The sequence below is a fragment of the Cnephaeus nilssonii genome (assembly GCF_951640355.1).
Source record: "Cnephaeus nilssonii genome assembly, chromosome: 6".
Classification (NCBI taxonomy): domain Eukaryota; kingdom Metazoa; phylum Chordata; class Mammalia; order Chiroptera; family Vespertilionidae; genus Cnephaeus; species Cnephaeus nilssonii.
Window position 1 is genome coordinate 21,427,399 of NC_137077.1, and position 68,375 is coordinate 21,495,773.

Here is a 68,375-nt window from a genome sequence, read left to right on the forward strand (position 1 = left end):
AAATTAAATGAGTACAAGAATATGGTGTATGCCTAAAATGACTTCATGTCACAATTCTCAGAAATACCAGAAGAAGGACCTAGATGTGATAGGCAATGACTACAGCCACATTGAAATACAGGTTCATTCTGGAAAAAAAACAAAAAGGATTGTGTCATGAATAATGAAATGATCAAATGCTCCCTCAAATCTAAATAGCATTTGGCATAGGGTACACTAAAGGGCAAAAAACAAGACCTTTGAGGTGGTGGGGAGGAGGCAGAATTGAAATGCATGAGTACCAAAGAATACCAGCCCATGGGCCATTTTGTAAGGGTAACAGCTGCTGATTGTCAATCAGGGGTTTGTCCATTACCACCCAGTATAGGCATGAGCATCCGGTTTGTGACAGCATATAGACAAGTAAACATACACCAAGAGTAATGTAAACTATATTTAGGTGATGATAATGCCTCAATGTAGATTTATCACCTAAAGCACTGGCATTCTGATATGGGATGCTGATAGTGGAGAAGGCAATGAGTGTGTGGGGTCAGAAGGTCCATGGGAATTCTGCATTTTCTGCTCAATTTTGCTGTGAGCCTAGAACAGCTCTAAAAAATAATATTTACATTATGAGCATCTCCACCCTCCCTTGGGAGAACTGTAGGCCCAGATCACATAAACTCACCCTGCTCTTCTTGCGGTTTTGAATAGCCTCATTCCTTCTCCTCAGCCATGTTGGAAACAGTCCTTTGAGGTCTCTTTTAAGACTTGCCATTGTCCTCACTCCGCGTCTCCTCCTGTAGACCAGGCCATAACTCATCCCCACTACATACTCCGGTGTTTCTTCTTCTCTGTCCTGCTGTTGGGGTGAATGATTTTGTGGAAGGGAAGAGAATTGAATACTAGGGTTGAGAGTCAAGTTACTAAGGTTCTTTGCTAGTGCTTCTGAGACAGCTTGAGTGTGAGCTGAAAGAAAAGAAATTTAAGATCCATTACCCCCAAGTCACTAGTCTGGTCTCAGGCTCAAACTAGGCCTGTCCTGAAACAGGTGAACATGGACAGTGGGAGGTTTCTCAGGTGGAGGAATCCTTCTACCCCCTGCATTACCGACTGTGCTAGTGGAGAACTCTGCACAGTGGAGGGCATACATTGAGAACGTGCTCTAAAACCCACTATTGCCCTAGCCAGTTTGGCTCAGTGGATAGAGCGTCGGCCTGCAGACTGAAGGGTCCCAGGTTCGATTCTGGCCAAGGGCACATGCCTGGGTTGCGGGCTCGATCTCCAGTAGGGGGGGGGGGGCGTGCAGGAGGCAGCTGATCCATGATTCTCTCTCATCTTTGATGTTCTATCTCTCTATCCCTCTCCCTTCCTCTCTGAAAGCAATAAAAATATATTAAAAAAAATAAAACCCACTATTCTGGGAAATAGTGCCTTCAAACTTTTCTTTTTCCTGCTTTTGTTAGCTCTGAATGTTATATTTTCATGACATCAAAAGTAGCTAAGTACATAATTCCAAGTGGAAGATTATGGGACACAAAGTAGGTACTGGCAGCTATTCCATTGTCATTTGTGTAAATGTTTAATAGAAATGAGGGGACATAAAGCATTCATTTTAAAGTCAAAATCTTTCCGCAGTTCAACTTTGTAACTGTAACTCAACTAAGTTTTTCTAACAAAAGAACCACTCCAGAGAAAAAGCCAAAGAAACCTCACTTAAGACAATCTCTCCCCAGCTTTAAGCAGAGCTAGGAAGTTGAAATGGCTATTACCCAGATTTTTCATGGTGGTAAATCTTTCTACTCAAACCCAATATTATGGGAAACCAACCCCTTTAACTCTTGCCTCTTCCCTCACAAACCATCTGCGTATCTCATACACACCCATGTCAGACAATAAGGCTGCGAATGGGCTTACAGAATAAATTAGAACTTTCTTAGAAGCAGTGCTCCAGGATACTGCTAAGTAGGTCCCCACTTTCCTGCCTCCTTTCTGTGGCCTAATTTTTCTGGGAGCCTCACCCAGTCCCAGGCTCTCTCCTCTGAAACATTATCCTGGCCAATGGTGGCGGAGTAGTGCTGGTGATGGTGTAGGACCTGGTGCACACTCACTGGCCCCTCTCTTCTGTTACTTGAAAAGCCACCATTTTCCTGTTTATCAACATCCCCTGAAGGGTGGATTTAGCCAGAAAGCCAATCCTGAAAAATTTGGCAAGATTAAAATATGTTGCCCGGTTGAGCATAGACTTCTGAAACAGCAGGTCATGGTTGGATTCCCGGTCAGGGCACATGCTCTGGTTTCATGGTTGATCCCCAGTGGGCCATATGCAGGAGGCAGACAATCAATGATTCTCAGCATGGTTATTTCTATCTCTGTCCCTCTCCCTTCCTCTCTGAAATCCATAATAAAAAATTATATTAATTTTAGTTTAAATTGAAGTTAAATTTCTTGTCTTTCCTCTTTAGCCCCATGTGCTTTTCCTCCCACTGGAGGGGCCTACTTAGCTGTATTCTTCTTTAAAACACTGAAGGCATCCCCCTAAGGAAGGAGCGCAGGCTCTTCACTTCCCCAACCCCTGTAGTCCAAAAAGGCCATATCGGTCTTACCTGAATATCCTTCATGGGACATCTGAGAAAATGACCCGGTGGAGGGGTCATTACACTTCGTTGGTGAATCCATTGCAAGTCTAGTCACAGCCTGAAGTTCCTCCTGGAACCCGTCTGCAAAGAGTTCAAGCTGAAGGTGATGCTCAACACTCACAAGTTGCTACAAAATAGTCTGGAAAGAACAGGAGTGAAATTCGGGGAAAGAGCTAAGCTAAATAATGCAGGTGAGCCAATCGACAAGCCCATTTGAATGTAAATGACTGATGACTAAAGAGTTTAAGGTGGGAGTAGTCCTGTTAGTGGACTAATTCTGCCTCGGCTCTCCAAGAGGTAATCATGCCCTCTGGCCCTTAGGCTGGGAAATTTATCTGGAGCCTCTATGGGTGTATCCTTAAAATTCAGTGTTGTGGCTTTTTGGTTTTTTTTCTTTGTGTTTTATTTTTTTTCCAAATTCTACTTCCAGAGATGACTACTGGTTTGTGAACCGGACTAGGCGTGTTCTAGAGCAGAAAAGGGCAGTTTCCCTTCATTTTCGGATTAACTCCCAATTACGTTAACTGAGAAAGTTTCCTGAAAGTTTTCTTGTCTGGCTCATCCTAAATCTTTGGGGGAAGTCTACCAGTGAGGGAAAGTAGAGAAGTGTCATAAACAGCTGATTAGCTTGATATTTTATGGATGTGTATTTTAGATCTATAATTTCATTTTATAAGCTCCACCTTTAAATGCAGTTAACATTGTTAAGCAACTGAGATTAATTAAATTATTAATTGCGGCCCCTTCCCCCAATACTTGTACTGAATTCCAGCAAAGAGCACCAACATTAACTGCTGATTTTCTACAGGAAGTAGAACAAATCCCCAGCCGCCCCAATCTTCTTTTCCTCATCTCCTATTCATTGCACAACCTTTCCATCCCCCCTTTAGCTGGAAACTATGAGAAAATACTCAAAAGCAATCTTGTTTGTTTTTAGTAAAAAGTAAGAGGTGACTTTATGATCAAGAAATATTTTTGTAGGGGCCCTGGCTGGTTTGGGCCAGTGGTTAGAGCATCAACCTGAGGACTGATGGGTCTCAGGTTGGATTGCTGGTCAAGAGCAAGTACCTGGGTTCCAAGTTTGATCCCTGTGCCTGGTGGGGTGGGTGTGGGAGGCAACCAATTTATGTGTGTGTCTCTCATATCTATGTCTCTCTCTCTCTCTCTCTCTCTCTCTCCCTCCTCTTTCCACTCTCTCTAAATAGCAATGGAAAAATATTCTTGGATGAGAATTAACAAAACAAAAAAAAAAGAAAGAAAAGAAATATTTTTGTAGGGGATGAAGAGTAGCCATAAACATGCTGTGTCACAACACTTGATTCAAATGGTTCTTGAAAGCATGGCCTCCAGACAGGCAGTATCAACAGCCCCCTGGTAATTGGTTAGATACGATTAGATATAATTAGCTTCAACCTGAACCTACTGAACCAAAGACTGGGGTTCTCATTCATCATTTTAAAGTTCCCTGGTGATTCAAATGTACGCTAAAATTTAAGAAGCACGGCTTTATGGCTCTCTTAACTTTCTCCTCCTATTGTTCATGTCTCTGCTGTTCTCCTTTTTGCCCTGAGACCCTCTTTTACAACTGTCTCTGAGACTTCCAGTGGAGAAGTGAGAGTAAAAATCAGATTACAGGAGATTTAAGATATAGAGGTGAGACAGTGAAAAGGGCTGACATACACTTTCACTCAAGAAATCCAGGTTTGCCCAGCTGGTGTTGCCCAGTGGTTGAGCTTCAACCTATAAACCAGGAGGTCAATTCCAGGTCAGGCCACATGCCTGGGTTGCTGGCTTGATCCCCAGTGTAGGGCTTGCAGGGGGCAGCCAAGCAATGATTCTCTCTCATCATTAATATTTCTATCTATCTCTCTTTCTTTTCATACCTCTCTGAAATCAAGGTTTAAGGAAAAGGTGAGAGAAGCATATCTATAGGAAGGTGTTGGGGGGATAGATGGAGGAGGTTCAGTTTACTTAAACCTGACAGAAGCTGAGCCAGAAGTAACAGAAGGTAAAAATACGACGAGGATTGTTCAGAAACACAATCCCTAAAATATGCTTTAAAAGATCAGATAAAAAATCTTTAAATTTTATAACAGCTCTCTAGTTAATATGTTTTTCCTTTATAGCTCCAAAGAGGACATAAAAAGCCAAACAGAATAAAGCAACTTGAAAAAACAACAACAACCCACAACCGACTATTACTCAAGAATTAAAAAATTAGCCTGTCTGGTGTGGTTCAGTGGTTGAGCATTGACCTATGAACCAGGAGGTCACAGTCCCTGGTCAGGGCACAGGCCTGGGTTGTAGGTTCCATCCCTAGTGTGGGGCAGGAGGCAGACGATCAATGATTCTCTCTCATCATTGATGTTTCTATCTCTCTCTCCCTCTCTCTTCCTCTCTTAAGTCAATAAAAAAATATATTTTTAAAAAGAGATAAAAAAATTACATATTTTTAAATAACAGGATGCTCCCCCTGCCCCCTCAGGGCACTCTTTTTTTAAAAAAAAAATTTATTTTTATTGATTTCAGAGAGGAAGGGAGAGGGTAGAGAAATAGAAATATCAATGATGAGAGAGGATCACCGATTGGCTGCCTCCTGCACGCCGCCCACTGGGGAACAAGCCCGCAACCCAGGCATGCGCCCCTGACTGAAATCGAACCTGGGACCCCTCAGTCTGCAGGCCGAAGCTCTATCCACTGAGACAAACCAGCTAGGGCAGGGCACTCTTTTTTAAGAAGAAAAATTCAGAGAACATAAAGGGGTACCTAGAAATTAGAAGTTTATATTAGAAACAACAAAAAAGGGTTTGAAAATAAAGTCAAACGTATTCCCTGAATAAGTAAGGCAAAATCACACACAGATGTAAAAATAGGAGAGAAAATATAAGAAAATGAGAATCTAAGATCAGGAAATACAATGGTTTCAAATTCCTTAACAACACTGGTTAATAGAGGATAATGAAGAAATACTTTCCAATTTCTGAAGGAAAATGATTTCTCACCTAGAATTCTGTACTCAGCCAAACTACTGAGCAAGGGTGAAACATTTTTAGACATTCACTTTCTCAAAAATGTCACCACCTGCATACATTCCTTTTGTGATAGGCAGACATGAGCAGAGCAAGGAAGATGGCCATGTACAGGTCACCAACAGACAAAGACCCTGGTGCCAAGCAAAGGACAAAATGCAGGGTGTGACCTTTCCCCCAGGACGACATTTCCTCCCCTAGAGGTATGGCCCCCTGACCTCCCCCCTCCCCCCAGAGATAACATCTAGGTCTCAGTTCTATTTCAGCTCCAGACCCAGAAGAGAAACAAAACCAGCCACAGCTGATCTCCGGACCAGCTTCATTGAATAGGGATCCCTTGCCCTGGGGCCCACCAATCAGTGGAGACCAGAACCCTGAAAGGACACAGCTGTACAACTGCTGAATATTCTATTGAGATTTTCCCCTTGGACCTCCCCTAAAATCTCCACCCTTAAAACCCTTAGGACTAGCAGGTTTGAGTCAGTGGATAGAGCATTGGGCACAGACCTTGGTTGCAGGGCCTTTGTTCCTATAGAATCTGTCCTTCTATAGCTCTTCACAGCTCCTCCTTATCTGCTAAATTGGATGCTGCCCAAATTCCTGAATCATTAAATAAATCAAATCAGATCTTTTAAATTTAGTAAGTTGAATTTTGTTTTTTAAGAATAAGAAACAAGCTAGGTGGAAGGATCTTACTTCCCAAGTTAAGCGATAAGTTGGTAGGGTTCAAGACACCCTAACCTAAACTATGGTGCTATTAGGGGCAGAAATAGAATATTGGGGACTAGCTATTAGTTATAAGAAATCATTCTCTATTAACTGTGATCATTTGTTCTGATTAAAGAAAGCACATTTTAACCTGGCTGGGACTTGTACGCCTGCTCCTCTCCGGGACCTGGAATCAACCTTGCCCCCAGAAGTCAACCTTGGACCCGTCAGTCAACCTTGGACCTGGTAGTTAACCTTGGAATGTGGTCCATCCATGTTCAAGAACTGCCGATAACAGCCCTAGCCAGTTTGGCTCAGTGAATAGAGCATCGGCCTGCAGACTGAAGGGTCCCAGGTTTGATCCCTAGTCAGGGGGTGTACAGGAGGTAACCCATCAATGATTCTCTCTCATCATTGATGTTTTAATCTCTTTCTCCCTCTCCCTTCCTTTCTGAAATCAATAAAGATATATTTAAATGAATGAATGAATGAATAAATAAATAAATAAATAAATAAATAAATAAATAAATAAAAGAAATGCCTACTATCACGGAAAGATTAACAACCTCGCCCACCTTGCCTACTTTCCCATGCCTATAATTCCTACTTCCCCATGTAGTCTTTGTCCTACCCGTCCTACCCAATATATGCGGCTGGCTTATGGGGGGCTGGAGAGCAGATTTTCTGGATGACCTGCTGCTTTCCCATACGGCTGGCAGTGTTGTAATAAATGCTCATATATGATTTAACCCTGCCTCTGCTTAACTGGCTCAAATAAGGCAGGCAGCCTGGACCCATTGGTTGTCCTGTTACAGTACCTTGGCACAATTGAATTATTTTAAGGTGTTTGAGAAAACAGCAGGAGCAGGAAAGTCTCTCTTCCTCTGACCATCTCCCCTGAGGCAGGTCATAAAATCCTCAGGTTAGAGAGGCCCTCCCCATACCTGAAGGACAGAAGCATCCTTATCTTCAAGACAGAGGGACACTAAGAAGCCAAATGAACAGGCCTTGCTCAGTTTCCCAGTTTTCTATACTTAGTGAATACCCTTTGTTTTGTTATATCTTTCCACAACTCTTCATTCATTTTAATTTTAGACCCTGCCAGAGACCTTAACACGGTCAAAGAAAATGTTTTTCTTACCCACACCGCATTTATATGTCCTGTCTCTTCATTGCTTCATCCTTCCCTTTGATAAGGTGGTTATGAGAACCAAAGTTGAAGTTTGGGAAAGGGGCCCTCCCAGACAGAAAGTGCAAGGTGCCAACCACACTGAAAACTGCCAGGGAAATAAGCCTGGCTTTAGCTGTAGTTTGCCAACTTGCCTGGTGAACAAACATACATTTATTTACATTTCTAGCACAGAGCATGTGTGCCCAGAATGGGATAACAGCGAGTACCACTAATGGGTGACTGATCTAGGGGTGACAGAGTTGCCAGTCCACAGGTGATACGATCGTGACTTATTCTTTCCATTCTTTTTTATTCTATAAAGAGTAACCGTTGTTTTCTATCTTACAGTTTTACTTACTGTATATTTAGACACATGTTATGAATCCTGCCTGTCTCACTTGCTACCTGTTTACTCAATATCCACACCTTTATGAGTTTCACCTCTGTCTCATAAGCTGTTCAGCCTGCTCACCAGTCCCCAGTCCCGCCCTGCCTGCAGGCTGTGGGGCAGGGACCAAGAGGTCAGCCATTCAGCCTGCTTGCCAGTCCCCAGTCCCGCCCTGCCCGCGGGCTAGGGGAGAGGGACTGAGAAGTGCTCAATGCACCTCCTGGTGACTTGTCATTTGGTCATCATGGTTGTCATGGACACTGGCTTTTTATATATATAGATATTTAACTAACATAAATTTCTTTTTAAAAATCCTCATCCAAGGATACATTTTCAGAGTATTATTATTGATTTTAGAGAGGGGAATAGAGAGAAACCTCAATCGGTTGCCTTCTATATTCCTCCCAGACTGGGATGGAACCCAAAACCTTTCAGTGTATGGGAGAATGCTCCAATCCACTTCGCCACACCAAGCAGGGCCAATGTAAATTTCTTTTATTTTTTTAAAATATATTTTTATTGATTTCAGAGAGGAAGGGAAAGAGAGATAGAAACATCATTGATCCGCTGCCTCCTGCAGGCCCCCTACTGGGGATTGAGCTTGCAACCCGGGCATGTGCCCTTGACCGGAATTGAACCCAGGACCCTTCAGTCCACAGGCTGACACTCTATCCACTGAGCCAAACCAGCTAGGGTGGGCTCTTTTTATTTTTAATATGTTTTTATTGATTTGCGAGAGAGGAAGGAAACGGGGGAGAAACATCAATGTGAGAGAGAAACATCCATTGGTCACCTCCCCTAGGAGAGCCTCAACCGGGGATTGAACCCACAGCCTGGAACATGCCCTAACTGGGAATTGTACTGGTGACTTTTTGGTGCACAGGAGGCCTCTCAATCAGCTGAGCCACACTGGCCAGGGCTAATATCAGTTTCTTGAACTCTGCGTCAGTTACTCTGTGAGGGAGGATGCTAGTGATGTAATTTTAATTTTTTGAGATATAATTGACATAGCATTGTGTAAGTTTAATTTATACAATGCAACATGCTGATACATTTATATATTGCAATATGACTACTTCCATAGCATTAGTTGCTAATAACTCTTTCATATCATATAACTTTTTAATTTATTTTAAATATATATTTTTATTGATTTCAGAGAGGAAGGAAGAGGGAGAGAGAGATAGAAACATCAGTGTTGAGAGAGAATCATTGATTGGCTGCCTCCTACATGTTCTCCACTTAGGGATCGAGCCCATACCCGGGCATGTGCCATGACTGAGAATCGAACCGAGACCTCCTAGTTCATAGGTTGATGCTCAACCACTGAGCCACACCGGCTGGGCATGTAATTTATTTTTAATTAAGATCTTGTCTGTTAGTTGCAACAACATGGATGGACCTGGAGGTGTGAGGGTTCAGAACCAGCCACATAAGATGTGCCTCAGTGGTATATAGATTACTTTGAGCTAACAGGAAGTTTAGCTTCAGGCTCAAGTGAAACTTCTGCCCTTCTCTTTAATGACTAGAAGAACTTGAATCAGAGGCCTTGTCCGTAATAAGAAATTATCAGAGATAATCTATAGGGCAGGACAAACTCCTATTTACTAAACATCTGCTTTTCTTAACCACAATGACCCTTTGAAGCCCCCAAGATGTATTACCTCATCCCCAGCTCAGAATGCCTTCTATATATCTTGATCCCCACTCTGTCTCTGAAGCTCTCCTGCATGTGGGTCTCTGACTTTCTTATGTATATGGTGTTCCCATACAAATGTATGTATTAAATTTGTTTATTTTCTATTGTTAATCTCTCTCATGTCTATTTGATTTACTAGACCAGCCAGAAGAACCTTGAGGGTAGAGAAAAGTTTGTCCCTCCTCCCCAAGGGTATTATGCTAAGTGAAATAAGTCAAAGAAAAAGACAAATACCATATGAGTTCACATATTTTTTATTTTTATGCTTTTTAATCCTCACCTGTGGATATTTTTTCCATTGATTTTTAGAGAGAGTGGAAGGGAGAGGGAGAGACAGAGAGAAACACTGATGTGAGAGAGACACATCCGTTGGTTGTCTTCCGCATGCCCCCGACCAGGGCCAGAAGCCTGCAACGGAGGTACGTGTCCTTGACTGGAATCGAACCCCAGACCCTTCAGTCCTCAGGCTGACTGGGCCATATAAGTTCACTTATATGTGGAATCTAAAGAACAAAATAAATGAACAAACAAAACAGAAACAAACAGAAATAGATACAGAGAATTAACAGGATTGTCAGATAGGAGGAGAGTTGGGAGGTAGGTGAAAAAGGTAAAGAGATTAAGAAATACAAATTGGTAGTTACAAAATAGTCACTGGGATATAAAGTACAACATGAGAAATAGTCACTAATATTGTAATAACTGTGTGGGACCAGGTGGGTACTAGATTTACCTAGAGATCACTTTGTAAATTATATACATGTCTAACCTCTATGCTATACACCTAAAACTAATCTGTATATATATAAGGCTAATATGCAAAGTGTCCCCTCAGGAGTTCAACCAGGAGACCTGGAGTTCGATCGCTCACTATGAAGTGCACTGACCACCAGGGGGCAGCACGGAACATGGCGGGGTGCTGAGGGAGCGAGGGAAGGAGGAGGCAGGGAGGCGGGGAACCTGATCGGCCCTGATCACCGGGCAGGCTTAGGGACCCTACCCGTGCACTGGGTAGTATAAAATAATATTGAAAGTCAATTGTAGTTGGAAAAAACCCACTCTTCTGTTAGCAACTTGAGTCTCTATTCTGTGCAGTAGATCTTCAGAATTTATTTATCTACTAGTTGCACATGATTTACTCTTAGTATCTTAATGCTTATTGATTTCAGAGAGGAAGGGAAAGACAGAACCATCGATGTGAGAAACACATCCATTGGTTGCCTCTGGCTGGGGAGGAGCTTGCAACTGCAATACATGCTCTGCCTGGAATCGAACCCGGGACCTTTTGGTCCGAAAGCCAATGCTCTATCCACTAGGGCAGTGGTCGGCAAACTCATTAGTCAACAGAGCCAAATATCAACAGTACGATTGGAATTTCTTTTGAGAGCCAAATTTTTTAAACTTAAACTTCTTCTAATGCCACTTCTTCAAAATAGACTCACCCAGGCCGTGGTATTTTGTGGAAGAGCCACACTCAAGGGGCCAAAGAGCCGCATGTGGCTCGCGAGCCGCAGTTTGCCGACCACTGCACTAGGGCAATGGTTCTCAACCTTTCTAATGCCTCTACCCTTCAATACAGTTCCTCATGTTGTGGTGACCCCCAACCATAAAATTATTTTCGTTGCTACTTCATAACTGTAATTTTGCTACTGTAATGAATCGTAACGTAAATATCTGTGTTTTCCGATGTTCTTAGGTGACCCTTCTAGTGGTTCTGCCCTAAGGGGTTTGGAAAAAGGAGAGTTGCTGTAGAGAACCGCTGCTGTAGAATGGTTTATAACTGCCATTCTCTGAGATTTTACTTCCCTGCTATAGTCGACAAGTTTGGCTCAAATAAATGCAACAATTCTTTACAGGTTTTGAACCTTTCTTACAAAGGGAAATCCAGATTTGTATTAATTTCCAGCCCTTGAGAGCCTAAGGCCATCGGAAAACACAGATATTTACATTATGATTCATAACAGTAGCAAAATTACAGTTATGAAGTAGCAACGAAAATAATTTTATGGTTGGGGGTCACCACAACGTGAGGAGCTGTATTATTAAAGGGTCGCGGCATTAGAAAGGTTGAGAACCACTGCACTAGGGCATGGAATAAAAAAATTGTAACTAAAAGCAGTTTATGGCAGGTAGTCACATCCTAGGCTAGAATCTTCCCTGACAAAAGCCAATCTTTACTTTAACTAAGCCTGTCTACTTGTATTGCCTTTGTACCTACAATAACATTCCTTTGGAATGTCAGGGCAACTCTCCTTTTTCCAAACCCCTTAGGGCAGTGGTCAGCAAACTGAGGCTCGAGAGCCACATGCGGCTCTTTGGCCCCTTGAATATGGCTCTTCCACAAAATACCACGTGCGGGCGCGCAGGTACAGTGCGATTGAAACTTCGTGGCCCATGCGCAGAAGTCGGTTTTCGGCTCTCCAAAGAAATTTCAATCCTTGTACTGTTGATATTTGGCTCTGTTGACTAATGAGTTTGCCGACCACTGCCTGAGGGCAATGCATGCACCAGGGCGGAGACCGTAAATCCTCTCATTGTTATTGTTATCATGCTAATTGTTGGCTGTTAACTATGCAGTGCCCACCTATGTCCTTCATTTTACTTTTCATCCAATCTCAGAGGTTTCCCCTCTTTGCTTTCTCCCATCTCCCTAATCTATCACCAAGGACACAAATAAAAGGTTTATAACTGCCATTCTCTTTGAGATTTTGCTTCCCTGCTATAGTCGACAACAGTTTGGCTCAAATAAACGCAACAGTTCTTTACAGGTTTTGAACCTTTCTTACAAAGGGAAATCCAGATCTGTATTAGTTTCCAGCCCTTGAAGGAGGGATATAATTAAGCAAAACCTCCTCAAATCAGAAGAGAAGGACCGTAAGTCCCTCCAGTGACAAAACAGGAAGGCAAAAAGGGAAATCTCTAAGTGTGAAAACTGCCAACTACGCACAAAAGGTGGAGCCCCAAGACTCATTTCGGGGACCTGGCAGTCAGGATCCACTTGGGATAGACTGGACTAGGAGCCTGCACAGGTTTCCTACCAACGTTTTCCCAGCAAAAAACGTCAGGGCTGGAAGAAAATAACAAAAAGACAAGGACGTTTTAAAACTGTAATCGAAGCTGAACGTCTGAACTTTTTTTGTTTGTTTCTTTTTTTGTTTGTTTGTTTGTTTTGTTTGTTTCTTGAACATCTGAACTTTTCACTAACTTCTGTGAGGATGACTTACTTTCTAGCAAATTTACCCTCCAGGAATGTTCCACAGTGAGCGGGCGTGATCTGCCTGAGGCTGAAGGCGGGGTAAAGGCTTTAAGCCAGTGAATGCACCTTTAAAATTCTAACCTGCCCGGGAGATGGAACCTAAGGACCTCAGGAATCTGGGCTCCACTTTCTCTCTTATCTGCGGACCCCACCTTTCCTCTCCAGGTGCCTTCTTTAGATTAGAAATCTTTTCACCCCACTGGGCCGGGCTCGCTTCAGGTCTGGCGGAGAGAGCCGCAGGCAAAAATCCAAGTTTTGATCTCAGAGAGCATCCATCCTGGTGGGAACAGACGACAACAAATCATAGATCCAAAATATAGGGTCTGTTAGTGAAAAGGATTCCAAAGAGAGGGGAAGCCTTGGGGGGGGGGGGGGCGGGGGCGGGGAGACAGGAGGCCCTTGTGTTGGAACATTGCCGCAGACCCTGGGTTAATGACTCATTTGAGGTGCACCCTCCACGGCTCTCCGACCGCGTCGGTCGGGGCGGCCCCACCCTTGGATGCCCTTCGCGCGGGCCGCCCGCCGGCGCCTGGAGCCGTCCCAGCAGGAGGCTCCCCCAGGCTTCCGGGCCCTTTTGTCCTCGTGGCCGCGACAGGCAGGGTGGGGCGAGCCGAGTGTGGGCCAAACCGTCCCCTCCCCGCCCCCTAGCTCAGCCTAAAGTTGCCTTCCTTTCTGGGGATCCGCCCTAGTTCTTGAAATTCCACAGTGAAGACTCAGTATTCCCAGGGGTGGAATCTTGCCTCTACTATGAATTATTTAATGTCCTGTTGGAAAACATGGAATGACTTTGCAATATGACAGCCCGCTAGAGAGCAGCGTTGCAGGTCAGGGCTCACGGGCAGAGGGCAGTGTGAGGGACAGATTCCTCCCTTTTCGGTTTGAGTAAAAGCTAGCTGGAGTCATAGATTAACCGGTTAACTAGTCAGTTAGGTTTATCAGGACAGACTAGCAAACATCGTCAGCCTTCACCGGTGGTGTGAGGATGAGATTCCAGGAAAGACTTGTTTCTTCCTCTAGTGACGGGGTGCCACAGAACCGACAGCAATGCGGCTGGGGCACTGAGTGGCCCTGGGGACCCAGGGCAGAGATGAAAGGACTGCCTGGTGCCTGTTGTTTTTCGCACTTACTGCCCTGCCTCCGCTTTGGGAGAACCTACCGTTTAGCCTGTGGACAAAAAAGCGGGGGTTCTGTTATAGGCGGCGGGAATATAGCACCAGGTGTCTGACCGCTGGTGTCAGACCAGACCTGGGGTCAGCAATCTCCGTGCTTGGGTTCTGGCTAAGAAAAGAATTCAGGGCCAAGACTCAACGTCGCTAGAGATTTATTAGGCAAGTAAAGAGCAAGCACACTGGGAGACAAATGTCCAGCCGGCGGCTCAAAGACCTGCCCTGGGGAGTGGGCGAAGGGCTCCTTTTAACACCTCGGAGGGAGGTGGGGTACCGGCTTTCTCCTTCAAACTGACATATCGGGGTCTGTGCAGTCATCTTCTGTTCTTGTGCGGGAGTGAGATGGGGCTTTCCGCCAGCGCCCTTGTCTTTAAGGGTGGGGGTCTACCACACGGTTTCACCACGTGCCAGGGAGAAAAGGTCAGGAGAATCCCACCTGTGTGATGGGAGGCATTCTAGGGTGGAGAGGGGGTCTCAGGGGCGAGGTCCTGATTAACAATACCTATCTCCAATACTTGCTCTACCAGTTTTTTTCCCATTGCTAGGTGTTCGGGGCATTCTGCCCTGGTGACCTGTCATGGCCCATGGTCCTTGCTCTGCACATGTCTGTCTAACTGCCCCCCATAGTTCTATGGAAAGTAATGTCACAGGCTGATCATAAATTCCTAACTGGGCAGGCCATGATGGAGAGTCATGAACCCCCGCATGTACCTTTTTTCAGTGAAAGGTTTTAAGCTAGCCCTGTCCATTATTCTTCCCAGTCTAGGTGAACCCACCCTAGAAACACCAAAACTAATCTCCCTCAGCGTGGGTATTAACCCTCAAGAGAGCACATAGTCGTGTAAACGATCCTGTAACCCAGTCCTCACCTTGCTTTTCCCCACCTACAAGCAATCTACCTTATGTTCCCTCCTTAATTTCAAATACGTAAAGGAAGCTGCAAAACTGTTATTCTCTGGAGCATTTGAGATCTTGCTTCCAAGCGTATGTTGTCAGTTTGGCCCAAATAAACCTTTTCTTTCTTTTTTTACCATTTAAAATTAATGTATTAAAACATTTTTTTTTTTTTGCCCTGCCAGTGTTGCTCAGTGGTTGAGCATCAACCTAGGAACCAGGAGGTCACAGTTCGATTCCCAATCAGGGCACATGCCCAGGTTGCAGGCTCGATCCCCAGTGGGGGGCATGCAGGAGGCAGCAATGATTCTCTCTCATCATTGATGTTTCTCTCTCTCTCTCTCCTTCCCTCTCCCCTCCTCTCTGAAATCTATATATATATAAAACCCTAATATGCAAATAGACCGAACAGTGGAACAACCGAACAACCAGTCGCTGTGACATGCGCCGACCACCAGGGGGCACGAGTGGAACATGGTGGGGCACCAGTTGCTGTCGTCGGGGTGAGCCTCTGGTGGTTACTAAAAATTCTTTGCTCCACGCACAGCAGTCCCACCTGCCTTTCGCACCCACAGCCGGCACCTGGTGCCAGCCCAGATTGCTTGGTGTTGTCAGTGGGTGTGAGCAGTGGCGGCTGCCAGCCCTGATTGCCCCTGAGGGCTTCTCCACCTCCCCCTGCTCCTGAGGGACGATTGGGGCCGGCAGCTGCTGCCTACAGCAATTGCAGTTTACATTCAGTATTATTTTGAATTAGTTTCAGGTGTACACAATCATATACGTGGACCTATGAACCAGGAGGTCATGGTTTGATTCCTGGTCAGGGCATATCCCGGGTTGCAGGCTCAATCCCCAGTAGGGGGCATGCAGGAGGTAGATGATCAATCATTCTCTCTCATCATTGATGTTTCTATCTCCCCCTCCCTTCCTGTCCCTGAAATCAATAAAAACATTAAAAAATAATTAATAAATTAAAAAAAGATACCTGTGAAGTACCAGAAATAATACACCTCAAAGTGTGTATTAACCCTTAAGAGAGCACATAATCTTAAGTATCCTGTAATCCAATCCCCACTTGGCTTTTTCCTGCCTCCATGTAATCTTCCTTATGTTGCTTCCTTAATCTCAAATGCATAAAAAAATCTGCAAACTACCATTCTCAGGAGCATTTTTCTCAGTCCTTTGAACTCTTGGTTCCAGGCATATCCTCTGTTGGGCTCAAATAAATTTTTATAAAAATTGTCTACAGGTTTGAAAGTCTTTACATCAACAGATTTGAGATCAGGGGATTATCCTGGGTTATCCAGGTAATCATTTGTAAGAGGGAAGTTGGAGGGTCAGACAGAGAAAAGACTGTGACAACAGAAGCAGAGAGAGAAAAGGTAAAGGGTTAGGGAGCCTGGAGCCAAGGAATGAGGACAGCATTTAGAAGTTGGAATAGCCTGGCGGTGCATATGATCCCCAAGAGAACAAACCATCAATAAAGAGAAGTAGCATTTGTTGCCACTTGGGCATGTCCATTTTACACTCATACATGGTAAATTACAAGTATTCAGAAAGAATGAATACATACCTTTGTTTCTAAGATTATTTTAGTTTTGTTCTTTTTTCCTCTCCCTTAAAACTTGTAAATCTTGCCACTATTTTTTTTCCTGCCACTCTTTTTGAAATAGCAAAAAAATTTAGAGATCCTAAATCCGAAGAGGTCAAAGAGGTTAATCCCAAGAGTAAAGGTCATGAGCAACATCTTTTCTATTGTCTTCTGACTGCTTAAAGGAGAATACCTTTAAAAATTTGCTATCTAAGACTTAACAAAACATGACCTTATCAATTGCAAATTTATGCTCTTGGAAGAAAGGAGGACTGTTTTTTGTGTTTTCTTTGCTCTAGGCCCAAACATTGAGGGTAGTCTTATAGATAAGAGGACAATTTATTTATTTATTTTATTTATTTTTTTTTTTTAAGAGGACAATTTAGACATTTAAGCATTAATATGGTATTAGCCTTGCCTTTGGAGACCAAAAAGATTCAAAAGTCTGTTATCCAGAAGAGAAATTGTTTACAAACATTTATTTAAGATTTAATTTGCCATTAAAGAACCTGTTTCTTAATCATAATTTACAAAACATAAATATAAAATTTTATAATATAATATTATTTTATCGTTCACCTAAATTTTAATTTACAGTTATTCTATTCTGTATTTTTAAAAAATATATATTTTATTGATTTCTTACAGAGAGGAAGGGAGAGGGATAGAGAGTTAGAAACATGGATGAGAGAGAAACATCGATCAGCTGCCTCCTGCACACCCCCTACTGGGGATGTGCCTGCAACCAAGGTACATGCCCTCGACCGGAATCGAACCTGGGACCTTTCAGTCCGCAGGCCGACACTCTATCCACTGAGCCAAACCGGTTCCGGCTGTGTTCTGTATATTTTGTTTTTTAATTTTATTTACCCTGTCTAGAATAATTCTATTGCTATATGCTTATACTTATTTTTATCCCTGGATTAGTATTTAACATATGTCTAATACTTTGAGGTGTGTTATTCTGAGTATGAAAATATTCAGAGTATATAAATTTATAGATAAAAGGTAGCAACTTCTTTGATAAGATTAAACAGTCTTAATTTTTAAAATTTATCCTAATTATGAAAGAGCAACATGGTAATCGCAAGTTGTCGAAATCAGTGGCTCTCAGACAATACCATTTCCATTTCCCTCCACAAAAACATTTGCAAATATTTTTCCCCCAGTAAGAGCATTAATGAAAAAATACCACCACTTACTCTCTCTCTTTTTTTTTTGGTTAATCCTCACCAGAGGATATTTTTCCATTGATTTTTAGAGAGTAGAAGGGAGGAAAGAAGGGGGAGAGAGACACAGACATCCATCGGTTGCCTCCTACATGCCCCCTGATCAGGGCTGGGGATCAAATCTGCAACCCAAGTACATTCCCTTGACCTGGAATCAAAACTGAAATCCTTGGGTTCAAGGGCCAACACTCTAACCACTAAGCAACACTGGCCAGGGCTACCATTTATTCTTACCATCAGTTCATTAAATATAAAAGAAAGACATGTTCTCAGATTAAGTTATAGACCAGACCCAGGAAAAGATAGTTGGTACTCATATGACAAATATTTATGAATAAATATTGCAAATATATGTGTGTATATAAGTTTGCTAGATCAAATTTTTCCTGTTCATTATTGATTAGCAATTTGGTTATATTCTACAAAACCTTAAAATGTGTGTAGTCTTTGATTCAACAATTCCATTTCTAGAAATTTGTTTTATAAAAGTACTTTAATAAGTGCCCAAAGATATGTCCATTTATTTATTCTATAAATAAGATTTACTTATTTATTATAGTTGGACTGCCTTATCCCACTAGACTGCAAGTTACTTGATGACAGGGATTTTTAGCTGACATCAAGTAACTTACATTCTAGTGGGATAATTCTTTTATTTATGTACATACTAGAGGCCCGGTGCATGAAAATTCATGCACTGGAGGGGGAGTCCCTCAGCCCGGCCTGCTCCCTCTCACAGTCCGGGAGCTCTTAGGGGCAGGAGGCGATCAAGGAAAGTAATACCCGCCTCACACCTCTGCTGCTGCCACTGCCGGCAGTGCAAGCCTCGGCTGGCCCTGGTTACCTGAGCCTTGAGCGGCCCTGGGCGGCTGGGCAGCTGCCATCTGAGGCTTGCCTGTGCCTCAGGCTTGACTTGGGCGGCTGGGAGGCTGAGGGGACTGGGGGACTCTGGAGGCCTGTGTGCCTGCTGCCCTGGGAGGGCTAAGGAGACTGGGCGCTGCCATCTTGTGCCTGTGGGCGCTGTCACCTTTGAGGGCGTGACAGTCAATTAGCATATTCCCTCCTTATTGGCTGTGGGTGCCACCATCTTTGTGATGGTGTGAGGGTCAATTAGCATATTCCCTCTTTATTAGATAGGATTATTTACTTACTTATTTTTATTTAATTAAAATTTTTAAAATAGAAAAGCAAACAAGAATTTATTGACAGCAGCAAAAACATGCTTAGACAGTGAAACAACGACCATTTCTCCTCTGATTGCAAGTCTCATGGTCCCTTAAAAAGGTTAGGGAATATGTGCTGTGGGGGGAAGGGAGGGAATGGCTTGGGTCTGATCCCAATTGATTTCAGAGAGAGTAATGGAGAGGGAGAGAGATGGAAACATCAATGAGAGAGAAACATTGATAGGCTGCCTCCTGCATAGCCCCTATTGGGGATGGAATCCAAAATCTGGAACTGTGCCCTGACTGGGACTCGAACTGTGACCTTTTGGTTCATGTAACTGCGCTCAACCAATTGAGTCACACCGGCCGGGCCTTTCTTTGATTTTTTATTTTTACTTATTGATTTTAAAGAGAGGAAGGGATAGAGAGACATTGATTTGTTTGTTCCACTTATGCATTCATTGTTGCTTCTTGTACGTACCCTGACGGGGGTTTGAACCTGCAACCTTGGCATATTGGGATGATGCTCTAACCAAATGAGCCACAGGGCCAGGGCCTCATATCCCAAATTCTTAAAAGAATGCCTGGCACAAATGTTTGTTGAGTGGATGAGTAAAATTATTAGTATATTATTAGTATATATGAACAAAATATAACAGGGGAAAAAAGAATGCAGATTGTGGGAGAGAGGTACAAGTTGGAAATTAGAATGGCAAGGATACGCTTTAAGGAGAGGGTGAGGGATGTGTAAAGGCTTGAAGGAGGTCAGGAAGTCAGACATGGGGACATCTAGCAAGAGTCTTCCCAGCAGAGGGAGCAGCTAGTACACGAAGAATTGCAGTAGCAGCAAAACCAGTGTGTCTGGAGCAGAGTGAGTAGGCAGTGACTAGTCCTCTGAGTGAAACAAAGAGAGCCAGTGGAGGGTTTTGAGCAGATGAGTGAATGTGTTCACTGATATTTTATTTATTTTATTTTATTTTTTATTGAGGTATTATATGTGTACATATCTTACCATTACCCCCCCCACCCCACATCCACACATGCCCTCACCCCCCAGAGTTTTGCGTCCATTGTTTATGCTTATATGCATGCATACAAGTCCTTCGTTTGATTTCTTATCTACCCCCCCTCTCCCTAACTTTCCCCCTGTAATTTGAAAGTCTATTTGTTGCTTTAATGTCTCTGTAACTATCTTTTTGTTCATCAGTTTATAATGTTCTTTATTATCCATAAATGAGTGAGATCATGTGGTATTTTTCTTTCATTGACTGGCTTATTTCACTTAGTATAATATTCTCCAATTCCATCCAGGTTGCTGCAAATGATGAGAATTCCTTCTTTTTTATGGCAGCATAGTATTCCATTGTGTAGATGTACCACAGTTTTCTGATCCAGTCATCTGCTGACGGGCACCTAGGCTGTTTCCAAATCTTAGCTATTGTAAATTGTGCTGCTATTAACATGGGGGTGCATATATCTTTTCTGATTTGTGTTTCTAGTTTCTTTGGATATATTCCCAGGAGTGGGATTACTGGGTCAAATGGGAGTTCCATTTTCAGTTTTTTGAGGAAACTCCATACTGTTCTCCACAGTGGCTGCACCAGTCTGCATTCCCACCAGCAGTGCACGAGGGTTCCTTTTTCTCCGCATCCTCGCCAACACTTGTCGTTTGTTGATTTGTTGATGATAGCCATTCTGACAGGTGTGAGATGGTACCTCATTGTTGTTTTGATTTGCATCTCTCGGATAATAAGTGACTTTGAGCATGTTTTCATGTGTCTCTTGGCCTTCCTTCTGTCTTCTTTTGAAAATATTCTGTTTAGGTCCGTTGCCCATTTTTTTATTGGATCATTTATCTTCCTTTTATTAAGTTGCATAAGCTGCCTGTAGATGTTGGAGATTAAACCTTTATTAGTGCTAGCATTTGCAAATATGTTCTCCCATGCAGTGGGCTTTCTTGTTGTTTTGTTGATGGTTTCTTTTGCTGTAAAAAAGCTTTTTATTTTGATGTAGTCCCATTTGTTAATTTTCTCTTTAGCTTCCATTGCCCTAGGGGCAGTGTCAGTGAAAAAGTTCTTTTGGCATATGTCTGAGATTTTGTTGCCTGTGGATTCCTCTAGTATTTTTATGGTTTCCCGTCTTATGTTTAAGTCCTGTATCCATTTTGAGTTTATTTTTGTGTATGGTGTAAGTTGGTGATATAGTTTCATTTTTTTGCATGTGTGTGTCCAATTTTCCCAACACCATTTATTGAAGAGACTGTCTTGATTCCATTGTATGTTCATGCCTCCTTTGTCAAATATTAATTGAGCATAGTGGTTTGGGTCGATATCTGGATTCTCTATTCTGTTCCATTGATCTATATGTCTGTTCTTGTGCCAGTACCAGGCAGTTTTGATAACAGTGGCTTTGTAATACAGCTTGAAATCTGGTATGGAGATCCCTCCTACTTTATTCTTCTTTCTAAGGATTGCTGCGGCTATTCGGGGTCTTTTTTTATTCCAGATGAATTTTTGGAGAGTTCTTTCTAGGTCTGTGAAATATGCTGTTGGTATTTTGATGGGGAGTGCATTGAATCTGTAGATTGCTTTGGGTAGTATGGACATTTTAATGATGTTGATTCTACCAATCCATGAACATGGTATGTTCTTCCATCTGTTTACGTCTTCTTCTATCTCTTTTTTCAGTGTCCTGTAGTTTTCCGCGTATAGGTCTTTTACCTCCTTAGTTAAGTTTATTCCTAGGTATCTTAATTTTTTTGGTGCGATGGTAAATGGGATTTCTTTTTTAGTCTCTTTTTCTTTAAGTTCACTATTGGTGTATAGAAATGCCATAGATTTCTTGGCGTTAATTTTGTATCCCGCTACATTGCCGAATTCATTTATTAAGTCTATTAGTTTTTTGATGGAATCTTTTGGGTTTTTTACTTACAATATCATGTCATCTGCAAATAAGGACAGCTTCACTTCTTCTTTTCCAATTTGGATGCCTCTTATTTCTTCTTCTTGCCTAATTGCGGTAGCTAATACTTCCAGTACTATGTCAAACAGGAGTGGTGAGAGTGGGCATCCCTGTCTTGTTCCTGTTCTTAGGGGAAATGGTTTTAATTTTTGCTCATTGAGTATGATGTTTGCTGTGGGTTTATCATATATAGCTTTTATTATGTTGAGGTATGATCCTTCTATTCCCACCTTGTTGAGATGTTCACTGATATTTTAAAAGAATTTGGGTGATGCCCTAGCTCCGTGGTCGGCAAACTGCGGCTCGCGAGCCACATGCGGCTCTTTGGCCCCTTGAGTGTGGCTCTTCCACAAAATACCACGGCCTGGGTGAGTCTATTTTGAAGAAGTGGTGTTAGAAGAAGTTTAAGTTTAAAAAATTTGGCTCTCAAAAGAAATTTCAATCGTTGTACTGTTGATATTTGGCTCTGTTGACTAATGAGTTTGCCGACCACTGCCCTAGCTGGTTTGGCTCAGTGGATAGAGCATTGTCCTACAGACCAAAGGGTCCCAGGTTCGATTCCAGTCAAGGGCACATACCCGGGTTGTGGGCTCGATCCCCAGGAGGGGGCATTCAGGAGGCAGCCAATCAAAGATTCTCTCTCTCTCTCTTTTTTTTTTTTAAATTTCTTTATTGATTAAGGTATCACATATTTGTCCTCATCCCCCCATTCCCATCCCACACCCCTCCCCACACATGCCCCCACCCCCCTGCTGTCCTCAACTGCTGGTTAGGCTCATATGCTTGCACACAAGTCCTTTGGTTGATCTTCCCCTTTACCCCCACCCTTCCCTACCCTCCCCCTGAGGCCCGACAATCTGATCCATGCCTCCTTGTTTCTGGGTCTGTTCTTGTTCATCAGTCTATGTTGTTCATTATTTCCCCTAGATGAGTGAGATCATGTGCTATTAGAAATACACTTATAAGAACCGAAAATGAGACAAGCAATAATGGTTATGGTGACAGGCAAATGAATCAGTGTGTAGTGAGTTTCTTTCTGGGCCAACAGTTCTTTTGAGACCCAATTTCAATGTCCAACAGTTCCTTATGTGTACATGTCAGCACTGACATTTCAGTTCTGGATGGTGGACAAATGGTGGTAATGCAGGTCCGACTCTGTCTGGTTTGGTCCTGGGCAACCTGCAGTGATGCACAGCTGCTAACTGCTAGTATGGGAAGGCCACATCAGCGTCTCTCGTCTCTGGACTGCTTCTCTTCTGTCTTCATGGCTGGAGTAGTCCTGTCGATTTCAAAGATTCTCTCTTATCATTGATGTTTCTCTCTCTCTCCCTCTCCCTTCCTCTCTGAAATCAATAATTAAAATATATATATATATATATTAAAAAAAGAATTTGCATGATGTGTTAAACAGACAAATTAACAGGAGAAAAGCATACAAATGTATTTAATATGTTTTACATGACATGGGAGCCTTCATAAGGAAATGAGGACCTGAAGAAACAGTTAGGCTGCAGTACTTTTATGCTAAACTGGATGGCAGATATACGATGGTTAGGGTGCATGAGGAAAGTGTAGTTAACTAGGGAAAATTTAGAAAGGCCTGTTCGTTCAGATTCTTCTTGGCGTTCCTTTGTCATCGGAGATAAGGGTGCTCATTTCCTCCCGGTATAGGGAGGGCTTCTCTCTCATGAGGGTTTTATGACCTGTTTTGGGGGGAGGTTGGGGAGAGGTCAGAGTGACCATCCTGCTTCTGCCATTTTCCCCTAAAATTCTTTTCACTTAAAATATTCAATCTGCTAAAATGCCATATTTTGGGGAGTGTGTCCTTTTTTTAAAATATGTTTTTATTGATTTCAGAGAAAGGAAGGGAGAGGGAGAGAGAGAGAAACCTCAGTGATGAGGGAGAATCATCAATCGACTGCATCCTGCAAACCCCCTACTGGGTATTGAGTCCCAAACCCACCTCCTGGTTCATGGGTTGACACTCAACCATTGAGTCACATGGGCCGGGCTAGGGGAATGTGTCTTGAACCCTATCACCATATAGCAACTTATAAATAGCTTACAGTATATATCTTAAGTATATGTGTATATGACATAATGGCTTATGAGATATGGACAAGACTCCCAGGAAGTGTTAATGTACATAATAAACAAGAGACTTGTGAGACATAGTTAGAATTCATTAGATGTGCTAAATATTAAGTAAGTTAACCTGTAAAACATACTTAAATTTTTTTTTTAATTTATTTCAGAGAGGGAGAGAGAGATAGAAACACCAAAGATGAGAGAGAATCATTGATTGGCTGCCTCTTGCACACCCCACATTGGGGATTGAGCCCACAACCTGCCATGTGACCTGACCGGGAATCAAACTGTAACCTCCTGGTTAGGTTGACGCTCAACCACTGAGCCTCACTGGCCAGGCAACCTGTAAGACATATTAAAGGTGATAGAATAAATAGAATATATGATGGAACAAACAAAAGTGTTACTTATAGTTACACTCTTAAATTCTAACCAACTGAGCTACCCAGACAGGGATGGAAATTTTTTAAAAAAATATATTTTATTGATTTTTTACAGAGAGGAAGGGAGAGAGATAGTTAGAAACATGGATGAGAGAGAAACATCGATCAGCTGCCTCCTGCACACCCCCTTCTGGGGATGTGCTGGAAACCAAGGTACATGCCCTTGACCAGAATTGAACCTGGGACCCTTTAGTCCGCAGGCTGACGCTCTATCCACTGAACCAAACCGATTAGGGCTGGAAATTTTTACACTTATTGTTGAAGGGGATGGAAAGACCAAGTATACATAGAAATCATGATAACTCTAGGCTGACAGCTATGTCATTCTCAAATTGGTAACCCATTGATAACACCCATTATGGTTCCACTCTGTTCCCTCTTGGGTTCTGCCCCAGCAGGCTAAGTGATAGCTGACAGTTCAAGTATATGTTGGCTCCAGGCATCTGCTGAGTGTCCTTGCTCAAAGTTCAACTGTGGTCCTCACATCAGTGGAAAAGCTGATGTGGCTGAGAGTGTGAGAGTGAGAGACAAGACATGTGAACATTGAGTAACCTAGGCTTCAAGTAGTGTGGTCCTTCCACCCTACTTTTCACCCCACTTAAAGTGTTTTAAGTGGCTCCATCTCTTTTACCTTGATTCTCACTATGCTTCCAATTGATTTGATAAATGTGATTTAAACATCTTAATTTGGTTTGTGAGCCTTTCTGTCCTGTGATTTCTTGGATAGCATGACTGGAGACTACTATTGCATCAAGTTAATATCCCACACCACAGGATGTAAATTGTACAATTATTTATTTATTTATTTTCATATATGAAACATCAATGTGAGAAACATTGGTCAGTTGCCTCTGGTACACACTCAGACTGGGGACTGTACCAGAAACCTGGGCACGTGCCCTGACCAGGAATCAAACCAGCAACCATTTGGTACACAGGATAACACTCAACCAACTGACCCTTAGTGGCCAGGGCATTGTACAACTTTTTATTTATTTATGTATAATATATTTTTATTGATTTCACATAGGAAGGGAGAGAGGTAGATAGATACATTAATAATGAGAGAGTATCATTGATTGGCTGCCTCCTGCACGCCCCCAACTGGGGATTGAGCCCACAACCTGGGCATATGCCCTTGACTGGAAATTAGCCTGGGACCCTTTAGTCCACAAGCTGACACTCTATTCACTGAGCCAAACTGGCTAGGGCCATTGTACAACTTAAAAGAGCATTTTCGATTATATGTCAAAATATAAGCCTTATACAGTATTTATAAAACAAATGCAAATCTTTCTATAAGTAGTTCTATATTAGCCATTTTGCCTTGCTTTTGACTTTCTAATTTGGGTTGAGAGTCCAAAATTACATTGATTTTGTTTGTAGAACCCTAAAAGAATATCTAATTTAACTCTGTGATTTTGGGTAAAGAAAGGGAGGCCCAAATAGGTTAGCCTTTTATGACATCTCAGATCATTCATATTCTTCTATTAAAAAATAATTAAAAAAATAATTCCAGTCCTGTCTGGGTAGCAAAGTTGGTTAGAGTATTATCCTGATATGGTGAGCGTTTGGGTTAGATACCTGGTCAGGGCACATACAAGAATCAACTAATGAATGCATAAATAAGTGGAACAACAAATCAATGTTTCTATCCCTCTCAAATAAATAGAAGAAATAAATTAATTAAAACAATATATAAAACTTCCATGCCTGAATATCCTATATAATAAAAGCCTAATATGCAAATCGACCGAACGGCGGAATGACCGTTCGCTATGACGCGCACTGATCGCCAGGGGGCAGACGCTCAATGCAGGAGCTGCCCCCAGCCTTCAGGCCCCAGGCCAGCCAAGGCAGGTGCCAGTGGGGGGCCCCCGATTGCCCCGCCAGTCACCCCACAGATTGGCTCTGATTGCCAGCCAGGCCTAGTGACCCTACCCATGCACGAATTTCGTGCACCGGGCCTCTAGTATATCATAAAAGACTGAGTGAATTGCCCAAGAATTACATGGCTATTGGAGAAGCCTAATTAACTCAGATCCCCTGACTCCTGATTTGGTGTTTTTTTTGCTATATTAAGTGACTGCACACTCTCAGTTATTGCTTTCTTTCCCTTGATCAAACTCCGCTTTAATAAATAATAATAATTAATATCAGCTAAACTTTTATCAAGTGGTTACTGTTTGGCAGACATTGTCCTGAGCCTTGCATATGCTCATCAAATCCCCTTTGTACCTTAGCAAAGAATGCTTTGTTTTCACTTTACAGTTGAGTGACTTGTCCATTGTCTCACAACTGCTAAGTGGTGGAACCAGAATTTTAACCAGTTAGTCTGACTTCTGATTTTAAGTCAGGAAAGTTAAATAAAATGCAACCTATACTTATTGTTGAAAACAAGTGGGGATTATAGGTTAAAAGTGTTAACTAAGCCCGGCAGGTGTGGCTAAGTGGTTGAGTGTCAACCCACTAACCAGGAGGTCACAGTTTGATTCCGAGTCAGGGCACATGCCTGGGTTGCAGGCTCAATCCCCAGTAGGGGTCATGCAGGATGCAGCTGAATGATGGTTCTCTCTCATCATTGATGTTTCTATTTCTCCCTCTCCCTTTATCTCTGAAATTAATAATAACTATATATATATATATATATATATATATATATATATATATATACACACACATATATATATATACACATATATTAAAAGTGTCAACTAGGATGCAAGTAGGAGGAGATAGGAGAAATGGGAATGGTGAAAAGTTGGCTATCTAGAAGAGTAAGACCTCTAGAAATAGTACCAATTCACTTGTTCACTTATTTATTGCACATATGTTTATTTATTTTTCATATGTTTTTATTAATTTCATAAAGAGGAAGGGAGAGGGAATGAGAGGTAGAAACATCAATGATGAGAGAGAATCATTGACTGGCTTCATCCTGCACGCCCCACACTGGGGATCAAGGCCACAACTCGGGCATGTACCCTGACTGGGAATCGAACTTTGATCTCCTGGTTCATGGGTTGACACTTAACCACTGAGCCATACCAGCCAGCACATGTTTTATTGAATGTCTACTACCTGCCAGACACTTTCCTGGGCAATGGAGTCAGTAAGAGGAAAAGATCCAGTGGAGATTTTCAGAGGAAAAAATATGATTTCAGTTCCCAATGACTATATGGTTTGGGAGGGAAATAGGCAAAACACAGTGAAATGCACTGTGGTAAGTGCCATAATGGATGCCTACTCAAGGCTCAGTGGGAGAAAGAAGAAGCATCTAAATCTATTTTAGGGAGTCAGATAAGTCTTTGCAATAGAAATACCTTTGAACTTGGCCTGTGCAAAGGCTCTGAGATGAAATGAGCTCATAGGAGAACTACAGATATGTCATTATCATTAGAACATTAACATTGATGATGGTGGAAGGTAGGAAATGAAGCTGGCTAGGAATATGGGTGCAAAACCAAGAAAGTCCTTAAAAGACATGCCTAGGAGTCATTAGATTTATCCTGAAGAAGATGGGAAACAATTATGTATAAGATACAACACTTTTCCTTTGGGAGAAACAAGTTTTTATAATAGGTGGTATAACATAATGTAAAATAATAAAGTCTCTCTTCTCAAAAAGCTTGAAAACTATTTTGGCAACAAACAAGCTAATTGGAAATAGCACCAATTCATACATTCACTTATTTATTGCACTATTTATATTTATTGAATGTCAGATAGCTTCCTCAATAGCAGAGTCAGAGGAAAAGATCCAGTATTTGAAAATCTCACAGTACTTTGTCAAAACAAAACAAAAACAAAAATTGATATATGCTGCCCTCCTAAGCTTTTCAATAACCCCCATGTCTTTTCACATGTAATTCCTTCAGTCCTGGATGTCTGACTGTCTTACTCAAAAATGTCTACTTAAACTTTGAAACTTTCTCCTCTGAGAACACTGAGTGTACTTACCATTTGGCAGGCATTGTGCAGAATACGTTAAACACATCATCTTAGCAGATTCCTATGGCAAATTCGAAGGTCAGTTTTTATTTCCAGTTGAGAAAAAAAATTTTTTTAGGAAGATTAAGGGACATGCCCAATGTCTGATAGCTAATAAGTAATGGAACCAGAATGAACCCAGTTAGTCTGACTTTTTACTTTTAATGAGGAGGACAAAGGTGGATGAACAAACTTCAGCCCCTCTGAGAGCTGACAACTGACAAAGAGTGTAGACCAACTTCCTTGGGAGGATTTCTTGCTCCCTGAATTAATTTCCCACACACCCCTGTGGATATATTCTAATAGCAATCTATATATTTGTCTAATTAGACTATGAATGACAAGAATTTGAATTACTTATTACTATGTTTCTAGCACCTGTCTCAGCGCTTGCACATAATAGATGCTGAATAAATGCCTGGGAAACGAATAAACGCGCGTCTCCATTCCACTCCGTCTACTGCTGACAAACCTCAGATTGTTGTAGAGTTAGGCCCACACACTGGTAATCTTTGCTTTGCGTACTTATTTTCTGGAACAGTGGAGCTAGGGAAGAGGAACAAAAAAATTGTGTCTTTTTACATCCAATTGCCTCGGAGGAGCTGGGAAGAGAGCAATTCACACTTGATTATCTCACATCAGATAAATTAGCAGCACCTGAATTGCTGGGAAGTCGGGAGCTAGAGCTCCCTTCAGCCTCACTAGCCAGCTTTGTCTCAGCTCAGAGGCCATGCTTCCTTCCCTGCCAGTCTTGGCTCTCAGCCTCTCCTTCACTCTGGCCTTGGGCCAGACATTCCAATTTCAAGAACATGCCTTCCTCCAATTTCTGGGTCTAGACAAGGTGCCTTCACCTCAGAAATTCCAACCTGTGCCTTACATCTTGAAGAAAATTTTCCACGATCAAGAGACAGCAGCCACCATTGGGATCTCACCAGATCTATGCTACGTAAAGGAGCTGGGAGTCCAGGGGAACATACTTCGACTTCTCCCAGATCAAGGTAAGGATATTGGAGTGTTTCCTAGAGGAAAAATCTGGCTTTTTTTTGGGGGGGGGGCGGTGGGGGCGCGTGAAGAAAGGAAAGAAGATGTAACAGCTACTGAGGGGTTCATAGAAGGTCATGTGCTGGTATTTTATGGATTTTATCTCATTTAATCCCAACAACAATCCTGAAAGGTAGGCTCAGACAGTAGAACCTGTAACCTATTCAAGATCATACAGCTAATGTGTAAGGAAAGTCAGGATTTAAAATAACTTTTGTTTTTCTGAATCAACAGCTTTGTGCTGCAGTTTAGGTGGGAGGGGTGAGGGTGCAATTAGGACTCAGTCTTCCACTCTTTATTTAGCCCACAATTTAGACATCTTGGTGTCTTTGGTATGGCAAAGCAGGGGACTAAAATTTTGAGCTCAGTTTGCCCATGGGCCTAGCTTCTCTTCTCCTACCTCCCACTACTTTTGTTGGGTGGAAAAGGCTATTTTTGGCTTATGAGTACAGAGCAATAGCATATGCCATTGTCATACTCTATATAAGAATCTGATTAAGTGCCATTTAATAATTTGCCAAACTAACCAACCATCAAAATGACCCAGATCAACTGTTAAAAGTTTATTATCTTGCCCAGTTCTTGCCCTTCACTCTTCCACCCAATTCTTATTCAAAGTCAGAAATAACTGTTGTAATCTGCATTTCTATATGGCCTCCCAAGTGGTTCAAAGGAGGCCGTGAGAGGCCTAATGGTTAGTTTTACCGCAACTAGAGATTTGAATATTTATTTGTCCACGAAGCATGTGTTTGATACTGGGTACCGGGAACAGTGTATGGCCACGATACTACAGAGATTAAAGATAAAATTTGCTCTATTAGCTTATAGAAGGGAGGCAGATAAATGACTCCCATAAGTACATTTGTACCAAGTATTGCATTAGAGGCTTAGGGGCTTGGGGTGTGGGTTCAGGGAAAATTTCTGGAGGGCTAAGAGGTAAGAGGAGCTAGTTTGAAGCGTTTTTTTCTTGGAGTAGAAAATAGCTGCGGTTACTTCCTTCCCCAATGGAAATTAAACTTTTATTTTTGTGATAATAAATCCTATCAAATAATGGTGTGGGGCAGGGGGGAGAGGGGAGGAGGGACGACATAATCTCACTATCATCTCTCCCTAACTCTTCCCCTAGAGAAAACCAGCAGTTGTATATTCTTCCAGACTTTTCTTTTTTGCATACATATAATGGAAACTTGTAATCTAAAAAAAATGGGGTCATACTGTACATTCCTTTGTATTAGGAACATCTCACATAAGTCAAAACAAATTGTCAACTTATTTTCATTTTAATGGTTGCATGATATTCCATTGTATATAGATATGCTATAATTTATGTAACTGATGCCCTGTTGATGGGCAAGGACATGTAATAAATAATATAGCTTTAGTGTATGTACACTTTTTCTATTATTTCCTTAGGATAAATTCTTAGAAGGGGATTGTTGCATGTAAGAGCAGGCACATTTATACTTATAGTATATAGCAAATGTCCTCCAAAATTTATACCCCACCACGAGTGTAAGAGAATTCTCACTTCCCCACAATTATTTTTACATTTTAAAATATTTTTATTAATTTATTATTTATAAAAACCTAAATACTTCTATTGTTGAAAGTATTACATATGTCCCCCTCCCCCCCTTTGACCCTTTCTAGCCTGCCCCCACCCCCTCACATCCCCACAATTGACAGCAATCCTTTTAAAAATAGGAACGTATTGCCCTGGCCAGTATGTCTCAGTTGGTTGGGTGTTGTCCTGTGCATGGAAAGGATGCCTGTTTGATTCCCAGTCAGGTCACAAGCCCGGGTTGGGGCTCAATCCCCAGTAGGGGCATGCAGGAGGCAACCAATCGATGTTTCTCTTACACACACACACACACACACTAAAAATAAATAAAAGTAGGAACTTGTTGAAGTGTAACATACATTCAGGAAAGTGCTTATATCATAGAGAACAGCTCAATGACTTTTCACAGAAAACCCACCCAGATCAAGAAACAGAATATGACCAGCACCCCAGAGGATCCTTCATGCTCCCTTCTGGTTAATCACTACTCCTCCACAAGGGTAACTTCTATTCTGATATCTAACATTAATTACGTTTTAGTTTTGTCTGTTTTTGAACTTCATATAAATGTAAATGTGGAATGTACCCTTTTTTGTGTCTGGCTTCTTTCACTCAACATTATATTTATGAGATTTGTCCATGCTGCATTTATTTGTAGTTCATTCTCATTGCTGTTTAGTATTTCATTCTAGTAACATATGACAATGTACTTATCTGTGCTACATTGGAAGCCCACTAGATACACTTTTAGCTTTTAATTTTTGTTAACCTGGGAGCAAAACACATTGTCATTGTTTTAATTTTTTAATAAGGTGGAATGATGCCTTTTTATTTTTTTAATTAATTAATTAATTATTGACTTCAGAGAAAGGAATGGGGAGGGGGAGAGAGAGAGAGAGAGATTGGTTGGCTGCCTCCTGCATGCATATAGTCGTTTTTCAAATCTGTCCATTCTGGCTTTTGTCTTGTTTTGTCTTCTCATGCCTAAGGAATGTGATTTAGTGATATGAATAAAAAAAAGAGGGCAATATATTAGAATTAGAGCCAAAAATAAGGGAGATCAACTGTTTAGAGAGGTTGAGAAGGATAAGTACTGTGACTACACCCCTGCATCTGACAGTTACCAACCTTTAAGAAAGGTGTTTCAGTGGAGTAGTAGGGGTAAAAGAGTAGGAAAATAACAGAAGGCTATAAGTAATAAATAGAGATAGCAAATGTAGACTGATCTTTTAAAAAGATGGTCAATGAAAAGAAAGGGAGAGATGATATATTGGGCTTGAAGAGAAAAGTGGGTAATGTTAAATGCATTTTATTTATTTTAAAAAATTAAATATATTTTTGTTGATTTCAGAGAGGAAGGAAGAGGAAGAGAGAGATAGAAGCATCAATGATGAGAAGGAATCATTGACTGGCTGCCTCCTGCACATTGGATCGAGCCGAAACCCAGGCATGTGCCCTTGACCAGAATCGAACCTGAGACTCTTTGGTCTGCAGGCTGATGCTCTATCCACTGAGCCAAACTGGCTAGGGCTATTTTTTAATTTTTAAAAAATATTTGTTAATTCTCAGCCAAGGATATTTTTAAAAATATATTTTTTTATTGATTTCAGAGAGGAAGGGAGAGGGAGAGAGGGATAGAAACATCAATGATGAGAGAGAACCATTGATCAGCTGCCTCCTGCAGGCCCCCCACAGGGATCAAGCCCTCAACCTGGGCATGGGCCCTTGACTGGAATAGAACCTGGGACCCTTCAATTCACAGGCCAACACTCTATCCACTGAGCCACACCAGCTAGGGCCAAGGATATTTTTCCCCCACTGATTTTTAGAGAGAGGGAGAGTGAGAGGGAAACATTGATGTGAGAGAGATACATCAATTGGTTGCCTTCTGCATGCACCCCACTTGAGCGGGGGATCAAGTCTGTAACCCAGGTATGTGCGCTTGACCAGGAATCAAACCCGGACCCTTCTGTCATGGGCCAATGCTCTAACCATAGAGCAACACCAACCAGGGCTAATTTTATTTTTAAAATGAGACTGGAGAGTGAAGAGGCATTGTGGTGGGATGGTTAGAATGTTTGGGTTTCTGTTGTAATTTTCTCACAAAAACTGAAGGACCTTAGATAAACCTTACTTAAGGTGGAGCCACCCAACCAGAAAAAATGATGGCATTAGGCCAAAGAAGTTTTTTTGGGGGGGTGGAAGCGGGGGGAGGAGATAGAAATTGAAGATGCAAAAAAGTAAAAAAGAAAAAAGTAAAAGTATACTCTACTGGGCCTTTTCCTTGAGGAATAGGTAAGATTTGAAATTCAGGCAGATAAGTTAGCTTTGAAAATAAGGAAAATAGCTCTGGCTGGGTAGCTCAGTTGGTTAGGGCATTGTCTCGATATGCCAAGGTTGGAGGTTCAATTCCTGGTCAGGGCACATACAAGAGTTGACCAAAGAATGCATAAATAAGTGGAACAAGAAATTGCTGCTTCTCTCTTTCTCAAATCAAGTTTAAAAAATAGGGATAATACATATACAACTTCAAAACATACAGAACCTCTAGCCTTGTGCTTGCTTTATTAGCACATATACTCAAAATTAAAATGATACAGAGAAGCCCGGCCAGTGTTGCTCAGTGGTTGAGAGTCAACCTATGAACCAGGAGGTCACGGTTCAATTCCCAGTCAGGGCACATGACTGGGTGCCCAGTGTGGGACGTGCAAAAGGTAGCTGATCAATGATTCTCTCTCATCATTGATGTTTTTATCTCTCTCTCCCTCTCCCTTCCTCTCTGAAATCAATAAAATATTTTTTTAAAAGAAATGATACAGAGAAGATTAGCATAGCCCCTGTGCAAGAATGACATGCAAATTTACAAAGTGTACCATATTTTTAAGGGGATTAAAAAGTATAAAATGCTTGGCCAGTGTGGCTTAGTGGTTGAGCATCAACCTATGAACCAGGAGGTCATGGTTGGATTCCTGGTGAGAGCACATGGCTGGGTTTCAGGCTCGATCCCCAGTAGGGGGTGCGCAGGAGGCAGCTGAACAATGATTCTCTCTCATCATTGATATTTCTCTCTCTCCCTCTCCCTTTCTCTCTCTGAAAGCAATAAAAAAATATTTTAAAAAAGAAGTACAGACTGCCAGTTATAAAATTAGTCATGGGATTGTAATGTCCAGCATAAGGAATATAGTCAATAATCTACACTAATAAAAGAGTAAGATGCAAATTGACCATACCTTCACAATGCCCACCAGCCAATCAGGATTGAGTATGCAAATTGACCAAAAAAGGAAGGCAGGTTAATTTGCATACACAGGCGCTGAGTGGCCGGAGTGAAGGCAGTGCCAGCAGCCAGGGGAAGGAAGGCACATTCTTGCATGAATCTTCATACATCTAGTATTTCATAGGTATACAAATGTCTAATTGCTATGTTGTGCACCTGAGACTAATATAATATTGTAAGTCAACTATAGTTTAAAAAAATATTAAAAAATGAGTGAAATAAATAAATCCTCCTTTTGAATACAACTGATTATTTCCTGCCTTTACTTTGTATATGTGATATACATATAACATTTAACATTTATATCAGGCGGATATAAAGTAAAACATATTATGGTGACCCTCACATCTCTCTGTTCTTATCTAGGTTTCTTTCTTTACTCCAAGAACCTTGCCCAAGCCTCCTCTTGCCTACAGAAGCACCTCTACTTCAACCTATCTGCCATTAAAGACAAGGAGCGGTTAACGATGGCCCAGCTGGGCCTGGACTTGGGGCCCAACACTTACTATAACCTGGGGCCAGATTTGGAGTTGGTTCTGTCCCTGGTCCAGGAGCCTCATGTATGGGACCGGTCCACTCCTAAGCCAGGTAAAATGTTTGTATTGCAGTCAGTACCATGGCCTCAAGGTGTCCTTCACTTCAACCTGTTGGATGTGGCTAAGGATTGGCGTAATAACCCTCAGAAGAACTTAGGCTTGTTCCTAGAGATACTGGTCAAAGGACAGAGAGACTCTGGGGTGAATTTTCAGCTTGAGGACACCTGTGCCAGACTGAGATGTTCTCTTCATGCTTCCCTGCTAGTTGTGACCCTCAACCCTAAGCAGTGCCACTATTCTTCCCGAAAAAGGAGGGCAGCCATCCCTGCCCCTAAAGTTTCTTGCAAGAACCTCTGCCATCGTCACCAGCTATTCATCAACTTCCGGGACCTGGGTTGGCACAAGTGGATCATTGCCCCCAAGGGGTTCATGGCAAATTACTGCCACGGAGATTGTCCTTTCTCATTGACCACTTCCCTCAATGGCTCCAATTACGCATTCATGCAAGCACTGATGCATGCGGTTGACCCGGCGATTCCCCAGGCTGTCTGTATTCCCACCAAGCTGTCTCCCATTTCCATGCTTTACCAGGACAATGATGACAATGTCATTCTACGGCATTATGAAGACATGGTAGTTGATGAATGTGGCTGTGGGTAGGCTGTCAGAAATAGGAATCGAAGGAGTATTCTTAGGGTAAAGCTTTTAATAAAACCACCTATCTGGTTTATGCGCTGTTGGATATGAAATATCAATATGTTTATAATTTGTCTTCCTGGAAAATCCATCATGATTGATGATGTCCCAAATTACACGCACACACACACACACACACACACACACACACACACAGCCTTAATGAGTATAGGAATTAAAAAATATTTTTTGTTAATTATCACTCAAGGATATTTTTCCATTTACTTATTTTTTTAGAGAGAGTGGGAGGGAGGGGAAGAGACACAGAGAGAGAAACATCCAATGTGAGAGAGACACATTGATTGGTTGCCTCCCACATGTGCTGCAACCAGGGCCAGGGATTGAGCCTGAACTGAGGTACATACCCTTGACTGGAATCAAACCGGGACCCTTCAGTCTTCGTGCCAATGCTCTATCCACTGAGTCAAACTGGGTAGGGCATAGGAATTTTTTTATTTTTATTTAAAAATATGGAACGCTTCACGAATTTGTGTGTCATCCTTGCTCAGGGGCCATGCAAATCTTTTCTGTATTGTTCCAATTTTAGTATAGGTGCTGCTGAAACAAGCACCATAGGAATTTTTAAATTGATATTGTTTTCAGAGAGATACAGAGGAAGGAAGAGAGAGAGAGTGGGAGAGAGAGAGAGAGAGAGAGAGAGAGAGAGAGAGAGAGAGAGAGAGATTTGTTGTTCCACTTATTTATGCATTCATTGGTTGCTCCTGTATGTGCCCTGACTAGATATTGAACCAGCAACCTTGGCATATCAGGATAATGCTATAATCAACTCAACCAGGGCTATAGGAATTTTTAAAAAATCACAAATATCTACAGTTAATTTAATGGCTGCAATAGATATAAATTATTTAGATACCTATTTTACTTAAGAAAATGTTTATCATTGGACGTTGTGTTTGCAATTTTCATGGTGGAATAGTGGTATCATTGTTCATATCTTTGAAAATTTTCAGTTAAAAGTGTAACTCGATTCTTCTATAATTAGTATAAAATATATTGATATTAAAACAAACATTCATATATTAGGGGGTAAAATGCAAAATTCACATGGACTTCAAATATAGAACTTTACACATAGTAGGATACTTTGGGTCATATCAGGAAGTAAGAGGTTACCTCTCTTGTTAGGAGAACTAAAGTGGAAAAGTTTGTCACTACCTTAAATCAATCTCACCATTCCCCCTGGATTATTGCTACTCCTTTTAGTCTGATCTTTTGTTTTTATTTTTGGGTTTTAAAAAATGTAAATTATGCCTTGGTCAGGTGGCTCCATTGGTTGGAGTGTCGCTTGTACACCAAAAGGTTACGGCTTGAATTTCCGGTGAAGGCACATAGCTAGGTTGCAGGTTTGATCCCCAGCCTGGACACATAACGGAGGCAACCGGTCAATGTTTCTTTTTTCTGTTTGTTTTTTTGGATGGAATTGCTTTTATTGGGGTGGGAGCTACAAGCCCGCCCATGGTCAGGTTAGTGTTCTGTCCAGAGGTACCTGGAAGCCTGGTGACTCCACCTGCCACCTGCCCCGGTTAGTGGAACATGCAAAGCTCCGTCAGGGTGGAGACCAGGGGCTGGGTGGAGCAGGAGGGGTGGCACCCAGCTGGGCTGCCTGAGTCAGCGCAGACAGTCCATCCATATCCCCGGCCCAATGAAGGGCTGCGGCTCCCTGAGAGAGACAGGCGGGCGGGCAGCACCCCAGACAGGACTTTAGAGGTTCAAGGGGCCACAGGGGCCCCCAGAGAAAAAAGCCTGCTGAAGTCCCAGCCATTCCTAGCCAGGGCCAGCCACCCCAGGTTCACCAGGAGGGCCTGTCTCTCACCCCAGGGCTGGGTCCTCAGGGCCCGGTGTGCCAGGGAGACACAGAAGGTACTTACTAGGAGCTGAGGCTGAAAGGCAGAAGCCAGAGGCCTGGGGTCTCGGGAAAGTGTCAGGTGCTGGAGGCAGGAGACCGGGACAGAGCCAGGCGAGCTGGCTCTACAGACTGGACCCTCATCTTCCCATGGGGAAGGGACCGCTCCCCGTCAATGTTTCTCATGTCGCTCCCTTTCTGTCTCTCTAACATTAATTTTTTAAATATAGATTATTAAATTTAACTATTGCAAATATATGTGAAGATGCCTTCATAACCCTCCCAGTCGCTTTTCTCATCCTTCTAGTAAAATCACCATCCTGAATTTGGTGTTTATCTTTCCCATTCATTTCTTTATAATTTTACTACATATGCTTGGATCCATTAACTGTATAAAGCATTGCTTCACAAATATGTAAACTTTATAGAAACAATATTGGGGTTTATTTTTCATTGTTTTTCTCTCAGTTTATTATTTCAGAGATTATTACAGGTTGATACATGTATGGATATTTTTGATTTTTTTAATGCTGAATAGTAATCCACTGCAAGCATATTATACAATTGATTTATTCATTATGCTGGACACTGAGGACATGCAAACTGCTAGAATCATTCCATAAAATGGACACAAAACTCTTAACAATTTACTTGTCTAGGTAGGACTTCAGTGTAGGGCAGCAGTGTATATAGGTAATTTGTAAGGAGAATGAAGAGGTTACACAGATTAGAGTGCACCGGGCCCTAGTGTGTATATATATATACACCGGGCCCTAGTGTGTGTATATATATATATATATATATATATATATATATATATATATATATATATATACGAAATTCATGCGGGGCCAAGGGGGAGGGGGGAGAGAGTCCCCTCAGCCCAGGCTGCACCCTCTCTAATCTGGGACCCCTTGGGGGATGTCCGACTGCTGGTTTAGGCCCAATCCCGGGGATCAGGCCTAAACCAGCAGTCAGACATCCCTCTCACAATCCAGGACTGCTGGCTCCTAACTGCTCACCTACCTGCCTGCCTGATTGCCCCTAATTGCCCCCCCCCTTGCTGGCCTGGTCGCCCCCAACTGCTCCCCCCTGCTGGCTTGGTTGCCCCACGCAGCCTGCTGTTCAGTCGTTTGGTTGTCCCTCACTAACCCCCCTCCTGGCCTGGTCGCCCCACACAGCCCGCTGTTCAGTCGTTACTTTACTGTGATGGTGTCCCAGACAATTTGCAAATTCCTCTATTATTAGTATAGATTTTATATTTTGATTTCAGAGAAGAAATGAGAGGAAGAAAGAGATATAAAAACATCAATGATAAGAGAATCATTGATTGGCTGCTTCCTGCATGCTCCCTACTAGGGGTTGAACCTGAAATCTAGGCATGCCCTGATGGGGAATCAAACTGTGACCTCCTGATTCAGAGGTCAATGCTCAATCACTGAGCCACGCTGGCCCAGCAGTTCTGAGTTTTCTAAAACAAAACAGAAGATGGATCAAACATTCAATAGAATTCTAGTAGAAACAAATTTAAATTATATACCGTCTTAACTATTGCCTATGTGCCCCCTGTGAGTGTGTTTTACCGTATTAGTTTCCTATAGCCGCTGTAACAAATTTCCATGAACTTGGTGTAAAACAACATAACTTATCTTACAACTCTGGTGCTCAGAAGTACAAACCAGGGTCTCACTGGACTAAATTCAAGATGTCATCAGGGCAGCATTGCTTCACAAGGCTCTAGGGAACAACCCATTTTCTCACGTTTTCCAGCTTCTAGATGCTGCCCTTGTTCCTTGAATCATGGTCCCCTTCCAGCCAATACTTACATCATTCACATCTCCGCTTCCATCTTCACATGTCCTTCTCTGATTGGCTCTTTTGCCTCCTTCTTTTTAAGGGCCCGTGTGATTAGACTGGGACTACCCAGACAATCCCAGATTATCTCCCTACCTCAAGATCCTTATTCTAATCACCTCTTCAAAATTACTTTTGCCTTTATACTTATAGGTTTCAGGGATTATGAGGTGAACATCTGTGTGTCTGTGTGTGGAGGGGGTGGGGGTCGTTATTTTACCTATCATGAAATCCTTGGCTTCTAAAGGACTTCATTTATGATGTGGCACTTCTGCTCCTTCTTCAACTCTCACCTGCCCCTTGAAACAACTGCTTCATCTTGTGGAAGCTCCAGCTTGACTTTCATAGCTAAGGGAAGTCTTATACTTAGGGCTCGGGTGTTGTGCCCATAGGATTTGAGATTCAAAGTTCAGGGGCTCTAGATTTGAGATCCTAGAGGGAGATTTAGGTCTCAAGAGCGACCCCAATTCTGGGAGTGTGTGCTAAAACTCAGAGAGCTTGACCCAGGTTTTGGACAACAGGGGACAATGGCAATAGGGAATATGTATATTATTCACTTTTTAGAGGAGGATGAAAAAACATAAGTGGACTTGGCCTTACATTTAGCCCTGGTTTCAAGAAGGAAGAGAGATCACTGAAGACTTGTCACCTAATTACCTGAGTCAGAAGTCAAAGTCCTTCTGATTTTGCATCTATCAGTGCCCCTCCCCTTTCCAACAAGATTTGGGGCAAAGAGCAAAGTAAGAGGAAGTTATAAATAAATTCTCTCTTCTAGTTGTTCTTTCTCTGTTCTCTCCCAGAAAGAATGGTATGTCAGTTTTGCCTTAACCTTAATTTAAAGGGAAGGGGAAGTTTAAAAAATTCAAATAATATTAGGGAAGAACTTTGTAATTCAGATATCCTCAGGGATTTACTCTACAGCATTAATCATTTGCACCAAAAGCTTTCTAGTCAACCCATTGATGCTAACCTCACACCAAATTCTCTCTTAATCTGCTACCTGTTTGTATAGTCTAGACTCCCAGTAAGTGCCTGAGACTCAGGAATGAGTCATTCTCTGCTCAGTCAGGTGACAGCAGTCACTCCTCAAGAAACAATGTTAAGGCATGTTGTTGACAGGAGCAATCAGCACAATATATAGCTCCAGAGGAGAAAATCAGTGGCACACAGTGCCATGGCTTCTGACAAAGGTAAAATGGATTGGGGTCCTGTAAGCTTCTACCCTTGAAAAGGGTAGAAACTCTGTGTGTGTGTGTCTTGCTTGTGTCCTTGGGCATTTTCCAACTTTCCTATTTATTACTATATTAATGCTACTTAAAAATATATAATTTCACTTTATTTGAAAATGTCTGCCTCTCTGTAGACATTCTTTTTTAAAGGAGATTAATCTGCTGAATGGTGATTGGCTGTGCTTGGTTAAGTAAGATTTGTTATAATTATTAATACTAACTATTGACATCCATAAATAATTTTAAACAAATGACACTAAATCAATGCTTGTTTCACTACAATAACAAATTAAGGGAAATATACAACTGTTAAATAATAATTTAAGACAACATCAGAAGGATACCACAAGGGCATGCTAATTATTTAAGGTTTAGTTAGTTAACTTTAGAAAAATTCATGGGAGAGGTAGAACACTTCAGGCTGTAGAAGGAAATAATTTTCAGATGAGGTGGAATTTGAGTTTGGATTCTAAAGAGGTAGAATGTAGGTTGGCAAAGAGAAGGCATTTCCAGGTTGGTTGACATAAAGACTTTGAGGGAATTTACAAAGATTATGTTTGTAATATCCTGAGTGCACTGGTGAGGCTAGAGAAGAGTTTGTGGAAATAATCTATAGTGAAATTAGAGGGCAAATTTGAAGTGCTATTATAGAGGGCTTTGAATGCCGGGCTAAAGAAATTGAGGTTGATCTTTTTGGTAAAAGAAAATCTCCGGAGAACTTGTGAATAGCATAGACATGATTGAAATAATGGTTTAAACACTTGTACCTGGCATTTGATGCCTTCTGGACTGGAAGCAGAAAAGACTGGAAACAAGGAGACCCGTTAGAAGACTATTGCAAGAGTGTGGGCATGATGTGATTGGAAATAATACAGATATCAGTCTTGGGAGAATTTTGCCACCCTGAGATCTTCTATGCAGCAGGATTTTGCTGTCAATGCCTCTGTAAACACTGGGCTCCAATAGAAATCTGGTTCTCTTTCATTAGTTCAATAATATTTTTCTACGTGCCCTTTGACAATGCTGCCTTTTTTTTTAAAACTCATCACTTATACAGATGTCTTTTCTCCTTTCTCTTGAGTTGTGCTTTAAATATATATATATGTACATTAAGCCAATGGTATTCCAGCTTCTCTACACACTACCAATCACTCTTTCTGTCAGTTACAATTTTAATTGAGATAATCATAATTTAAAACATAAAGCTTTGCAAAATAATACAGACTCCCTGTACATTTTGCTTAGTTTCTACCAATAGTTACATTTTGCAAAACTATAGAATAATATCACAACCAGGATATTAACATTGACACAATCCATCAATTTTAGTCAGATTCCCTCAGTTTCACTTGTACTCATTTATGTGTGTGTTTAGCTTTATGCAATTTTGTCACCTGTATAGGTTTGTGTATCTACCACCACAGTCAGATTTAAACAGCTCCAACAGTACAGATCTGTTTTATTGCCCTTTTATAGCCAAACCTTTCTCCTTCCTGCTTCACCCCTGTTCCTAATCCTTGATAACTATTTATCTGTCCTTACGTCTAAAATTTTGTCATTTTAAAGTGCAGTTAAAGCCCAGCCATTATGGCTCAGTGATTGAACACTGGCCTGTGAACTGGGAGTTCACGATTCGTATCCTGGCTGGTGCACATGCCTGGGTTGCGGGCTTGATCCCCAGTGTGGGGCTTGCAGGAGGCAGCTGATCAATGATTCTCTCTCATCATTGATGTTTCGTTTTTTTTTTTTGTTTTGTTTTTTTACATTTAAATTCTTTATTGTTTAAAGTATTACATAAGTCTCATTTTCTCCCCATTGACCTCCCCCAGCCGCTCCCATCTCCCAGCACATGCCCTAACCACCCTACTGTCTGTGCCCATTGGTTATGCTCATATGCATGCATTTGGTTGATCTCTTACCCCCTCTCCCCCTGCTTTGCCTCATAGGTTGGACAGTCTGTTCGATGCTTCTATATCATTGATGTTTCTATCTCTCTCCCTTTCCCTTCCTCTCTGAAATGAATAAAAATATATTTTAGAAGTAAAACTCAATTTGTATGTTACTTGACATACTCATCTCTTGGTCAACAGGTTATTCAGCTGGTGATCCCACCTTGAGGTAAGAATAATACTGTCAGCCCTGGCCCAGTAGCTGTTAGTTAGAGCATCGCCCCAATATGCCAAGGTTATGGGTTTGCTACCCAGTCAGGGCACATATAAGGATCAGTCAATTAATGCATAAATAAGTGGAACAACAAATCTCTCTCTCTTTCTTCCTCTCTCTCTCTAAAAGTTAATTAAAAATTTTAAAAAGAATAATACTGTCATATTGTGCATTTAATTCAACCAAGAATAAGTGGGTATTTGAGAGCTGGAGGACTATAGTTAACCTTATTGTTCCTTTCCTCTTTTACCATGTTCCCATTCTTTTTTCCCCTTTTTCCAACTTTATTCTCTATGATTATTGCTTTCTTTGTCTTTGTTCTTGTCTTTTGGCTTCTGTTGAAATAAATGACCTTCCAGCTTTGTTCTGTTATTGCCTTACCAATGCTCTTTTCTCTTTAGATCACATGTTTTTATAGTCATTAGTGAAAGGTCCAAGGAACTGATTTGTCACTTTCATTTACATTCCTGTTTTATATTCTATGCCCATTTCCCAGACATATCATTATAACAGGGGACTTTTGGTCAAGGAATATATTATCTTATGATGGTGGAAGGACTTATTTATGTAATAAATGAATGTGATACTTTGGGGGTGAATGAGAAATATTAGAGTGTAACAATCTTATTGGAAAGAAGGGTCCTCAGCACAATCCTGAGTTTCCTAAGTCACAGCTTTGACACACGGAGGTGCCATTGACAACAAGTTGAATTTCTTTCTTTTTTTTTAAATATATATATTTTATTGATTTTTTACAGAGTGAAGGGAGAGGGATAGAGAGCTAAGAAACATCGATGAGAGAGAAACATCGATCAGCTGCCTCTTGCACACCCTGCACTGGGGATGTGCCTGCAACCAAGGTACATGCCCTTGACCGGAATCAAACCTGGGACCCTTTAGTCCACAGGCCGACGCTCTATCCACTAAGCCAAACCAGTTAGGGCTGAATTTCTTTCTTATGAGGAATTAGTATATAGAATTTAACGTGGAGGAATCCTGAGGCTAAATTACTCTCTTCTTAGGCTTGGCAATTAGAATTTTATTGATTTGAGGATTCTACACCTGAGAAAATCTAGTTGGAGTTCATTGAGGAATAGTAAATATTAACAATTGGAACATGGCACCTCTAAGAGTGAGACAGAAAGATTAGAATATAAGGAGAAAAAGGACACATTTATACCCAAGTTCAAGACTAATAAGCAATGGTATAAAGAGAGTGGTAACCAAATAACATGAGTTGGGAAACAATATCTTTACTGTGTTGTGACAGAAACTCTGATAATTCAAGCAGACCTCCCCAAATAACTTTTAGACATAGAGAAAAAAAAAGTGTCCTGAGATTCATGTTTTAGATTTGCCTTATAGAAAAAGGGAGTATTAAAGGATTTTTAAATTTCCTCTAAAAATTTCATGACAATATTTTAGGAGAAGAATCGAACCCTGGGAATTTGAAGCAATCTTTGACCCCAGAGAACTCCGTAAAGAGGCCTGTCTGCTGTATGAAATCAAGTGGGGCACGTGTCCCAAGATCTGGCGACACTCAGGCAAAAACACCACCAAGCATGTTGAAGTCAATTTTATAGAAAAAATTACTTCAGAAAGACAATTTTGCTCATCCACCAGCTGCTCCATCATCTGGTTCTTATCCTGGAGTCCCTGTTGGGAATGCTCCAAGGCTATTACAGAATTTTTGCGTCAACAACCTGGTGTGACTTTAGTTATTTATGTAGCACGGCTTTATCACCACATGGATGAACAAAACCGACAAGGACTCAGGGACCTCATTAAGAGTGGTGTGACTATCCAGATCATGACGACCCCAGGTAAAAACAATAAACCAAGAACCGTAAGTGTTTATAAGAGACTGTGTTGGTGGCCAGGAGATTGATTATCCCAGAGTAGAAGTCTCAGAAGTAAAAGTTCAAAATAATATAGAGAACACTAGGTTTGCAATTGATCGCAGGGAAAGTATCAAAAAAATATGATTCTGTTTTCTACTTTGCCGTTTGGCCTCTCAGCCATCTTTGAATGAACTGCTTTGTTCTTTTTGGGGATTCAGGGATAGTCTAGTCCAGGGGTCCTCAAACTTTTTAAACAGGGGGCTAGTTCACTGTCCCTCAGACCGTTGGAGGGCAGGACTATAGTTTAAAAAAAACTATGAACAAATTCTTATGCACACTGCACATATCTTATTTTGAAGTAAAAAAACAAAATGGCAATAACACCCGCATGTGGCCCGCGAGCCATAGTTTGAGGACGCCTGGTCTAGTCCATCTGAAGTAGTAAATAGGCCAGAGGGCTTTTTTATGTTATATATATATATATATATACTAGGGGCCCAGTGCACGAATTCGTGCACCTTGAAAGGAACTGTGGGCCACAAGGCTGCAGTAGGCACAGGAGCGGGTCTCGGCCCATCCTCTGCACCCCCACCCAGCTCCTGCCACCACAGCCCCCGGTGTCCTGTCTGCCGGCAGCCCCGGTCCTGCTGTCCCCGCTCCTATGCACTGATAGTGCCTGCCCCGCTCGCACCTGCTGATGGCGCCAAGTGATTGGGACTGGTGCTGGCCACCAGGAGCGGGTGTGAGCAGCAGCTCTGGTGCTGACAGCAGGTGCAAGTGCCGGGGAGGACCGAGGCACATGGGAGCAAAGAATTTTCAGTAACCACCAGAGGCTTGCCCTGATGACAGCCAACGGCGCCCCGCCTTGGTCTGGTGCCCCCACTCACCTGCTCCACCATACTGCCACGTCTAACACCCACCATGTTCCGTGCACATCCCCCTAGTGGTCAGCGCATGTCATAGTGACTGGTTGTTCAGTTGTTCTGGTTGTTCCACCATTCGGTCTATTTGCATATTAGCCTTTTATTATATAGGATATATAGTGACCCCCCCCCCCCCCAAATGTATACACACTTAACAGCTGCTCAGTTGATGTTTCTTTCTTTTCAGATTTAACCCATTGGAATTAATAATTATTGAAAGTGTGTATACATTTTGGGGGGACACCCTGTATTTACTAGTAAGTTCAGCTTTCTTTTTTTTTTTTTAATATATTTTATTGATTTTTTACAGAGAGGAAGAGAGAGGGATAGAGAGTTAGAAACATCGATGAGAGAGAAACATCGATCAGCTGCCTCTTGCACACCCCCCACTGGTGATGTGCCCGCAACGAAGGTACATGCCCTTGACCGGAATCGAACCTGGGACCGTTGAGTCTGCAGGTGGACGCTCTATCCACTGAGCCAAACTGGTTTTGGCTCAGATTTCTTTAAGTAACTTTTTTTGTATTTGTTGAATGATTTGTTTCCTTAGAGTATGATTACTGCTGGAGGAATTTTGTCAACTACCCACCTGGGAAAGACACTCACTGCCCAATATATCCCCCTCTGTGGATGAAGCTATATGCACTGGAACTCCACTGCATAATTTTAGTAAGTTATTTTAAGAGACAAAGATTCTATCGCTTCTCAGCCTTTTGGCTAAGATCAAGTGTAGTAAGAGAAAAAGATTCTTATGCAAAAAAAAAAAAAAAAAAGCATCCTTCTTCAAACTTCTTTCTGAATAATTTTGACATGTACTCTCCTCATCATTTGTCATTTATATTAGTTATTAACTACTTGAACTATTTTAAGAAAATGTAAGATGATATCTTTGTGGAAAATAAGTAGGAAAGGGACATGGATAAACTGGTCTAAGATATATGTGGACTCCCTATTAATTAGATATTATTATTACTACAACACATACTGGCTTTACAGAATTGCAGATATTCTCCTTTACCATATTGGTGTGTGTCATTCTATTGAAGAAATGTGTTCCATTTGTATTCTCTTGAGAATAGTTCAATGGTCTATTAACTGGTGCTATAAAATGTTTGTGGTAATTATAGAATTAAGAAAAATATTAGCTTACCATTTTATTTTATATTTTATATATTTCAGAGTCTTCCTCCCTGTTTAATGATTTCAAGAAGATGTCAGAAACAGCTTACATGGTACAGGCTTAATCTTCAAATTTGCCATTACCAAAAGATTCCACACCATATCCTTTTAGCTACAGCGTGGATATAACTTCCTGTGACTTGAAGAGGAATAGAATGATTCTTTGCAGGCAATGATGATTCACTAATGATTGAGTGTCATTAGTTAGAATCTAGAAATTTTTAGTTTCTGTAACTATAAATTATCTAAAAAATAAAGGACTATCCCATTTACAATAGCATAAAAATACATAGGAATAAATTTAACTAAGGAGGTAAGGACTGAAAACTATAAGATATCAAAGAAATTGAAGAAGACACAAATAAATGGAAGGGGTACCCCATGTTCATGGATTCAAATAACTAATATTATAAAAAGGTCCATACTACCAAAAACCATCCATAGGTTCAATGCAACTCTATCAAGATTCCAATGGAATTTTTCACAGAAAAAAAATACAATTCTAAAATTCATATGGAACCACAAAAGACCTGAATAGCCAAAGCAGTCCTGAAAAAAAAAGAACAAAGCTGGAGGCATTACAAGTCCTGATTTCAAACTATATTACATAGCTATCATAATCAAAAGAGTATGGTATTGGCATAAAAACATAGACAAGTGGAACAGAATAGAGAGCCCAGAAATAGACACATATATATGTGGTTAATTAATATTTGGCAAAGAAATCAGGAACACAATAGGGAAAAGGTAGTTCCTTCAGTAAATGATATTCACATACAAAAGAATGAAATGGGACCTCTATATTACACCACTCACAGACATTATTTTAAAATGGTTTAAAGACTTAAATGTAAGGCTTGAAACCATAAAACTCCTAGATGAAAACATGGGGAAAATTCCCTTGACCTTAGTCTTGCAATAACTTTATGGATATTACACCAAAAGTAAAAGCAACAAAAGCAAAAATAAACAAGTGGGACTATAGCAAACGAAAAAGCTTCTGCACAGAAAAAGAAACAGTCAACAAAATGAAAAAGCAACCTACGAAACAAGAGAAAATATTTGTAAACCATGTACCTGAAACAGGGCAAATATCCAAAATATGTAATGAACTCATACAACTCAGTATCATGGATTGTGTTATCTACTACTGTTTCGAAAATCACCCCAACACTTTGTGGATGAAAACAACAATATTGATTATGTCACAGTTTATCTGGGTCAGGAATTCAGAAGCAACTTAGTGTGCAAACTATCAGCGAGGGCTGCAGTCATCTCAAGGCTTGACTGATGCTCCATAATGTGCTTCTCAGATGGCACAAGTCAGGGGAGGTCTCAGTGTCTTTCCATGTAGTACTCTCCATGGGGCTGCTGAATATTTTCAGGACTTTGCTACTAGTTTCCTACGGAGCAAATGGTCTAAGAGAGAGCAAGGTAGAACTTGCCATGTCTTTAATGACTAGGTTTTGGAATTACACATTATTTATTCTGCCATATTCTATTGATTACATTCCATCCAGCCATGATTCCGTGTGGGAGGGGACTACACAAGGACTCGGATCCCAGGAGATGGCAATCATTGGAGGCCATCTTGGATTTTACATGTAGGAGCTTCCACTGTGTTTTTCAGGAAAAATAATTATATAAAGCCAATTTCTAAGAAGAAGCTAAAGGGAAACAAAGGCTAAAGTAGCTTCTATTTTTATTTGTTTCTGAATTAGAACACCATAAGATTTAAATGATGATTTATTATTCAGAATTTATAGGATGATATATTATTGTAATTGAGTAGCTAAACACACACACACACACACACACACACACACACACAAAGGTTATTATTTTGCTCACACTGCAGTCTAATGCAAGTTGGGTGGGAATGTCATTGAGGGACCCCAATTCCTTTCATCTGATGACTCCATCTTTCCTATAGCCTTGGAGTCCTCTACTGAATTCTCTACATTTCATTTATCCAGCACACAGAAGGGGGAGAGAGAGTTGGGTAGTTTCTACTACCTTATCTTCCATGTCACTAATCTGTTCTTTTGCCTTTGATTTCTTTTGTGTATTTTTCATTTTATTTATTGTAGTCATCAGTTTTTATTTTTATTTATTTTGATTTTTAAAATATTTTTGAATTTTTATAATCATGTATTTGAACCCTAGCTGGTTTGGCTCAGTGGAATAGCGTCACCTGAGGACTGAAGGGTCCCAGGTTCAATTCTGGTTAAGGGCACATACCTTGGTTGCAATCGATGTGTCTCTCTCACATTGACGTTTCTCTCTCTGTTTCTTTCCCCATTCCTTCCACTCTCTCTGAAAAACAAACAAACAAACAAACAAACAAACAAACAAAGAAGCTTAAAAAATAAAAATGTATTTGAGCCAGCCTTGGCTTGTGTTGCTCAGTGGTTAGAGCGTTGGCTTGTGCACATACCTAGAAAATAGGACCTGCTAGCTCTCTAGGAAATCCGAGACCTTTTAGCCAATTGTGCCCTGTTTTCATGTTGCTGCTTCTAATATTCTATAAAACATCCTTCAGGAAAGGTGCTCCACTGATTGTAAGGCACTGTACTCCCCAATCCATAAATTGTCCCTCCCCCCAAATAAAGGACATCAAAGTTGTAACTAAATTGTCTTATTTTTGTCTTTGACAATGCTGAGACTTTTCTCTCTACCAGAGTATAAATATATTCACCAATCTCCATCTCCTCACACTCAATGTGGGGACAGTAAGGTGACAAGAGAAATTGAGTAGATTCTCTATAGTTTATGGTTATATGGGCTTATTTGCAATGGTGGTTATGAATTTATCGTGGTCATGCATTTATAGTCATTAATTTGCCCTCTTGAGTGTCATTCTTCAGTTGTACTGAGATGATAAGGTGCAGGCATGGAGAATGCTGATGGTTAGGGCTAGCCAGGTTTAAGACTTTGTAAGGGAAGCAATAAAAAGAATGAGAGGAGGGGAAAAGCTTCAGATTAGTATGCCTCTGAGATGGATTTTTTAAAAATTGTAAAAAGGGAGAGGGCTGTTGGATTGGGAAAAGTCAGAAAGGCAATGAGCTGGAAATCTTGATAAGATCATTAAACAGGTGCAGTGGCTATATTCAAACAATGGAGCTTGAAGAATAGTATGTTACAGTCAGAAACAGAATGGGTTAATTATTTTGAAAGCAAAATAGCTTTAAATGGTAACATCACCAAGAGTCTGTAGCTGAGTTAGAACAGAAAAGTAGAAAGGAGGAGGCCAAGGAACTAAGAGGTAAGCCCCTTCACTGGTCTTCTTTTTAAGAATTTTCTTGGTGTTCTCCCATGTTTCTTGAACTTTAGAATAATTTTGTGGAGTTTCCAAATATCTATCAGAACTTTCAAAATGTCATTAATGAAACTCTATATGCCAGACAAGAAAGGTAACCCTCCCTTTTCTCTCCAATTATCTCTTACTCTGGTGTGTCCATTTCTTTCCAGCTAAGGTTTTTATAATAAGAGTGTATACTCATTATTCTATTTCCTTATCTTCTGCTCCTCAGCTCTTTGGAAAACTTTTAAAGACACCAATGGGGTCTCTTCAATCTTTATCTTCCTTTACCTACTGGTAGTATTGATGTATTTGACCACATTATTCTTGGAACTCTTTGACATCGATGACACATTGTCTCCTGGATCCCTTCCTCTCAGTTTTCTTCTTAGGTTTTTCTTACTCTTTCTACTCCTAAAGTATCAGTGTTTTACAAGATTATCACCTCTCAAATCACTTACTTATTTAAGAGCTTGAATAAAACCAATCTGGGAATAGAGCAGTGGATAAAACAGAGCCTATCTTTGCTTTCATGGTGCTTCAATACCAGTGTTTTCATACTGTATAAACACACTCCCCAGGAGATCTCATCCATTTCCATGGCTTTAACTACCACCTGTAACCAGGAGCGATAGTCATCAACAACTGCTATTACCCAAGCACCAACAAAATCAGAAAAGGGCATCAACTAATCATGTAACCAGTCTGGCTGCACTCCATTGTACTGTTTGAATACCAGCCCAGCCTATACTGTATGCATATTATAAGATAATAAGATTTCTGATGGTGAAGAGAACAGACTGACAAATTCTTTACTTTCTGCTCTGTGACCTGGGGCGAGTTACTTCATGTGTTTGTGCTTCTGTTCCCTCCTCTATAAAATGGGGATAATAAAGTACTTTAGCATAGGGTTGTTATGAAAATCTAATGAGATAATACATATAAAGTATTTAAACCAACTTGGATAGAATATGCTAAGCATTCAATAAATTATAGTTATTATTATTCATTATTCCACAGCTTTGTCTCTAGTCTTGACTTTTTTTTCTTTCCAAAGTTATAGATTAAGTGGTTTTTCCTCCAAATATACCATAGGAGCTTGGGAAACCTACAAGGTTCAGTATAATTGGGAGGAGCAGCCTTGTAAACAAATAGGGACAATTAAATTTTATATGTACTGGGTTGGATGGAGAGAAAGAATAAAAACAGGAAACATATATGATATTACTCATTATGTACTCTGTTAGAAGTGGTTCATATATGTGAATTAATTTCATCTTAACTGTTCCACCAAGTGAATACTGTCATTATCCTCACTTTATAAATGAGAAAACGGAGGCACAGAAGGTTCAAATGATTTGAGCAAAGCCATATAGCTACAAGTTTTAAACCATTTTGAATCCAGAGTTTAAGCTTCTTGTCACACCACTGTACTGTCTCGCCCAAAAGAAAGCATTAGTTTGTAACAAAAAGAGCATTTTTAAGAAATGATTTACTTATATATTGATTTAAAGAGAGAGAAAAAGGGAAGGAGAAACATCAATTTATTATTCCACAAATTTATGCATTTATCCGATGATTCTTGTATGTGCCATAACAGGGGACTGAACCCACAACCTTGGTGTATTGGGACAACGCTCTAACCAACTGAGTTACCTGGGCAGGGAAAAAAGAGCATTTCTTACAATTTCCTTTACTTATTAGATCTATTTCCCTCCATATTTTACAATTTGGAAATATCCTCTGGAGGAAACAAGCTGTGGACCCTCGTTCTAGTATTTAATGTAACAACCATCCTTTCCTTATACTTGGAATCAATCCCCTAATGCTGACTTGTTTTCTCATCTAATATTTTAAGACATCTGATCTTTCATCATGAAAGATATACTTTTCACTTTAAATTAAAATGAGTTTTCTGTGTGCTTGGACAGCCTTGCTTTATTGCCTAGTGAAATTGTCACTAAAGAGTCAATAGGCACCATGGGAGTCAAAGACAAAGTTGGAGACAGAGGAACAAACAAACTTGAGTTAACAAACTCCTTGTCCCAGAACTCAGAGCAGTGGGAACACAGATGTGTCTACCAGTCTACAGGCCTGGATGATGAATTGTGACCTGTCCACAATCTAATAAGAAGGATGCTATTTGTGTTTCTAGAGCTAAAAATAGTCACTTCACTTCAGTGAGATCCTAAACTTACTGAGAATTGACATCCTTTGAAGCGCCAAGACAGTGTTTATCAAACTGTGGTTCTTAAGTTATCAAGGAAAATCACAGTCTTTCATGTAAGACTCCATTGGATCATCTTGAATAACTGTTTTATAACTGAGACGAACCAATGTTAGGAGAAGCCTGAATGAAAGCACCAGGCCCCCTGCCAAAGAAAAATTCACAGTAACTTGAATAAATTAAAATGATGAGGAACACAGGATGGAATTCTGAGCTCATGTCTCCATTGCTATATAAATGATTGCCATATTTACTTTGTAGTATGTACTACGAAATCTCCTCTTTGTATAAACCAATGTGAAAACATTGCATTAGCCCTGGCCGGATAGTTCCATTGATTGGAGTGTCGTCCCCTACACCAAAAGATGGCAGGTTTGATTTCCCTGGTCAGGGCACATACCTAGGTTGTAGGTTCGATTCGGGGGGGGGGGGGGGGGCGCGTGTAAGGAAGGCAACTGAGCAATGCTTCTCTCTCACATCTCTCTCTCTCTCTCTCTCTCTCTCTCTCTACTCCTTTCTAAAAATCGGTAAAAACATATTCTCAGGTGAGGATTCAAAAACAACAACCAAAAAAAATCCCACATTGCATAAAGAGCCATTGAAAACTTCTTAAGACAAAAAAGTGTGTAAATTTGTATTCCAAGTAGGTGATCATCATAGGTTCCTTCTAATTTTATCTTTCTATCATGTACTGATGTGGTGTTTTTAAGACTCTAGTTCAACTTCACCAGTCTTTATGAAGGCCTTCACAAACTTCTGTAGCTCACTGATTTGAATATACTTGATCTCTCTTGGCTCAATTTTGAATTTAGATCTTATCCACGATAAAGAGTACATGAAGCCATCATAGGATGTAAATTAGAAGGAAAAAGAACCAATTTTAATGGGCCATGGCAGCTTTAAAACCCTAAGGGCAGATTTTATTTGATTAACACTCAGAGGCAGTTGTTTGTGCTGTGCAGACTTCATGGTTCAAAGATTAGAACAGCTTGCTATGCATCAAGCTAACCAGGCTTTGTGTCTACCTCCCCAGTGATGTGTGACTTCAGACAAGCTCTGACCCAGTCTGTCCCAGGTCCTGGAAATTCACAGCTGCCCCTGGCCTCTTGGCCAAGAGATGGGACAGCTTCTGAGCTGTTACTAACCCCAGAACATGTCACTACCTCTTTTTCGTTCCTTAAACCCTTGTGAATAGTTAAATTGTGCCATCTGTTCTTGCCAGGATTCTGAATGTTTTTATGAGATCAATAGGAAATACATTCTATTTCCTATATTTTGGAGACATTGGCAATATTTAGTGATTGTCTTTGTGGATCAGCAGGTGATGCATGTATCAGTGAGTTGTTATGGTCTACAGAACCAGGAATGAAGCTTGGACACCTGTATGAAATAGAACCTAGATACAACTCTTGTGTACCCAACTATGGAGTGCAAGTACCCAGAACCTGTCTTTGGGTCACATACCCCACCCACTGCATCAAGCATTAGACATGGCCAAGGAATCAGAGGAAGACCAGCACTTCCTTGGACATTGACTTTTTTATTTCTATTCAGGCTGGATGCTGGTTTGTGACCCAGAAGATCCAGGAAGGGTATATCTGAAGAGAGAGCGGTTGTTGAAGTTGAGAATCTAAAGGGTTTGTTAACTCTATCACCTTAAGTAGCTTATAAAAAGGGGGGAGGGCAGGCTTCCTGTTTGGGTTGGAGGTAGGAGAGATAACAAGAAGCAAACCAGCCCAGCTGGTATGGCTCAGTGGTTGAGCATTGACCCATGAACCAGGAGGTCACGGTTCATGCCCGGGTTGTGCACTCAATCCCCAGTATGGGGCGTGCAGGAGGTAGTCAATCCCATGTTTCTTTCTCATTACTGATGTTTCTATCTCTCTCTCCCTCTCCCTTCCTCTCTGAAATCAATAAAAATATTGATTAAAAATAAGAAAGAAGAAAAAGGAAGAGGAGGAGGAGGAGGAGGAGGAGGAGGAGGAGGAGGAGATGAAGAAAAAAACCAGCCAATATCTGTAGCTTGGGTTGTCTCTTGGTATGTGATGCATTCACTTTATACCAAAACTTATCAAGTATCTAATCTGTGGCTCTTCCTGGGCTTGTGATAGTACACATGAGCAAGTTGCTAGGGTAAGGCGTGGCTACTGTAGTATGATATACTCTTGGGAGAGGAGTAAATTGTCCTATGGGATTTCTGTGAAGGCGAGGTTGGTGGGTCAGCTGTATCCTCTGATAGATAAATGCCAGAAATATTCTCCCAGATTCTGACTGGTTATCAGGTAGAGGACTTGAACAGTGCTTTCTAGAATGATGATATAAAATGAGAGCTGCATGAAAGATTATATATATATCCAGGTGGGCAGTAGAGGTAAAATAATCTGTCTTAAAGTAATTAAGAAAAATTACCCTATATCTTCCTGAATACCCAAGTTTCTAAATATGAAAATGTTTGTACAATTTCCTAGCTGTATCCCAAATCACATTTCCATGGAGAGTCATGTGTTTCCTGTGGATATTTTCATACCACAAGGTAGTAAACTTTCAACCTTACTTAAAGTTTTATATATTATTTCAAAACTCTTCCTCATAAAGAAATGGAAGTTAACCCCTAAATCAGTGGTGGCAAACTGCAGCTCACAAGCCACATGCGGCTCTTTGGCCCCTTGAGTGTGGCTCTTCCACAAAGTATCACATGCGGGCACGCACTTACAGTGTGATTGAAACTTCGTGGCCCATGCGCAGAAGTCGGTTTTCAATCGTTGTACTGTTGATATTTGGCTCTGTTGACTAATGAGTTTGCTGACCACTGCCCTAGATGATGAATAAAGAACAATAAAGTCATACTAAAATACAGATTCAGGCTGTCAGCTTCCTTTACACTAGCCTAAAACTTTATGCAAAAACAAATTTAAAAATGTATTGCATATCATAGAAATTTAGTTTTCTAAGAGTGGAAAAATTTTTCCTTCTTCCCTTCTAGGTTCTATGGCTGGTCTGATAATTAAACTGACATAAGACATGCCCTAGTCAGTTTGGCTCAGTGGATAGAGTGTCAGCCCATGGACTGAAGGGCCCCGGGTTTAATTCCGATCAAGGGCACATGCCTGGGTTGTGGGCTCTATCCCCAGTAGGGGTGTGCAGGAGGCAGCCAATCAATGATTCTCTCTCATCATTGATGTTTGTATCTCTCTCTCCTCACTTCCTCTCGGAAATAAATAAAAATATATTTTAAAAAATTTACATAAGACAGATTAGCAGGAGAAAAACAAATGGTGTTATGTATGAAGCTTTATAAAACTACTAGAGGCCCAGTGCATGATTGAATCATGCAGGTGTAGGGTCCCCTACACGCTTTCGCTTTCGATCGCGGGGGAGCTGGGTGCCTGTCCGCTGGTGCACCAGGCCTTTCAGAAGCCTCTGCCCCACCGGAGGCTTCTGAAAGGCCTGGTGCCTGAGCGGACAGGCACCCAGCTCCCCCGCTTTTGATGGTCCGCGGTGGGACGTGAGCTCGCTGCCCCAGAGGCCCCTTCTGTGCCGCAGCACAGCCATGGCGCAGACGCTGAGCTTGAGCCGCCGCTGGTGACGCGAGCTCAGCGTCCCGCCGGCCCAATCGGCCACCCCGGCCACCCCGAGTCCCGCCCCCCCACGCCTCCTGGCCAATCGTGGGCATAGCGAAGGTACGGTCAATTTGCATATTTGTCTATTATTAGGTAGTACTAGAGGCCCAGGGCATGAAATTGGTGCATGGGTAGGGTTCCTAGCAGCTGCCAGCTGCTGGCTGCTGGCAGGGCCTTCCTTCACTTTGTGCTGCCCCCTAGTGATCAGTGCACATCATAGAGAGTGATCAACTCCCGGTCAGTTGAACTCCCGATGGGAACACTTTGCATATTAGGCTTTTATATATATATATATATAGATGTGACTCAAAGCAGTGACCAACACAGGAAACTTTAAACCTTTAGACAAAGGAACAATATATTTGTGAATAATTGACCAAAAAAAAAAATGGGGTTTGGGTTTGGGGAGTAAATTGAAGTAACAAAATTTGTTTATACAGCTTTCTGGACCCTAATTCCCTGCCCTAGTGATAAGGATGCCTTCCACCTTCTACTCTCCTGGTACAGGCAGGGTACTTTTCACATGAGAGATTTATCTCCTGCATTCTAGGAGAGTATCCTTTTTTTTTAAAAAAAAAATAAAAAAAAAATATATATATATATATATATATATGTGTGTGTGTGTGTGTGTGTGTGTGTGTGTGTGTGTGTGTGTGTATTGATTTCAGAGGGGAAGGGAGAGGGAGAGAGATAGAAACATCAATGAGCAGAGTGAATCATTTATTGGCTGCCTCCTGCACGCCCCATACTGGGGACTGAGCCCACAACCTGGGCATATGCCCTGACCAGGAATTGAACCGTGACCTCTAGGTCAATGCTCAACCACTGAACCATGCCAGCTGGGCCCTTGAGGGGTGTGTGTTTTATATTCTTTTATGAGATGATCAGTCAAGTGCAGCCACAAGAGGAAAAAGAGACTTAGGAAAAGTTTACTATATACACAGATCCTAGAGACAGAAGGCACTGTGTGCCACATAGAGCCACATGGAAGAGCAGTCCGGAGACAGAAGACAGGAGGGAACAGAAGGTTTAGGACACAGCCTTTATTGGGGTTTCCGGGGAGAAAGGCAAGGCAAGGCGGGGTAAATAGTTTAAGATGAACTAGTTTAAATAATTTCACTGGGCTCTAACCTATAGGGATGTCCCTCGTTGCCTGGTACTTGGGCCTGGGATGATGAAGGAAGAAGAATATTGCTTCCTGGGGGTGTACAGGCCAAATCGAGGAGGGATGGCTCTGGACTAGTTAGTTTGCATATCAAGGGCAAACTGAGTTCTTGCTATCTCTCAGAATTGGCTAGCCCCAGGAGGGTCAGCCTTTCCCCGGCTAGAAAGGTTTTTCAAGGTGTCAAAACATAGTAACATACAGAAAAAAAAATTAAATATAGACAATTCAAGGGACCCTTCTACACATCAATTGTCTATATTTACATTTATATGTGCATATATGTAACATTAAATTTACATATAAATTGAGTTACAATTGGTTATGTTTTGTTTACACTTAATTAGACATTTATTGCACTGGCTGGTGTGGGTCAGTGGTTAGAGCACCAGCCTGCCCACCAAAGGGTCGAGGGTTCAACTCCAGTCAAGGACAAGTACCTGGGTCACAGGTTCAATCCCTGGGTCTGGGCATGTGCAGGAGGCAACCAACCCATGTGTCTCTCTCACATCAATGTTTCTCTCTCCCCCTCCTTCCCTCCCTCCCTCTCTCCCTTCCACTCTCTCTAAATGTCAATGGAAAAAATATCCTCAGTGAGAATTAACAAAACAAAACAAAATAAAACATTTATTTACTTCGATGTTGCAGGAACTTAGCAATGGGGAGTTGGGTATTTTAGAAGTGTTTAGTTACTTTTCAGTCTCAAATATGGTTTTAGACTCTTGAAAAACTCATAAACCCTAGGATAGTTCAGATGCCAGGCCATAACCTAGTCTATCAAATTATCCTTAATCTGCCCTGGCTGGTTTGGCTCAGTGGATAGAGTGTCAGCCTGTGGACTGAAGGGTCCCAGCTTTGATTCCAGTCAAGGGTACAGGCCCGGGTTGTGGGATCAATCCCCAGTTGTGGGGGACGTGCCAGAGGCGGCTGGTCAATGGTTCTCTCTCATCATTGATGTTTCTACCTCTCTCCCTCTCCCTTCCTCTCTGAAACCAATAATAATAATAAAAATTTTCCTTAATCTACCTTGACATTTTTCAGGAGTGATGGGTTCTGGTAACCCTTACGTTTTGATGAGTATCTTATCACCCCTCAACTCAGTAGGACCAGACAGAATTGCCCTTGACGAATGCACTGCATAATTTCCTGGCATCAACTGACCTAGTCTCTCACAGAACAGACACAGCTGCCTTGCCTTCCCTGGAACCGGCAGACATTTACTATTTGTGGCCTCCGAGGCAAGAGAAATTACAGTCTGGTTGCAAGCAATCTCAGTAGAATTAAGGGTCTGTTGATGAGCTTGACTTGTAGCCCAGTTTAAGATGCTGAATCAATCAGAACAGCACATGTATCAAGGGCTTATTACATTCAGATAACCATCTAAGGGCAAATAGTGGGCAAATCAAAGCAATAAAAATCCTCTAATTCTCTCTCATACACAATCAAACTTCAAGAAAGAATAATTCTGAATAATTCTGATTGTTGCTACCCATTCCCAATTTTTTACTGCCCCATTTTTTTTTTTACTGCCCATTTATTCTTCAACCCACCAGTTCACTGAAGCCCTTATTATCTTATCCCCCTCTAGCCACTTCCTCTTTCTGAACACTCCCTATTTTATCTTCATTTATGCCACTCCTTTGATTTCCCTTTTTTTCTTCTCCTTTTTTTCTCTGGGTGTGCCTTCTGAGGCTCACTGGTAGGTTCTTCTTTCCCTTCCCGCACCTTATGTCTGCGCTTCTCAGTTCTCTCATTCTCATCCAATACACTTTCCTCCTTTGGGACCTCATATACCTGCATGTATTCATTTTTTTTTTTTTTTTATTTTTTACAGAGAGGAAGAGAGAGGGATAGAGAATTAGAAACATCGATGAGAGAGAAACATCGATCAGCCGCCTCCTGCACACCCCCTACTGGGGATGTGCCCGCAACCAAGGTACATGCCCCTGACCGGAATCGAACCCGGGACCCTTGAGTCCGCAGGCCGACGCTCTATCCACTGAGCCAAACCGGTTTCGGCTGCATGTATTCATTTAATAATATTGATGCATGTATCAGTGAGTTGAATATACCAAGCCCACTTTTTCCAACTCAGACTTCTATATACAGGGGTTGGCAAAAGTAAGTTTGCAGTTATGAGTACATGAAATACAATTTATTCTTTTATTATTATTTATTTATTATTGTATTATTTATGTGTATTACAACTGTAAACTTACTTTTGCCCACCCCCTGTACAACCATGTACATGCTTTAACAAGTCCCAAGATTAACTCATTTCTTTTTTTTTTTTTAATTTCTTTATTGATTAAGGTGTCACATATTTGTCCTCATCCCCCCATTCCCATCCCACACCCCTCCCCACGGATGCCCCAACCCCCTGTTGAACTTAACCATTGGTTAGGCTCATATGCATGCACACAAGACCTTTGGTTGATCTCTCCCCCCTCCCCCCACCCTCCCCTATCCTCCCTCTGAGGCCCGATAGTCCGATCGATGCCTCCTTGTTTCTGGTTCTGTTCTTGTTCATCAGTCTATGTTGTTCATCATTTCCCCTAGATGAGCGAAATCATGTGTCACTAGAGATATACTTATAAGAATTGAATGTGAGACGAGCAATAATAGTTATGCTGACAGGCAAATGAATCAGTCTGTAGTGAGTTTCTTTCTGGACCAACAGTTCTTTTGAGACCCAATATCAATGTCCACCAGTTCCTTATGTGTACATGTCGGCACTGACCCCTCAGCTCTGGATGGTGGACAAATGGTGGTAATGCAGGTCCGACTCCCTCTGGTTTGGTCTCGGCCGGACCCAGGGGCATGGCTTCACCCGGATCCAGGGGCCCACGGCCTCACCCGGACCCGGGACCCAGCCTCACCCGGATCCAGGGGCACACGGCCTCGCCCAGACCCAGGATTCAGCTTCACCCGGACCCAGGGGCGCATGGCCTCACCCGGACCCAGGGGCGCGTGGCCTCTCCCGGGCCCAGGACCCAGCCTCACCCGGATCCAGGGGCACACGGCCTCGCCCGGACCCGGGATCTAGCTTCCCCCGGACCCAGGGGCAACTCATTTCTTTATTACCTTATTCTTTCCTTCCTCTATTTTCTTGCTTGGTAATGGGATTACCATCAGGTTATTCTTCAAAATGCAAACCTCAACAAAGTTGTTATCCTCAACTACATTCTGCTCCATGACTAATGAGCTACTCCCTAGTATCACTAGCTCCTCCCCTTATCTATGACTCCAGTCCTGCCTTAAAGCCTCCAGCCCTTGTATCCCGGCCTAACTGCAATAGTGTAGGAAACATCCCAATAACCAGTTGATTCTCTAATTCATCCTCCACGCTGTGGCCAGAATGTATAACAGCCGAAAATTGGATCAAATTATTCTTCCTTAAAAAAAAAAATAAAAAAAAAATCCTTTCAGATAGTCTCCATAGCCTTCAGCTTAAAAACCAAACTCCTAGAAAAAGAAAAAAAAAGAAAAAAGAAAAATTAAAAAAAACAACAAAAAAAACACACAAAACCAAACTCCTCCACTTAATACAGGGTTTTTCATGATCAAGCGCCTGCTGGTGCCGATCAGCTTTATCTCCAGACTCGCTCTTCTCCCACCACAGTGAGTTATAGCTCCTGAAATCGTCTGCACTACTTTAAATCTCTCAGGCTCCAGACATGCTGTTCTCTCTGCCACGTGTATCCTTACCCTTTTCACTTCTTTTAATTTAAGCAACAGGCAAGAGCAGAGCTTCTGGAATGCTAGCAATTTTTTTTGATCTTAGTGTTTGCCATGCATTTACAAACATTTTCAACCTCTGTCATATGACTCATGCACTTTTCTCTGTCATAATGGTTTAGTGAAAAAAATTATTTAAAACTTAAAAAGATTAAGCTCATGGGTATCCTGCCCTAGAAAGCCTTCTTGAACCTTCAAGCTAATTAAAATGACCTCTTTCATGCATAGGTCTGCATACTTGTGTCAAATTTTGTGTAATTGTGGACTGTTGGTCTCTCCCTCCTCTAGGAGGCTTTTTTAAAAAATATATACATTTTATTGATTTTTTACAGAGAGGAAGGGAGAGGGATAGAGAGCTAGAAACATCGATGAGAGAGAAGCATCGATCAGCTGCCTCCTGCACACCCCCCACTGGGGATGTGCCCGCAACCAAGGTACGTGCCCTTGACCGGAATCGAACCTGGGACCTTTCAGTCCGCACCCTTGAGCGGAATCGAACCTGGGACCTTTCAGTCCGCAGGCTGACGCTCTATCCACTGAGCCAAACCGGTTTCAGCCTCTAGAAGGTTTTTAAGGGAAAGACTGTTTCTCACTAACTTTGCACCTACCGCAGCGTTCAACAACATAGTAGGTGTTCAAAAGATATGTGATACAGACACACATGACTTCTCTCCTCTGCTTGAGGCAGATATGGACAGCCTGGCCAATCATTGTCACGAGAAAATGGAATTAGATCCCGCAGAGTTTTGACACAGAGTTCTGCTCCTACTAAAATCAACAACTGTTACCAGAAACTGAAGGGCTGAGTTCAGCCCGAGTAGAGGAGAACCAAGAAACAAATTTCAGGCATAGCCATATTGACTGAAAGCCCAGATGAGGTTACTCAATGAGACTAGAGTTCAGAGGACAGCCAGGACAGAAAGAAGCCAAAGGAGTCCTGGGGTGATTGGGAGAAACACAGCTCGTGTTTGGGCTTTGAGCTTAAAGTTTAAGTGCTGTTAGTATATGTGTGCAAGTCACACTGGCTATGGGACCAGGAAGAGGTGAGACAGCCAGGTAGGCAAGGGACTGAGGCCACTGGGTAAGATGTAGGGGGCTCAGATGCAATATATTTCTCTGAAGTACAACTATGATCAAGGAGCAAAGCTCTAGTCAGTGGAGAAATCAGCAACTTGCTTTTCATTCACTCTCCCTTTGCAGCTCTCATATCTAGTCATTCACCTCATCAAATTAAGCCTCTGGGACTGTTTCATGCTTCCTATTTATACCAATTCTCATTGATACCACCTCAGTAGTAACATATTTTGAATGGCCCAAAAGATTAGTTGTGCAAATTAATTTGTCCTTCTTTGGGGAATTTGAAAAAATTGCCCATTAGCCATAAGGATTAAGAATAAAAAAGAGAGAACAGGAGCACCCATGATGGATGATGGTATGCAAGTTAAGGTATTATAGAACAGAAACTTTTGAGTAAGTAGAGGGAGTCAGCTAATCAGTGAGGTGAACAGAGGGAACACTTAGGAAGAAAAGGAGGCAGTAAGAGAGACAGAGGCCATGTGGTCCCTGAAAAAGACACAGATAAAGTACCCAGTCACTAGAAACATCTCAATCACTTGATAAAACAACCTCACTTTTCCAGTTACTGTCTACATTTGGCTATAAAATAAATCCTCTCTATGAGTAAGTTGAGTTGTTATCTGCAACTTAATGAGCTACACTAAGTCAATTACAGACTTCAGAGTCAGAGGTACTGAAGTTTATATATTTTTATTTATTTATTTATTTTAGAGAGAGAGAGGAAAGAGAGAGAAACATTGCTAAGAGGGAAACATCAGCCGAAACCGGTTTGGCTCAGTGGATAGAGCATCGGACTGAGGGGTCCCAGGTTCTATTCCGGTTAAGGGCATGTGCCTTGGTTGTGGGCACATCCCCAGTGGGGGTGTGTGTGTGTGTGTGTGTGTGTGTGTGTGTGCAGGAGGCAGCTGATCGATGTTTCTCTCTCATGGATGTTTCTAGCTCTCTATCCCTCTACCTTCCTCTCTGTAAAAAAAAAAATCAATAAAATATATTTTTTTTTTTTAAAAAAAGAGGGAAACATCAGTTGGTTGCCTCCAGCACAGCTCCTAATGGGGATCGAGCTGCAATCTGGGCATGTGCCCTGACAGGGAATCGAACTGAGCCACACGGGCTGGGCTGGGTGAGATCCTAAAATTTAAATTCACCTGAGGGTTAAGTAGTAAAGACTGGGTGAGGTAAAGTATGTAAAGTAACTAACATGTGACAAGCAAACAGTAGGCACTCAAAAATGTTAACTCTCTGTGATACGTGTTTTCTGCGTCCTCTTGGGTAGGCCCCAGTTGTTTAATCAATTGATTAATCTGGGTGTTGCTCTGGGGTGTTTTGAAGTTCGGTCTAAATCCAATTGACTATAAATAGTCTACATAATGTGGGTGGGTCTGATCCAATTAGTTTAAAGTATTTAAGAATGGAACTGAGGCTGTTCTCCACAGAGCAGTTTCACCAGAGAACTCCTGCCCTCGACTTCCAGCCCGCTCTTCCTGACGGCCCATCCTGCAGATTTTGGACTTGTTCTACTAGCTTCTGCAATCAAGTAAGCCGATTTCTTAAAATATATCTCTTACTGGTTTTTCTTACTCTGGTGGGACCCTGACTGATAGACTCTGTCTCCTGCAAATTGTCCAGGCCTCAGAGTGTTTCACTGGTAGTAGGTAAAAAAGTTTGGTTATTTCCCCCCCACTTAGGATGAAAGTTTCTAGACATCACAGAAAGACTCATGGCATTCCCTCTGCTAGACTTATTTTACTGAAAATTTATTGGCCCCTTAAAGCTGTGGGATATTCTATATATATTAGTAAATGAACACTGGAGAATGTAAAATAATGAATTCCTATTAGGTTCTAAGTCTTAAATGAAATTTTTTTTTAATTATTAAAAAAAGTACAAGTTATACTTTGCGGAAGTATAGGAAGTAGAAAATGAATTTTTTTTTTTTCTTTAGCTTCCTCCTCCTATCCAGTTTTCTTTCTGGAGATAGCAACTGCTAGTAATGTGGATTTGATCTCTTTAGCCCTTTTGCTAAGCATACATGTATATGAATGTTTATGTTTAAAAAAAGTCTATAGACACATGCATACATACACATTAAAGCATAAGTGAGAAGCTATACAAAGTCTTAAAGCAATTTTATTCTCTTAGCAATATGTTTTAGATATTTTTCTACTATGTCTGTGTCTATACATATATGTATGTATATATAACTTTACATCGTTCTTCTTTTACTTGCTCTTAGTAAGTATGACTGTTCTGTGATATGTTTACCATTCCACTATTGACTTTCAGTTTCTCCCTATTATAATGTTGGGATAAATATCCTTGTTTATGTAACCTTGGGTACAAACATAGGAGATATTTCTGCAGATTAGATTATATGAGTTGACTGCCACAAAAAGTATATGGGATTACTATTTAATCACAGTGGTATCATCAACCTTAAAAATACTTTTACCGAGTTCATAAAGATCACAATTGAGCCATTTATCACTACACATAGGAATTGTTGGAAACATATTAACGTATTTCTTTAACATTTTATCCAAGGCCCAGGTAAATTTCAACCTGCTCTATCAATACTTTCTTGATTTATTCAACTCACAATAATTTATTCCTTCTAGAAATCCAAAACATTACAATTAACACATTTATCATTAAGACATATAGCAACTTCTTAAATTGCATTGTAATTGCATTAATATTCAATTTCTAGACTTTATTATTCAGGAAGTTTATCTGTATTTTAGTTGTAATTCCAGTTTAATCCTGGGAGCTTGTCCATGCAGCATCCACTTCTTCCACTGCCATTTTTAATCTCACAACTTTCAGACTTTAGAATGACTACTCTATTGTAGTCAAGACTATAGAAAGGCCGAAACCGGTTTGGCTCAGTGGATAGAGCATCGGCCTGCGGACTCAAGGGTCCCAGGTTCGATTCCAGTCAAGGGCATGTACCTTGGTTGCGGGCACATCCCCAGTAGGGGGTGTGCAAGAGGCAGCTGATCGATGTTTCTCTCTCATCGATGTTTCTAACTCTCTATCCCTCTCTCTTCCTCTCTGTAAAAAATCAATAAAATATATTTTTTAAAAAAAAAGACTATGGAAAGAATCCACAATCAAATCAATTAGTGAGGCAATTAGTTAAATCCAATCAAGAAGTTAGCTGCAACTTGGTAGGGGGTGCTGAATTTCATCTATCCAAATCTGGTAACTAAAATTTAGTTGTTGAGGATAGTTGGGAATCTCTTGTGGACAAATCAACCTTATCAAAGGGCCCATGGAACCCTGGTGGGTGGCTCCGCTGGTTGGAGCATTGTGGTTGCGGGTTTGATTCCCAGTGTTTTTTTTTTTTTTTTAAATATATTTTATTGATTTTTTACAGAGAAGAAGGGAGAGGGATAGAGAGTTAGAAACATCAATGAGAGAGAAACATCGATCAGCTGCCTCCTGCACACCCCCCACTGGGGATGTGCCCGCAACCAAGGTACATGCCCTTGACCGGAATCAAACCTGGGACCCTTCAGTCCACAGGCCGACGCTCTATCCACTGAGCCAAACCGGTTTTGGCAATTCCCAGTGTTTTTTTAAAAAATAAAGTAAAAGGGCCCATGGGTTCATTCTTACTCTAACAGTGCTGGAACTATGCAGTACTCAGGTTCCATGTTCTGGTCTGCAATCTCTGATGGATAAGCAACTACACTATTGTCCTGAATTCCCAGTCCATCTTAGATATTAAATTCTATTATTTTAAGTAGAATAAATATAGCTCTGTAAAGTCTAGACTTGTTAGTCACAATGCTATGCACCTAGTAAATATTAGGAACAATGAATGAACAGATGAGGTATTTGTTGCTTATGAGGGTGTTTCTCCTGCTAAGACACTTCATGACTAAATTCAATTATAGAATTTGGGCTTTGTGTTGGTAATTTGGGGGGAGGATTTAGGAAAACAGGGATTTGCTTTAGATTAGATATTGTGAGGCAGTGGGGGCAATTCCATGATTGGGTATATAAAAAAAATCTAAGAAGTGGTAGTTATTCATTTTAGATAAGAGAGGGGGGTATTTGGTATTTTATGGTGGCTCAAGCCAAAGTATGAAGTAGCTTTGCTCTCATTTTATTATGGGTTCAGAGTAAACTTGTCTGAGGTTGGTGGTCTATGAGATTGTGTATGTCCAACTGGAAAATAACATGGCTTTGTTATGATTGTCAGGCCAGCTTTTGACTATCAGGGGCTGCTTCCCCGCCCCCCCCCGCCCCGCCCCTTTCTCAGGTGCTAGTAGAGAATTTGGAGAAAAGTAAATAAATCCAAGAAAACATCCTGCATGCAATATTTACAAAACTGGATATGGAGGGGTGGGTAAGGGAGTGATGCCAGGGGTAATTTCTAGGTTTCTGTCTTTAAACAGAGAAGATGGCAATGCTGTTCACTAAGATAGTACCAGCTTTGTGTTATCTTCCAATTTAATACTAAATATGCAGATGTTCCTCAACGTATAATGGGGCTACATTCCGATAAACCCATTGAAAGTTGAAAATACTATTGTAAGTCAGAAATGCGTTTAGTACACCTAACCTATCACACATTATAGCTTAGCCTAACCTACCTTAAATGTGCTCAGAATAATATTTTTAAAATGCTGGCAACACAGTTCACTGCAGAGGATCGGTTGTTTACCCTCATGCTCGTGTGGCTGACTAGAAGTTACTCAGCTTCATGAGTATCATGGTGCACATTGCTACCCTGGGAAAAGGTGAAAATTCAGAATTTGAAGTATGGTTTCTACTGAATGCGTATTGAAAGTAAAAAGTCCTAAGTCAAACTGTCATCACTTGGGGTCCATCTGTATATGAAAAGATAACATTATCATACCCATATTACAAATGGGAAATGAAGGCTTTATAGAGGTCCAACTGTTGTATGGAACCAGAACTCAAACACAAGATGGCTGGACTCCAAAGTTATATAGACTTTTTAAAATGTTGAGATAAAATTTGCATCTATGTGAATCTTTACTATTTTAAAATATACAATAACGTGATTTTTAGCACAGTCACTGCTGTTGAATTCCTGACCATTTAAAAATATGTACATATTTTTATTGATTTCAGAGAGGAAGGGAGAGGGATAGAGAGATAGAAACATCAATGATGAGAGAATCATGGATTGGCAGCTCACGCCCCACACTGGGGATCAAGCCCACAACCCGGGCATGTGCCCTGACTGGGAATCGATCCTTTGACCTCCTGGTTTATAGGATGACACTCAACCACTGAGTCACACCAGCCGGGCTTGTCTTTTAACTTTCATACTATTGTCCTTGGATGCACAAAAATTTTTGATGAAGTTCGATTTCTCTGTTTTCTTCTTTTGTTGCTTGTGCTTTTGGGTCATTTAAGACTCATTCCAAAGTCATGAAGACTTCAACTTATATTTTCTTCTAAGGCTTTTATGGTTTTAGTTCTGACATTTAGGTATTTGATAAATATTGAGTAATGTTTGTATATGGTATGTGGTAGAGGCCCAAATTCATTCTTTTGCATACAGATATCTGGTTGTCCCAGCACCATTTGTTGAAAGGACTTTTCTCCCATTAAATGGTCCTGGCACCCTTGCCAGAAATCAGCTGAACATAGATGAATAGACTAATTTTTGGACTCTGAAGTCTATGTCATCATTCTGACTTTTAAGTTTAACTTTATAAATCACTTATAAAATTATTTTATTAAACATTTTATCTCCAAAGCTTCCAAAATTATTTGTCATTTTTAGTTGATTGAATGAACCAGAATCAAATTTGCTGTGAAAAAAATTACTAAAAATCAAGAAAATGGTTTTATAGCAACATTATGACATGTTAGATATGTTATAATTATATAATTTATTAAGACTCATTTCTAAAGGTATAAATTTATGAGACATTAAGGAATCAATTTTAATATATCTGAAAAGAAAATTATAACAAAAATATTAGACACTATATAGCATAATATAAAATATGAATGGATACATGAAAAACTTATATACAAGAATAAAACAACACAATTGTGCATTTGATATTCCCTGCCCTCTCAAATATTATTCTCTTCTGTTATATTCTCTTACATAGTGAAAATTTCTTTGAGAGAAGCATCATATACATATATACATGTAGAAAACCATGACCTGGTTGACATTGCTGAGGTTAAAGACCCATAGCAGAAAATAGATTTTTCTCTTATCAATATTCAAGCCACTCCCTTCTAACCATTCATTAATTATCATGTGTGAAGTTTTGGTTGTGGTTTCTAACTTTTTTAAAAGGATGTGTGTTTCCAGATTTGTATTCATTTTAAGGTCCTTTATTATATAACTAGAGGCCCAGTGCACGACATTCATGCACTGGGGGTGGGAGGAGTCCCTCAGCCTGGCCTGCACCCTCTCACAGTCTGGGACCCCTCGGGAGATGTCCGACTGCCGGCTTAGAAAGCTGGCAGTTGGACATCCCCCGAGGGGTCCTTAGTGCTGCAGTGGAGGCAGGAGAGGCCCCCACCATTGCTGCTGCACTCACCAGCTGTGAGCCCAGCTTCTGGCTGAGCGGCGCTCCCCCTGTGGGAGTGCACTGACCATGAGGGGGAAGCTCCTGCATTGAGCATCTGCCCCCTGGTGGTCAGTGCGTGTCATAGTGACAGGTTATTCCACCGTTCGGTTGATTTGC

At 41.2% G+C, this 68,375-nt stretch overlaps 2 protein-coding genes across 2 annotated transcripts; both read left to right on the plus strand.

Moving 5' to 3' along the window:
- Positions 1 to 29,124: 29,124 nt before the first annotated feature.
- GDF3 (growth differentiation factor 3) lies at positions 29,125 to 35,469 on the plus strand (the record flags this gene model as incomplete). Its single annotated transcript, XM_079775284.1, has 2 exons — positions 29,125 to 29,392; positions 34,640 to 35,469. The coding sequence occupies 2 exons, from the start codon at positions 29,125 to 29,127 to the stop codon at positions 35,467 to 35,469; spliced, it is 1,098 nt and encodes a 365-aa protein (XP_079631410.1).
- A 4,853-nt stretch (positions 35,470 to 40,322) lies between these two features.
- APOBEC1 (apolipoprotein B mRNA editing enzyme catalytic subunit 1) lies at positions 40,323 to 48,237 on the plus strand. The gene is made up of 5 exons (XM_079775449.1): positions 40,323 to 40,413; positions 42,543 to 42,570; positions 44,041 to 44,438; positions 45,930 to 46,048; positions 46,559 to 48,237. The coding sequence occupies exons 1-5, from the start codon at positions 40,398 to 40,400 to the stop codon at positions 46,685 to 46,687; spliced, it is 690 nt and encodes a 229-aa protein (XP_079631575.1). The 5' UTR covers positions 40,323 to 40,397; the 3' UTR covers positions 46,688 to 48,237.
- Positions 48,238 to 68,375: the final 20,138 nt, after the last annotated feature.

Excerpts from the sequence above, each read along its gene's own strand:
- APOBEC1 (XM_079775449.1), top strand. Across the intron at positions 42,571-44,040 it reads GCTGGTGATCCCACCTTGAG|GAGAAGAATCGAACCCTGGG; the intron begins GTAAGAATAATA and ends ACAATATTTTAG. Across the intron at positions 46,049-46,558 it reads AACTCCACTGCATAATTTTA|AGTCTTCCTCCCTGTTTAAT; the intron begins GTAAGTTATTTT and ends TATATATTTCAG.